We start from the raw sequence: 72,089 nt of genomic DNA on the forward strand, positions 1-72,089 counted from the left end.
TGTAGTTCAACACAAAGCCTTTATAGCTTGGCGGCAGTGATTGAAGGATTCTGTCAGTGATAGCTTCTTGCGGGAGTTCAATCCCCAGTTCAGCTAGACGGTTTTAGTACCCAGACATTTTGAGCACATGTTCACCGATAGACGAGTTTTCCTCCATCTTGCAAGCATAGAATTTATCGGAGGTCTCATACCTCTCGATCCGGGCGTTCTTCTGAAAGATAAACTTCAACTCCTGGAACATCTCAAATGCTCCATGACGCTCAAAGCGACGTTGAAGTCCCGGTTCTAAGCCATACAAGACTGCACATTGAACTATTGGGTAGTCCTCCTTACGCGCTAACCAAGCGTTCTTAACATCCTGATCAGCCGTAGCGGGTGGTTCATCTCCCAGCGCAGCATTAAGGACATAATCCTTCTTCCCAGCTTGTAAGATTAGCTTAAGATTACGAGTCCAGTCTACAAAGTTGCTTCCATCATCTTTCAACTTAGCTTTCTCTAGGAACGTATTAAAATTCAGGATGACACTTGCGTGAGCCATGATCTACAACACAAATATATTCAAAGTGGACTTAGACTATGTTCAAGATAATTAGAGTTCAACTTAATCAAATTATATGCTAAACTCCCACTCAAAAAGTACATCTCTCTAGTCATTTGAGTGGTTCATGATCCACTTACACTATCCCAAGTCCGATCATCACGTGAGTTGAGTACAGTTTCAGTGGTAAGCATCCCTATGCTAATCATATCAACTATATGATTCATGATCGACCTTTCGGTCTCATGTGTTCCGAGGCCATGTCTGCACATGCTAGGCTCGTCAAGCTTAACCCGAGTGTCCCGCGTGCGCAACTGTTTTGCACCCGTTGTATGTGAACGTTGAGTCTATCACACCCGATCATCACGTGGTGTCTCAAAACGACGAACTGTAGCAACGGTGCACAGTCGGGGAGAACACAATTTCGTCTTGAAATTTTAGTGAGAGATCACCTCATAATGCTACCGTCGTTCTAATCAAAATAAGGTGCATAAAAGGATTAACATCACATGCAATTCATAAGTGACATGATATGGCCATCATCACGTGCTTCTTGATCTCCATCACCAAAGCGCCGGCACGATCTTCTTGTCACCGGCGCCACACCATGATCATCCATCAACGTGTTGCCATCGGGGTTGTCGTGCTACTTATGCTATTACTACTAAAGCTACATCCTAGCAAAATAGTAAACGCATCTGCAAGCACAAACGTTAGTATAAAGACAACCCTATGGCTCCTGCCGGTTGCCGTACCATCGACGTGCAAGTCGATATTTCTATTACAACATGATCATCTCATACATCCAATATATCACATCACATCATTGGCCATATCACATCACAATCATACCCTGCAAAAACAAGTTAGACGTCCTCTAATTTTGTTGTTGCATGTTTTACGTGGTGACCAAGGGTATCTAGTAGGATCGCATCTTACTTACGCAAACACCACAACGGAGATATATGAGTTGTTATTTAACCTCATCCAAGGACCTCCTCGGTCAAATCCGATTCAACTAAAGTTGGAGAAACCGTCACTTGCCAGTCATCTTTGAGCAAAGGGGGTTACTCGTAACGATGAAACCAGTCTCTCGTAAGCGTACGAGTAATGTCGGTCCAAGCCGCTTCAATCCAACAATACCGCGGAATCAAGAAAAGACTAAGGAGGGCAGCAAAACGCACATCACCGCCCACAAAAACTTTTGTGTTCTACTCGAGAACACATCTACGCATGAACCTAGCTCATGATGCCACTGTTGGGGAACGTCGCATGGGAAACAAAAAATTTCCTACGCGCACGAAGACCTATCATGGTGATGTCCATCTACGAGAGGGGATGAGTGATCTACGTACCCTTGTAGATCGTACAGCAGAAGCGTTAGAGAACGCGGTTGATGTAGTGGAACGTCCTCACGTCCCTCGATCCGCCCCGCGAACAATCCCGCGATCAGTCCCACGATCTAGTACCGAACGGACGACACCTCCGCGTTCAGCACACGTACAGCTCGACGATGATCTCGGCCTTCTTGATCCAGCAAGAGAGACGGAGAGGTAGAAGAGTTCTCCGGCAGCGTGACGGCGCTCCGGAGGTTGGTGATGATCTTGTCTCAGCAGGGCTCCGCCCGAGCTCCGCAGAAACGCGATCTAGAGGAAAAACTATGGAGGTATGTGGTCGGGCAGCCGTGAGAAAGTCGTCTCAAATCAGCCCTAATTGCTCCATATATATAGGAGGAGGGAGGGGGACCTTGCCTTGGGGTCCAAGGGACCCTCAAGGGGTCGGCCGAGCCAAGGGGGGGAGGACTCCCCCCCCAAACCGAGTTGGACTTGGTTTGGTGGGAGGAGTCCCCCTCCCTTCCCACTTCCTCCCTCTCTTTTTTCTTTTCCTTTGATTTCCTTTTCTTGGCGCATAGGCCCCCTTGGGGCTGTCCCACCAGCCCACTAAGGGTTGGTGTGTCTCCCCAAAGCCTATGGGCTTCCCCGGGGTGGGTTGCCCCCCCCGATGAACTCCCGGAACCCATTCGTCATTCCCGGTACATTCCCGGTAACTCCAAAAACCTTCCGGTAATCAAATGAGGTCATCCTATATATCAATCTTCGTTTCCGGACCATTTCGGAAACCCTCTGACGTCCGTGATCTCATCCGGGACTCCGAACAACATTCGGTAACCAACCATATAACTCAAATACGCATAAAACAACGTCGAACCTTAAGTGTGCAGACCCTGCGGGTTCGAGAACTATGTAGACATGACCCGAGAGACTCCTCGGTCAATATCCAATAGCGGGACCTGGATGCCCATATTGGATCCTACATATTCTACGAAGATCTTATCGTTTGAACCTCAGTGCCAAGGATTCGTATAATCCCGTATGTCATTCCCTTTGTCCTTCGGTATGTTACTTGCCCGAGATTCGATCGTCAGTATCCGCATACCTATTTCAATCTCGTTTACCGGCAAGTCTCTTTACTCGTTCCGTAATACAAGATCCCGCAACTTACACTAAGTTACATTGCTTGCAAGGCTTGTGTGTGATGTTGTATTACCGAGTGGGCCCCGAGATACCTCTCCGTCACACGGAGTGACAAATCCCAGTCTTGATCCATACTAACTCAACTAACACCTTCGGAGACACCTGTAGAGCATCTTTATAGTCACCCAGTTACGTTGCGACGTTTGATACACACATAGTATTCCTCCGGTGTCAGTGAGTTATACGATCTCATGGTCATAGGAATAAATACTTGACACGCAGAAAACAGTAGCAACAAAATGACACGATCAACATGCTACGTCTATTAGTTTGGGTCTAGTCCATCACGTGATTCTCCCAATGACGTGATCCAGTTATCAAGCAACAACACCTTGTTCATAATCAGAAGACACTGACTATCATCGATCAACTGGCTAGCCAACTAGAGGCATGCTAGGGACGGTGTTTTGTCTATGTATCCACACATGTAAAGGAGTCTTTATTCAATACAATTATAGCATGGATAATAAACTATTATCTTGATACAGGAATTATAATAATAACTATACATTTATTATTGCCTCTAGGGCATAATTCCAACAAACACTTGCCTATGGCCAGGAAACCTTGACCATCTTTGATCAACGAACTAGACAACTAGAGGCTCACTAGGGACAGTGTGTTGTCTATGTATCCACACATGTATTTGAGTTTCCAATCAATACAATTCTAGCATGGATAATAAACGATTATTATGAACAAGGAAATATAATAATAACTAATTTATTATTGCCTCTAGGGTATATTTCCACCCCCCCCCCCGCGCGGTCCCAGTCTTCCGCACCGCCCCTGCCCGCTGGCCTCCCGCGCCACCCCGCTTCAGCCCGGCCGTCCGCGTCGCCACGTCCGGGTGCGTTGCAACAGGTATACATATATTATAATTATTTAATATTAATTATGTCTAACATATACATTTAGGTTTTTCATGCACATTAGACGGTATTGTCAACACTATCATACTTCCTCTCCTCACTATCTCCTGTGTCGAAGCTGGCATTGTCCTAATCTTTACCTAATAATAAAGAGGCCATTGCTTCCGTCGGAAAACCCGTCATTGTCGTTTTTTTAAAAGCCCCTGTCTTTTAGATAATTAAACCCGCAGTACCTTTTTATGTGTTACGAACAGGAAAACGTTTCATTTTTGCAGAGAGCCCCCTATGGCATTGGATAAGAGAAACGCATCTGGGCTGACAGAAAACGCACGAGGCATTGGATAAGAGAAACGCACCTGGGCTGACAGAAAACGCACGAGAGGGCTATCGCTTCTGCCCTCATAATCCCACATCGATACTTCACAGATAATTTCGTCACTTTATATACATGCGCCTTGGTGTTTTTACAAGAGGCAACGGAAATCAACAGAGGAACAAATTCGAGAAGAAGAAATTGGGATGACGCGAACGGAGGTGGAGCCGCGAGACAGAGGGGGCTCGGGGCAAAGGAAAGGGGCTCGCGCGGGCGATGCATACGTGGAGGTGGGGGCGTCGGGGTTAGAGGATTCAGGCAACCGGCGGGGTAAGTCTTGCCGGAGACTGACCCCGTAGGCCGACTTCACAGCAACACACCATGGGAGGTGGTCGCGAGGTGCAGAGGTCGGAGGCGGTGGAGGAGCAGAGGAGGAGGCGAGTGCGGACGCCATTGGAAGGGGGAGTCGGGGAGATTGGGGATCCTGTGGGGCTCTCTCTCCTAGCGGCGCGAGGTGGAGGAGAGGAGGGGGCGCTAGGGATCGGGCTAGGTTAGGGGATTTAGGAGTGGGTAAGGCTGGGCCTTGGCACGCCTAATGGACTGTGCACTACTACTCTATCTCTTTCCTTTAATTTCTTTCTCTAAATTCTTTAATTAAAAATGTGTGATATTATTTTTTCCCCGTTACAACGCACGGGTCCTTTTGCTAGTATAACTAAACAAGCAGATTTTCCTCTTTTTCCAATAAAATGTATCCTTAAATTTGTATATCCATTGTTTGCTTTCTGTTGAGGCGAGAAAGGTGGAATCTTTCATTTTATTTGTTGGTTATTGTGTGTCATTGTATATGCATTTTCAGCCCACATTCAGGAATAATCATATGTACTTAGTATTTTACCTACTGAGTCTGTAATGTGGTAATTTCTAGCAACAGGATGGATCAAGCTAATACTCCCTTGCTACTTATTCAATATATAAGGTATGTGTGCATATTCTTTCTTCATTTTGCAGGTGGCAGAGAGAGCTATGTTTATGTGAAACAATGTTCATATCGGGGGTTTGATTAAACAAAACAGCAAGGTGTTAGTGCCCATAATCCTTCCTGCATTAGAATGAAATACAAATGGTCACTCCAATCAGACAGTTCAAAGCTTGAGCCTTAACATTCTCAAAAAATTATTGAACCATGTACTGTTTGAGGCGTGCCTCAAGAAGTTTTAGGACAATGAATTTTAATAAGCTGCGACTTTTAGGACAATGAATTTTAATAAGCTGCGATGCAATTAAAAACATGAGGCTACATGGAAGCACTTGGAGGAAATTGCCTTATCAAATCCACAAGCAGGGAGGCCAAAGGCTCATCAGCACAGTACTCCTACCAAACTTTATGGCTGACTTTTAAATGATCCTTTTTTTCTCAGGATTAAGCTAAATCACTGACATGAATATTTTAACATGTAGATACATCCTAGATATTAACCGTGAAGCTTTAGGGCTGCTCTTGTCCTCTGTTGGTTGGGAGATCATGAATTCAGTTTGAAGAAAATATAAGGTATATGTGCTCCAACATGTTAATATGCACAGAAAATACATGAAACATACTTTTGTTGTTGTATCTAAATATAGTGTAATAAGTGCACACGTCTATCGCTGATCCTAGTCTCATATTTTATTCATGTGCATGCCCAAACCTGGTTGAATCAGCATGCAAACATGACATTCAGAACACAGGTACACCACAAAGGATGTAAACTCCACGGTGCAAGCATGTAATTATCAGAGAAGTGTCTTATTTTATTTTATTTTATTTCTTGAGAAAAGAGAAGCGTCTTGTTCAGATAACATATAATCGGGCAAATTTCAAACCACATGTAATAAGACTGATCCGGCTGCTTTCCTAGACTACCGTCTGCAAGGATTTTGCATATCGTGGAAAATAGGAAGCTTCAGAACCCTCCATTCCTCCAAATTGGATGGGAGCATGGAAGCTGAGTATCCTCCTAACTGATCGATAACAGGTGACTCCCGCCTAATTCCCCTAGTTTTGTTCAAGGAAAGCCTAAGTTGTAGAAATTAATGGCCAGTGTGCATCACAATCTGAGGACCTTGTTCCGGTAAAACATTCTTTTTTAAAATATATAGCTATATTGTTTCTAAGGAAAAAATCTAACTGAATCAACAACTGCATATAGTTCTTCAGTAAAACACGGTTGCAATATTGTACATATGTTGAGGTCAAAATCAGAAGAGGGAAAATAAATCAGTCTTCAATTGTATGTACAGTAAGAAGAAGGTGCACACTGCATGCTAGCAACTAATCGATCTCAGGTCAATGGAGAAATCTGAACTCACCCTGCTGCTGCTCCTGTGGCTGACCCTTCCTTCTCTTCACTCCATCTAAGGAGCGCGGAGCGTCGCCTCCGGCCTCCACTATGCGCCGTCGCGTTGGATGACCTTGTGACCTGCCGCGACTCCCCTCCTGCTCATCCTCTCACGGCCCGTGCACTTCCTGTGCTCGCCGTGTCGTCCTGCTCCCGATTGGATCAGGAGCCCCGCCGCTGGATCTGCAGCCCTTCAGGGCCCTCTCCGCCTCCGCGCGCCGTCGCCGGCCCGTCGCCTCCGAGCGCCGTCGTCGGGCAGTCGTCGGTCCATCGCCTCCTCGCCCGTCGCCGGCGAGAAGGCCCCTCCTCAGGACGGCAATGGATAAGCCGGGGAGGGGGTTATGTAAAACAATGAAAACGTTTCTTTAACTTCAAAACGTACCGCGGATTGAATACCGAAACAGTGAGGGGTACTGTAAATTTTACCGCGACGTACGGGACAAGCATTAGCTGCTTTATTATTAGGGAGAGATAGGATGTGTTTGGTTTGAGTCTTTTATTCGAATGACATGGGTCGGACCAGTTTCTGGGTCTTGTTCCTGCATACTTCAAAACCAGAACTACATCGTTTTCCATTGATCAAATATTCTGTTTAAATCCGAATGCGTCTATACCTTAAAATCAAAGGAACCGTGTGTCTTCCTCAACGACCCGCTTATCCCCATCTCTTGTCTTTCTCTCACACACACATCCGACAAGAACAAGCAGGCGACGTTGGCAGAAGGTGAGCGGCAGCACGAACCGACAGGCGGCGACGGCGGAAGAAGGCAAGCGACGACAGGTACCAACAAGCGCGTGGCGACAGGCGATGGCTGCTTGTGTTTGCCCCCGCCTCCACGCCCAGCATCGACGCACCACACAATCGCCCCTCAACCTCCTCATCTCAAGTTATTGGTCGCTCGACCACTTCCTCGACCGCAGATTAGGCTAAGAGCCGCAAGCTTCGCTCTTCCATGCCCAACAGGAAGATCTGCTCCTCCATGCCACTTTGAACCTCTCCTTCCTTTTTCCTTCGGATTGAAAAGGAGCTAGCGGCATGATGCAAGGCAAGCAGCGTTGTGGCTTATTGGTTGTGCGGCAATTAGTGACGACGTGTGAAAATTGGTTGATGTTGTATGTATGCATCATGATTCTTTCTAAAGAGGATTTCTTTCTGATTTACACACTCAATCACATATTATAGTTCTCTTTGTTCAGAGTAGATGATATTTGTTTTATGTTTAACACTATAATCTGACCTATTTGTTATGAACTTGTTTGTTGCTTAGTAAAATACTAATACTAGTTTATTTTCCGAAAGAAAATGAGAGTTTAACTGATACGCAAGAAGTGAGTGATATGTCTCCAACGTATCGATAATTTATAAAGTAGTCATGTCATGTTTGTCTATGCTTATAATATTTTATATGTTTTATACATTTTATATGATTTATTTAGAACTAACCCGGACTAACGTTGTTTTCAGCACAATTATCATGGTGTTGTTTTGTGCAGAAAATGAAAGTTTTCGGAATCGTCCAAAACTTTTTTATATTTTTTTCTAGAGAAAATAAGCAATATTGAAGCGAAGAACCACCGGAGGGGAGCCACCTATGGGCCACAATCCAACAGGACGCCCCCTAGGTCGTGCCCTCATGGCTTGTGGGGCACACGTGGCTCCGTTTGGCATGATTCCAATGCTGAAAATGCTATATATACCAGAAACCCCGAAAATAAAGAAAAAACATCCGCTCTGCCACCGCAACTCTATGTATCGACGAAAAACCCATCTGGAGCCTTTCCAGTACCCTCTTTGAGAGGGGAAATCATCTCCGGTGGCCATCTTCATCATCGCGGTGGAGGCCATGACAAGGAGGGAGTACTTCATCCTCGAGGCTGAGGGTATATACCAGTAGTTGCGTGTTAAATCTCTCTCTCTCTCGTGTTTCTAAGATGGCACAATCTTGATGTATCACGAGCCTTGTTAATCTAGTTAGATCATATGATGTTATTCCCTTGCCACCTTGCTGTGATGAATTCAATCTCTCCCTTTAAGATCTCATTATGTTGGATTGAATATTTTGGTTTGAGAACACTTGATGTATGGCTTGCATGCGGATACCCATAGTGGCATTGGGCTATTCAAGTGATTCACTTGATATATGTTATGGTGTCGTCGTTTTCTCATGACAGATGACATGGGTAGGCTAATCGAGAGTGGTGAAGACCGAAAGGACACCGACGGGCTCCGGGAACGGGATTGGTCACTAGCGAGCAAGACGCACGATGTACCCAGGTTCAGGGCCCTCCGTGGGAGGTAATACCCCTAGTCCTGCCGGAATGGTTGATGAACCAGTAGTGTTACAATATGCTCCTTTAACTGTTCGACGGAGGAGGAAGAAGGAGCAGTCGGCTCGTAGTCTACCTCTCATGTATGTGAGTGTGTGTGTGTGTATGGATGACCGACCTTCTGCATGGAGGGGGGCGGGGGGTTTATAGACGAACCCCCCGCCCTACAAAATGGATATAAGGTACAAAGGGGGGACCCGACTGGCAGCCCCTTTGGCTAGCCAGTGGGCCCGCTGGTGAGAATTCTTGTCTTCTACGGGGCCCGCCGGCTGCAGGGTCCCATCAGGCTCTGGGACCCACCGGTCGGCCGATGGGAGTGGCGCGTGTCCGTCACGGGAGGGGCGGGAGGTACGTTGGCCATCGTCTTGCAGGGTCCGGCATCGGTCAGTGATACGACCGCCTCCACTGTAGCCATGTTTCGCCAGGTAATGGAGTGGTTACTGACGAGCGAACACTATACACGGTTGACAGGTCGTAGCCGGCTCCGGTCAGCGGTACGACTACCGACACTGTAGCCATGTCTATCCTTCTCCATCGTACCTGGGCTGACATACCTTCACCTTTAAGCGAAGGCTCTTGTCGTGTCCAAGGGGTTGACGCGACAGGTGTTCCCTAGCCAACTGACGGCTAGCCAGCCGGCTCGAGAGTAGACGGCGACGCCCCTAGCCCGCACACCATGTGCAGCCGGCCAGGAGGAGCCGACGTCCGTGGATGCTTTCTCTCCAAGTTATGCCAAAGGGCAATGGAGTAGGCCCAATGAGCCTACCCTGGGGTTATCCCCCCGTTAGTAGTCCCCTGGGGTTGTGTTTGTGGGATGCGTGAGCCCGCGGCCGGCTGGCCCATGGGTTGGAGACGGCCGGGCTGGCAGCCAGCTGGCTTCTGCGAGACGCCTCGGCTTCTCCGTCTTAATGTGGCGGTCCGCCATGCGTCAGGCTTCGAGGAACCTGCCCTGACAGACCATGCGAATGGCAGGACCGGGCCTGCGGCTGGGGGGACCTGCCACGCCGCAGCCTCGGCCCGCGTGTGGGGATCTTCTGCGGAAAATACGGAGTGACGGTTGGTGCCCCCGGGCGCATTAACTTCCCCGCGCCGTGCGGTGGGAATGGGGATCGTGCGTACCGGATCCCCTTCCCCACTACCCCGCTCGGGGTTTAAATGGGCAGGCAGGGAGGCCGAAGAGGCCATTCTCTTGTTGCTTCCTTTCGTCCAGGTGCTCCTCCCCTGCCACGCTGAGAGAGAGAGAGAGAACCGCCTGGTCGCAGGCTAACTGCCGCTTGCCGCCGCCGCCGCGCGCACTTTCGACGATCTTCATAGCACCGTCAACATGTCCCGAGCCGCTTCTAAGGCAAAGGGGCCCTGGGGCACCTGGGGAGGCAGCATCGTTGTGGAGGAGCACATCGACAACCTCCGTCGTCGCTGCATGCTGCCTCCAGCGGAGCTCGTTGCTCCACATGTCCCAGCGGGAGAGGGCTCTCCGGCCCCGAAGGCCGATGAGGTGGTGGTGTTCCTCGAACACTTCTTCCGCGGGTTCAGGCTGTCGGTGAGCGACTTCTTCAACAGCTTCTTGGTGCATTACGGCCTGCAGTAGCATCACCTTGCGGCGAATTCCGTGTTGTAGATGGCCGCGTATGTTTCCCTCTGCGAGGGATTCTTGGGGATCGAGCCACGCCTCGATCTGTGGCGCCAATTCCTCTACTTCAAGTAGCAATCGGTGTCGGACGACACCCCCAAGGGCAAGAAGATGTCCGACTGCGGCGGAGCCCTTGTCCATCACTGGACCGCGTCTTGCTTCCCGAAGCTCCCCGTGCAGGACTCGGTGAAGAAGTGCCAGAAGGGGTTCTTCTACGTGAAGAACATCGACCCCCAGAATGACTGCGTCAACTTGCCGCCCTTCGTCATCGCGCCGCCAACGACAAAGCTGAACTGGAAGAGTAACCTGCCGAAGGCGACTGCGAAGGTGAAGCTGATCTGCGCCCGCGTTGATCTTCTCAATGTGGAGGGCCTCACCACGATCGACCTCCTCGCCACCATGGAGGCACGCCGGATCTTGCCGCTGCAGCGCCGACAACATCTCCTCTGTCAGATGAGCGGCCCGCATGACCCTTGTCGGCTCTCCATGAAGGAGCTATGCCCCGGCAAGGTGGCAGAGGGAGTGAACCTGATATCCACCACCTCCATAGATGAGAGCGGTGCATGGAGGTGGGGGAAGGCTCCCTACGATCGGAAGCACCCGGGCCCGAAGGTAAGCCACACCATGTTTGAGCTTTCTTCTTTTCTGTTAGATGCAATCCAGCTTCTCACGCCGTATGTCGGGTGCACGCTAGATGTTTGACTGTCTGCAGGTCTATCGCCAGCCGGCTGCCGGCCGCGAGATGTTGGACCCCGAAGAAATCGAGTATTTCGGCGAGGTGGAGCCGCAGCCGGCTGGCTCCGACGAGGTCGAAGAGGTGGCGGAGTCGAAAGGGACCGAGGCGTCTTGTAAGTTTCTTGCGTCTACATTGCGTAATTGGACTGATGATGACGAGGAGTCACCCCCATCGTGTGGTGCAATCGCCCTAGAGGATCTAGAGGGGCTGGAGGATGTCTCCAGTCCACCAGAGAGACGGCAGCGCCGAGCCGTCCCGGAGTCGGCTGATGACGACGAAGGGGCGAGGAGCAAGGGGAAGCGAGCCGTTGTCGCCAAGGCGGCTTCCAAGCATCCTGCCGGAGGTCGCGGAGGCGGCTCGAAGAAGGCATGAGTCGGCCTAGTTAGGGTTCCCGTCGCCGCAGGGTGAGTCACTGCTTCTATTCTTTATTTTTTATCCGCCCCCTTCTTTTGTGGAGAGCCCTCACCCATTCAAGCTGTCGTGAGCAGGGCCCTTCGGTTAGTGAAGGGAGGGGAAGTCTCCGACGCAGAGCAGGCCGCCTGGGCTGAGTCGGACACGGCGTGACAAGCGTTGGCTGAGCAGGAGCGCCGCCCCTCGGAGGAGGCGGCCAAGAAGGCAGTCGCGGACCGGGACCGCATCGAAATGCGAACGACCGACTCCGCCTTGTAGCCTCTCCCGAGACGGTCCAAAACGAGGCATGACCCCGCACCGCAGAGGGCCGCGGGTGCGTGGGACGACGACCAGACGCGTGCTGGCTCGAAGGTGGCGGGAGCCACCGAGGAGGCCGAGCCGGTGCCCAAGACCACGCCGACGGCACCCGAGGCGATACCCAAAGCGCCAGAGCCCGAACTGGTCGTCTTGTAGAATTCGCCACCGGATGCCTCGAGGGTCGAGAGCTCGCCGCCAAGGACGGAAGCCCCCACTAGCGGAGCCGACGCCTCACACAAGTCGGCCTCCCGGGTGAGGACCGAAGCCCCGGGGGCCGATGCTCCCGGCGAACAGCCGCCCCGCCAGCACGTCGTGCCAACGGGGCTGGTCATGAGCCCGCCGCAAGGAGACGGCACATTGGTGGTGTCTGCCCGTGCGTCGCCTACCTCCGAAGCCGGCTCCAGCTCTTGGAGTCGGCCCATGGACTCCTAGAGGGCGGCCCTTGCAAGCCGCGAGAGCTTGCCCCCCGGCGCCACGCTGGATGGAGTCCCGACGCTCGTTACAGTGTTCGTCCGGAGCCGCGAGCATGTGACGCAAGCGGCCGACGTGGCGCGGGTGGATCTGAACCACCTCGAGCAGTGGGTCAAGGTAAAAAATTTATCTCCTCATGTTTTTGTTGAGAGCTTTTCGTTCTTCTCTTCTGGTTCCAGTGGGGGCGCGCGAGCGCACCCACTGGATGTAGCCCCCGAGAGTCGTGCTGGCTAGCGATTAGACGACGAGTCTCACTCGTGGCGGCATTCTTGCTTCTCTGTCTTTTCTTTCAATGGGGATGCGCAAGCGCACCCACTGGGTGTAGCCCCCGAGAGTCGGGCCGGCTGGAAACCTGCCGGGTCGAGTCTTACTCGCGGATGACCTTTTTTGCTTCTTTGCTCCGTAGGAACATCATGACCGCTGCGCGCTGGCCCACAACACGTTGTTGGGCCGGCTCCAGGAAGCCGAGGGATGGCTAGCCAAACTTCATGGCCAACTGGACCAAGCCAGCCCGGAGCTGGACGTCTTGCGCAACGAAGACACCCGGCTGCGCCAGGAGATACAACTTCTCTAGGCGGAGAAGAAGGACCGCGAGACGGCCCACCAGGCAGAGCTGGAGCAGCTACGTGACGCCCTAGAGAAGGAGGGGGCATCCCACTGTGACGCCTTATCGCAGAAGGAATCGTCCCACGCCACCGAGCTGGAGCGGTTGGAGCAGGCGCGCGTCCAAGAGAAGGCGCGGTATGACACATCTTTGAAGGAGAAGGACGCCCAGCTGACCAAGGAGATCGAGGCGGCCAAGGCCGCACGAGAGGAGTTTGCCCGCTGGACCCACGAGCGCGATGTCTGGGACCGCAAACTCGAAGAAGAAGCGGGCAAAGTTGACATCCTCCTCTCGAGTGAGTCATCCCTGACTTGGTTATATTTTATTGTTGTTGTTGTCTTTCTTTTCCCTTACACCGCATGCTCACTCTTGCCTCCGAGACCTCTTTCTCGGAACGAGGGCGGTGGCAGTTGCAGCCGTGGAGACCCACCGTGAGGAACAACGGGCCGCAAGCATCAAGGTGGCGACCGACGCCGGTTGGACCGTGGAGGTGGTGGCGATCGCCGCCAAGGCTCGCCTATGGGAGCAAGAGCGGGGCACGAACCAGCTCCAGGAAGCCGGCCTGGCGATGGTCGAAGCCCTCTGGCCAGACGCAATGGAGCCGACATCGATGAGCTGGCTCGCCCGGTGGCTCGAGGCAGGGAGCTCCCGTGTGGACGTGTGGCATGCGTCGGTAGCGCGAGGCGGAGCGTACATGGCTCCTCGGCTCGCCAAGTCATGGTATTATGACCTTGACTTGGGCCTGCTTACGGCACAACGCGAGGGCTCGAAGAAGGATCTGGCCGTCGTTGAGGACGAGCTGCAGGTGTGAGCCAGCAACATCGCTTCGTTCTCCATGTGGAACGACTAAGCCATGGAGCAGAGGGCTTGACTGGGCTCTCATCCCAGCAGACTGCTACCGGCTAGCCCTTCGCGACCCCGACGGTAGTTCCGACGAGACGGCCCTTGAGGACGCCGACTCCAGCGACGAAGCCTACGCCGACTCCACCGCAGGAGGTGGTTCGAATGTGAAGGGTGGCGCTGGATACGCCCAGGCGGACGACGGGGCGTCCACCTCAACAACCATGGGCGATGCCGAAGCCAAGGGTGGAGCCGCCACCGACTAATTTTTTAATATTTTTTTCATGCATTTTCGGTTAGCTCTGCAGTTCCGCCCACTAGGGGAATTATGTAATGGACCTTGGCCGTGGGCCTTTGCATATTTGTGTAATATAAGCTTGCTTGCTTGAAATTATGCCTAAAAAGGATGTGCTTACCGACTCGTTTTCTAGTCTTTTATTCCCTTGGCTTCTGTCTATCCAAAGCTTTGCCCTTTCCAGCTTCCGCCCTGCCAGCCCGACAACGGGGAGCCGGTCTGTGACTGGGATGGGGCTTCTGCCTTGAGGGTGTACGCCTTAGGTTTCTTGAAGCCACTAGGATTTCAAGACTTACAGTGAGTCGACAGAGGTCGGCTAGCAAAGAAAGAAAGACCGGAGAAGATTAGATCAGCCCGAGCCAACAAACCCTTCGTAGTCGAACCTTCGGTGCAGCCGGCCTTCCATCCAGAGACCCGCTAGCCGGACAACCAGGAGCCGGTCTGTAGCTTGCACGGGGTGGTAAGGGTTTTGGCTCAACATGCTCTATGTGTTCGGATGTAGATAGGATGTTAGGTCGGGCCGGCCAGCGAGCCCCCGGGTCCGAGGAGTCGGACCAGGAGACTTGCTCTTGAAACATCTTTGTTTTGAGGTATCTAAAAAGGCATGCCCCAAGCGGCGGCTTCAGACATCCATTGCATTCATTAAAGCCCGAAAGGGTAAAGGACACATATGTTTTGTTTCTCTTGTTCTAGCTGTAGAATGGGCGAAGCAATGCCGTGTTCCAAGGGCGCTCTATCTCCTCACCCGAGGCATCTCTCTTGCACTTCTACGGCTTCTCGGAGTCTATCAGATAGTACGCGTTGTTGTGCAGCGCCTTGCTGATGATGAAGGGTCCCTCCCATGGAGAGGAAATCTTGTGCTGGCCGGCTGTTCGCTGGATTCTTCTGAGCACCAGGCCCCCCTCACGAAAAAAGAGAGGCCTGATCCTTTTGTTGTGGTAGTGCCTCAGCTTCTACTCGTAGATGGCCGATTGGCTCAAGGCCAGCTCTTGTGCCTCCTCGAGTAGATCAACACCGTATTCTCTTGCCTCTTTTGCATTCGCCTCCGTGTACAGGGTTACACGAGGCGAGTCGAACTTAATGTCCGTGGGGATGACCGCCTCGGACCCGTAGACGAGGAAGAACAGAGTGAAGCTGGTTGACCAGTTCAGCATGGTGCGGAGACTCCACAGCACAGCCAACAGCTCTTTGATCCAGCAGCCTGTTGGGTAACGTAGCATAAATTCAAAAAAAATCCTACGCATATTCAGATCTTCCTATGGAGAGACCAGCAACGAGAGAGGGGTGAGTCGATCTTCATACCTTTGAAGATCGCTAAGCGGAAGCGTTACTAGAACGCGGTTGATGGAGTCGTACTCGCGGCGATTTAGATCGCGGTGTGATTCCGATCTAGTGTCGAACTACGGCACCTCCACGTTCAACACACGTGCAGCCCGGTGACGTCTCCCGCACCTTGATCCAGCAAGGAGGAGGGAGAGGTTGGGGAAGAACTCCAGCAGCATGACGGCGTGGTGTCGATGGAGAGACGAGGTCTCCCGGCACGGCTTCGCCAAGAACCGACAGATAGGAGGAGAAAGAAGGGCAGGGCTGCGCCGAGGGAGAGGGAAAAGTGTGTCCCCCAATGGCCAAAAGTGCCCACTATATATAGGAGGAGGGGAGGGGGGGTGCCACCCCTAGGTTCCCACCCCTAGGTGGTGTGGAAGCCCCCCCAGATGGGAGGTGCGGCGGCCAGGGCAGGGAGGAGGGGTGGCGCACCCCTCTGGCGGGCCTTAGGCCCACCCGCGCTAGGGTTCCCCCCCTCTCCCCTCTTCCTGCGCCATGCGCTGAGTGGGGGGCGCACCAGCCCACCTAGGGGCTGGTTACCTTCCCCACTTGGCCCATCTAGCCTCCCGGGGTCGTTGCCCCCTCTCGGTGGACCCCCGGGGCCACCTCCGGTGGTCCCGGTACGTTACCGGTGACGCCCGAAACACTTCCGGTGTCTGAAACCATCCGTCCTATATATCAATCTTTACCTCCGAACCATTTCGGAGCTCCTCATGACGTCTGGGATCTCATCCGGGACTCCGAACATCCTTCGGTAACCTCGTATAACAATTCCCTATAACCCTAGCGTCATCGAACCTTAAGTGTGTAGACCCTACGGGTTCGGGAGACAGACAGACATGACCGAGACACCTCTCCGGCCAATAACCATCAGCAGGGTCTGGATACCCATGGTGGCTCCCACTTGCTCCACGATGATATCATCGGATGAACCACGATGTCAAGGATTCAATCAATCCCGTATACAATTCCCTTTGTCTGTCGGTATAGAACTTGCCCGAGATTCGATCGTCGGTATACCTATACCTTGTTCAATCTCGTTACCGGTAAATCTCTTTACTCGTTCCATAGCACGTCATCGTGTGACTAACTCCTTAGTCACATTGAGCTCATGATGATGTTCTACCGAATGGGCCCAGAGATACCTCTCCGTCACACGGAGTGACAAATCCCGATCTCGATTCGTACGAACCCAACAGACACTTTCGGATGTACCCATAGTGCACCTTTATAGTCACCGAGTTACGTTGTGACGTTAGATACACCCAAAGCACTCCTACGGTATCTGGGAGTTGCACAATCTCACGGTCGAAGGAAAAGACACTTGACATTAGAAAAGCTTTAACATACGAACAATACGATCTAGTGCTACGCTTAGGATTGGGTCTTGTCCATTACATCATTCTCCCAATGATGTGATCCCGTTATCAATGACATCTAATGCCCATGACCAGGAAACCATGATCATCTATTGACTAACAAGCTAGCCAACTAGAGGCTTGCTAGGGACACATTGTGATCTATTTATTCACACATGTATTACCGTTTCCTGTTAATACAATTATAGCATGAACAATAGACGATTATCATGAACAAGGAAATATGATAATAACCATTTTATTATTGCCTCTAGGGCAGATTTCCAGCAGTCTCCCACTTGCACTAGAGTCAATAATCTACTTACATTGTGATGTATCGAACACCCATAGCATTATGGTGTTGATCATGTTTTGCTCGTGGAAGAGGTTTAGTCAACGGGTCTGCAATATTCAGATCCGTGTGTACTTTACAAATATCTATTACTCCACTCTGGACATGGTCCTGGATGGAGTTGTAGCGGCGTTTGATGTGCTTGGTCTTTCGGTGAAACCTGGGCTCCTTGGCAATGGCAATGGCCCCAGTGTTATCACAGAAGAGTGTCATTGGACCCGACGCGCTTGGAACCACTCCATGGTCGGTGATGAGCTCCTTCATCCAAATTCCTTCATGAGCCGCTTCTGAAGCAGCTATGTACTCTGCTTCACATGTAGATGCTGCCACGACTTCTTGCTTGCTGCTGCACCAGCTCACTGCCCCACCATTCAAAACATATATGTATCCGGTCTATGACTTAGAGTCATCCGGATCTGTGTCGAAGCTGGCGTCGGCGTAACCCTTTAGGACGAGCTCTTCGTCACCTCCATAAACGAGAAACATTTCCTTAGTCCTTTTCAGGTACTTAAGGATATTCTTGACCGCTGTCCAGTGTTCCATGTTGGGATCACTTTGGTACCTCCCTACCAAACTTATGGCAAGGTTTATATCAGGTGTGGTACACAGCATGGCATACATTAGAGAGCCTACGGCTGAAGCATAGGGGACATAACTCATCTTCTCTCTATCTGCTGCCGTGGTCGGCGACTGAGTCTTACTCAATCTCATACCTTGCAAAACTGACAAGAACCCTTTCTTTGAGTTTTCCATATTGAACATCTTCAATATCTTGTCAAGGTATGTACTTTGCGAAAGACCTATGAGGCATCTCGATCTATCTCTATAGATCTTGATGCCTAATATGTATGCAACTTCTCCAAGGTCCTTCATTGAAAAACTCTTGTTCAAATAGGCCTTTATGCTCTCCAACATTTCTATATTGTTCCCCATCAATAATATGTCATCCACATACAGTATGAGGAAAGCTACAGAGCTCCCACTCACTTTCTTGTACAGACAGGCTTCTCCGTAAACCTGTATGAACCCAAACGCTTTAATCACCTCATTAAAGCGAATGTTCCAACTCCAAGATGCTTGCACCAGCCCATAGATGGAGCGCTGGAGCTTGCACACTTTGTTAGAACCCTTAGGGTCGACAAAACCTTCTGGTTGCATCATATACAACTCTTCCTTAAGGTTCCTGTTAAGGAACGTTGTTTTGACGTCCATTTGCGAAATTTCATAATCATAAAAGGCGGCAATCGCTAACATGATTCGGACTGATTTCAGCTTCGCTACGGGAGAGAAAGTCTCTTTGTAGTCAACTCCTTGAATTTGTCGAAAACCCTTTGCGACAAGTCGAGCTTTATAAACGGTTACATTACCATTTGCATCAGTCTTCTTCCTGAAGATCCATTTATTTTCTATGGCTCGCCGGTCATCGGGAAAGTCCACCAAAGTCCATACTTTGTTCTCATACATGGATCCTATCTTGGATTTCATAGCTTCAAGCCATTTGTTGGAATCCGGGCCCGCCATCGCTTCTTCATAGTTCGAAGGTTCACCGTTGTCTAACAACATGATTTCCATCACAGGGTTGTCATACCACTCTCGTGCGGAGCGTGCCCTCGTGGACCTTCGCGGTTCAGTAGTAACTTGATCCGAAGCTTCATGATCATTATCATTAACTTCCTCTTCAGTTGGTGTAGGCGCCACATGAACAACTTCCCGCGCTGCGCTACTATCTTGTTCGAGAGGGGGTGTGATTACCTCATCAAGTTATACCTTCCTCCCACTTACTTCTTTCAAGAGAAACTCTTTCTCTAGGAAGGATCCGTTCTTGGCAACAAAGGTTTTACCTTCGGATCTAAGATAGAAGGTATACCCAATAGTTTCCTTAGGGTATCCTATGAATACGCATTTCTCCGCTTTGGGTTCGAGCTTTTCTGGTTGAAGTTTCTTCACATAAGCATCACAACCCCAAACTTTAAGAAACGACAACTTAGGTTTCTTGCCAAACCATAGTTCCTTGTTTCAACGAATTTAGACGGTGTCCTATTTAAAGTGAATGCTGCAGTTTCTAATGCGTATCCCCAAAATGATAGCGGTAAGTCGGTAAGAGACATCATAGATCGTACCATATCTAATAAAGTGTGATTACGACGTTCAGGCACACCATTGTGTTGCGGTGTGCCAGGCGGCGTTAGTTGTGAAACGATTCCACACTTCCTTAGGTGTGTGCCAAACTCGTGACTCAAATATTCTCCTCCACGATCAGATCGTAGACACTTAATTTTTCTGTCACGTTTATTCTCGACTTCACTCTGAAATTCCTTGAACTTTTCAAATGTCTCGGATTTGTGCTTCATCAAGTAGATATACCCATACCTACTCAAATCATTGGTAAGAGTGAGAACATAACGATAGCCACCGCGAGCTTCAACGTTCATTGGACCACACACATCAGTATGTATTATTTCCAATAAGTCGGTTGCTCTCTCCATTATTCCTGAGAATGGAGTCTTAGTCATCTTGCCCATGAGGCACGGTTCGCATGTGTCAAATGATTCAAAGTCAAGAGACTCTAATAGTCCATCAGTATGGAGCTTCTTCATGCGCTTAATGCCGATATGACCAAGGCGGTAGTGCCACAAGTATGTGGGACTATCATTATCAACTTTACATCTTTTGGTACTCACACTATGAATATGCGTAACATCACGATCGAGATTCATCAAGAATAAACCATTCACCAGCGGAGCATGACCATAAAACATATCACTCATATAAATAGAACAACTATTATTCTCTGACTTAAATGAGTAGCCGTCTCGCATTAAGAAAGACCCTGATACAATGTTCATGCTTAAATCTGGTACTAAATAACAATTATTAAGGTTTAAAACTAATCCCGACGGTATATGTAGAGGTAACGTGCCGACGGCGATCACATCGACCTTGGAGCCATTCCCGACGCGCATCGTCACCTCGTCCTTGGCCAGTCTCTGCTTATTCCGCAGTTCCTGCTTTGAGTTGCAAATGTGAGCAACAACACCGGTATCAAATACCCAGGAGCTACTACGAGCATTGGTAAGGTACACATCAATAACATGTATATCACATATACCTTTAACGTTGTCGGCCTTCTTGTCCGCTAAGTATTTGGGGCAGTTCCGCTTCCAGTGACCCTTTTCCTTGCAATAGAAGCACTCAGTCTCAGGCTTGGGTCCATTCTTTTTCTTCTTCCCGGTATCTGGCTTACCGGGTGCGGCAATGGCTTTGCCGTCTTTCTTGAAGTTCTTCTTACCCTTGCCCTTCTTGAAACTAGTGGTCTTGTTGAGCATCAACACTTGATGCTCTTTCTTGATTTCTACGTCTGCAGACTTGAGCATCGAGTACAACTCGGGAATGGTATTCTCCATCCCTTGCATGTTGTAGTTAAGCACAAAGCCTTTGTAGCTTGGTGGAAGATACTGGAGGATTCTATCAATTATAGCATCATCCGGAAGTTCGACTCCAAGTGAAGTCAGACGACCGTGTAACCCAGACATTTTGAGTATGTGCTCACTGACATAACTGTTCTCCTCCATCTTACAACTAAAGAACTTGTCGGAGACTTCATATCTCTCGACACGGGCATGAGCTTGAAAAACTAGCTTCAGCTCTTGGAACATCTCATATGCACCGTGTTGCTCAAAACGCCTTTGGAGCCCCGTTTCTAAACTGTATAACATGCCACACCTAACCAGAGAGTAGTCATCACTCCGCGTTTGCTAGACGTTCAGAATGTCCTGGGCTGCTGTGGGAGCGGGAGGGTCACCTAGCGGCGCATCAAGGACATAAGCCTTTTTAGCTGCTTCAAGGATGAGCTTCAAGTTGCGAACCCAGTCCGCATAGTTGCTACCATCATCTTTCAGCTTGTTTTTCTCTAGGAATGCGTTGAAATTGAGGTTGATGTTGGCCATCTACAATATTTATAAAGACAACTTTTAGACTAAGTTCATGACTATTAAGTTTATTTAATAAAATTTAGTATGAACTCCCACTTAAATCGACATCCCTCTAGTCATCTAAGTGATACATGATCCATGTCGACTAACCTGTGTCCGATCATCACGTGAGACAGACTAGTCACCATGGTGAGCAACTTCATGCTGATCATATTCAACCATACGATTCATGTTCGACCTTTCGGCCTCTTGTATTCGAGGTCATGTATGTACATGCTAAGCTCGTCGAGTCAACCTAGGTGTTTCGCGTGTGTAAATCTGGCATACACTCGTTGTATGCGAACGTTAGAATCTATCACACCCGATCATCACGTGGTGCTTCGAGACAACGATCCTTCGCAATGGTGCACACTTAGGGGAATACGTTCTCGAAAGTTTAAGAGGGATCATCTTATTATGCTACCGTCGTTCTAAGCAATAAGATGAAAAACATGATAAACATCACAATGCAATCATATAGTGACATATATGGCCATTATCATCTTTGCTCTTTCGATCTCCATCTTCAGGCATCACATGATCATCATCGTCACCAGCGTGACACCATGATCTCCATCATCGTGTCTCCATGAAGTCGTCACGCCAACTACTACTATAGCTAACCGTTAGCAATGAAGTAAAAGTAGTAAGCACATGGCATTGCATCTCATACAATAAATTAAGACAACTCCTATGGCTCCTGCCGGTTGTCATACTCAACGACATGCAAAGTCGTGAAACCTATTACAATAACATGATCATCTCATACATCATACATGCAACATCACAACTTTGGCCATATCACATCACATGTCAAACCCTGCAAAAACAAGTTAGACGTCCTCTAATTGTTGTTGCAAGTTTTACGTGGCTGATTTGGGTTTCTAGCAAGAACACTTTCTTACCTACGTGACAGCCACAACGATGATATGCCAAAGCTATTTACCCTTCATAAGGACCATTTTCATCAAATCCAATCCGACTAGAGTAGGAGAGACATACACTCGCTAGCCACCTTTATGGACGGTGTGCATGTCTGTCGGTGGAACCAGTCTCACGTAAGCGTACGTGTAAAGTCGGTCCGGGCCGCTTCATCCCACAATACTGCTGAAAAAGAATAAGACTAGTAGTGGCAAGCAATTGACAAATCATCACCCACAACCTTTTGTGTTCTACTCGTGCATAGAATCTACGCATAGAAAACCTGGCTCGGATGCCATTGTTGGGTAACGTAGCATAAAGTCAATTTTTTTCCTACGCATATTTAGATCTTCCTATGAAGAGACCAACAACGAGAGAGGGGTGAGTGCATCTTCATACCTTTGAAGATCGCTAAGCGGAAGCGTTACTAGAACGCGGTTGATGGAGTCGTACTCGCGGCGATTCAGATCGCGGTGTGATTCCGATCTAGTGCCGAACTAGGGCACCTCCGCGTTCAACACACGTGCAGCCCGGTGACGTCTCCCGCACCTTGATCCAGCAAGGAGGAGGGAGAGGTTGGGGAAGAACTCCAGCAACACGACGGCGTGGTGTTGATGGAGAGACGAGGTCTCCCGGCAGGGCTTCGCCAAGCACCGGCAGAGAGGAGGAGAAAGAAGGGCAGTGCTGCGCCGAGGGAGAGGGAAAAGTGTGTCCCCCAATGGCCAAAAGTGCCCACTATATATAGGAGGAGGGGAGGGGGGTGCCACCCCTAGGGTTCCCACCCTAGGTGGTGTGGCAGCCCCCCCAGATGGGAGGTGCGGCGGCCAGGGCAGGGAGGAGGGGTGGCGCACCCCTGTGGTGGGCCTTAGGCCCACCTGCGCTAGGGTTCCCACCTCTACCCTCTTCCTGCGCCATGGGCTTAGTGGGGGCACGCACCAGCCCACCTAGGGGCTGGTTCCCTTCCCCACTTGGCCCATCTAGCCTCCCAGGGTCGTTGCCCCCTCTCAGTGGTCCCGGTGGTCCGTGTACGTTACCGGTGAGGCCCGAAACACTTCCGGTGTCCGAAACCATCCGTCCTATGTATCAATCTTTACCTCCGGAGCTCCTCGTGACGTCCGGGATCTCATCCGGGACTCCGAACATCCTTCGGTAACCTCGTATAACAATTCCCTATAACGCTAGCGTCATCGAACCTTAAGTGTGTAGACCCTACGGGTTCGGGAGATATGCAGACATGACCGAGACACCTCTCCGGCCAATAACCATCAGCGGGGTCTGGATACCCATGGTGGCTCCCACTTGCTCCACAATGATCTCATCGGATGAACCATGATGTCAATGATTCAATCAATCCCGTATACAATTCCCTTTGTCTGTCGGTATAGAACTTGCCCGAGATTCGATCGTCGGTATACCTATACCTTGTTCAATCTCGTTATCGGTAAGTCTCTTTACTCGTTCCGTAGCACGTCATCGTGTGACTAACTCCTTAGTCACATTGAGCTCATGATGATGTTCTACCGAGTGGGCCCGGAGATACCTCTCCGTCACACGGAGTGACAAATCCCGACCTCGATTCGTACCAACCCAACAGACACTTTCGGAGGTACCCGTAGTGCACCTTTATAGTCACCCAATTATGTTGTGACGTTTGACACACCCAAAGGACTCCTACGCAACCAGGAGTTGCACAATCTCACGGTCGAAGGAAAAGACACTTGACATTAGAAAAGCTTTAGCATACGAACAATACGATCTAGTGATACACTTAGGATTGGGTCTTGTCCATCACATCATTCTCCCAATGATGTGATCCCGTTATCAATGACATCTAATGCCCATGACCAGGAAACCATGATCATCTATTGACTAACGAGCTAGCCAACTAGAAGCTTGCTAGGGACACATTGTGATCTATTTATTCACACATGTATTACTTTTTCCTGTTAATACAATTATAGCATGAACAATAGACGATTATCATGAACAAGGAAATATGATAATAACCATTTTATTATTGCCTCTAGGGCATATTTCCAACACAGCCGGCTGATGTGACAAGTGGCGCCACGAGTCTTGTCTTGAAGCCGGCCAGAATCAGGCCATTTGCCCTCTCCACCTGGCCGTTTGACTGCGGGTGAGTGATACGTCTCCATCGTATCTACTTTTCCAATCTCTTTTGCCCTTGTTTTGGACTCTAATTTGCATGATTTGAATGGAACTAACCTGGACTGACGCTGTTTTCAGCAGAATTGCCTTGGTGTTATCTTTGTGCAGAAATCAAAGTTCTCCAAACGTCCTGAAAATTTACGGAGATCATTTTTGGTAAATATGAAAAATATCTGCGCCAAGATCCACCTGAGGGGGTGGGCGAGTGGGCCACAAGCCCTGCCTCCACCACCCCCTGGTGGCGGTGGGCAAGCTTGTGGGGCCCACACAGCTCTGCCGCCCCCAACCTCAGGTCTATAAGTTCACTTTCGTCCCAGAAAAAATAAAAAGAGAAGATTTCATCGCGTTTGCGATACGGAGGCGCCGCCACAACCTGTTCTTCCTCTCGAGGGCAGATCTGGAGTCCGTCTTGGGCTCCGGAGAGGGGAAATCGTGGCCATCGTCATCATCAACCTTCTTCCCTATCCAATTCCATGAAGCTCTTCGTCGTTCGTGAGTAATCTATTCGTAGGCTCGCTGGGCGGTGATGAGTAGGATGAGATCTATCATGTAATCGAGTTAGTTTTGATGGGGATTGATCCCTAGTATCCACTATGTTCTGAGATTGATGTTGCTACTACTTTGCCATGCTTAATGCTTGTCGCTAGGGCCCGAGTGCCATGATTTCAGATCTGAAATTATTATATTGTCACCAATATATGTGTGTTTTAGATACAATCTTGCAAGTTGTAGTTACCTACTTTGTGTTATGATCCGGCAACCCCGGAGTGACAATAACCGGAACCACTCCCGGTGATGACCATAGTTTGAGGAGTTCATGTGTTCACCAAGTGCTAATGCGTTGGTCCGGTTCTTTATTAAAAGGAGAACCTTAATATCCCATAGTTTCCTTTTGGATCCCGCTGCCACGGGAGGGATGGACAATAGATGTCATGCAAGTTCTTTTCCCTAAGCACGTATGACGACACACGGAATGCATGCCTACATCACATTGACGAACGGGAGCTAGCCACCTATTTCTCCGTGTTATAACTGTTGCATGATGAATATCATCCAAACAAATCACCGACCCATTGCCTACGAGTTTGTCCTACTGCTGCTGTTACTTGTTTTGCTCTGCTCGTGTTACTAATGTTGTTGCTGCTGTTACTTGTTTTGCTGTGCTGTTACTACTGTTGCTGCTGCTGTTACTACTGTTGCTGCTGGTGTTACTTGTCTTGCTCTGCTGCTGTTACTTGTCTTGCTCTGCTGCTACTGTTGCTACTACTGTCGCTTGCTACTGTTGCTACTTGCTACTGCTATCACTACTGTTGTTCCTTGCCACTGCCGTTACTCGCTACTTTGCTGTTACTACTTTGCTTGCAGATACTAATCTTTCAGGTGTGGTTGAATCTGACATATTCAACTGCTAATACTTGAGAGTATCCTCTCACCTCGTGTGTGGCAAACCAACAAATTTGGGTTGAATACTCTACCCTCGAAAACTGCTACGATCCCATGCGCTGGTGGGCCATCAACAACATTCTTCTAGTTTTGTTTGCCGGAGAGTGCTAGCAGCATTCTTCTGGTGCCGTTGCAAGGGAAGGTCTGCTGTTACGGAGTCAGCATTTTTCTGGCGCCGTTGCCGTGGAAGTATTGCTATATTCTCTGAGTCACTTGGGATTTATATCTGCTGATCACTATGAAGAATCTGAAGGATCCAAAAACCAAAGTCTTGCCCTCAACTACGAGGGGAGGTAAGGAATTGCCATCAAGCTCTGCACTTGATTCACCTTCAGTTATGAGTAAGTTTGCAACATCACCTCCTGCTAGAAATCTTGATATGTCGCCTGTGCTTGATGATGCTTATGATGCTACTGCTAGAGATGCTATGCCTGATACTGCTAGAGATGCTATGCTTGATACTATGCCTGATGCTGCTTTGCTTGATACTGCTAGAGATGTTATGCTTGATACTGGTTTGCCTGATGATGCTAGAGATGCTATTTTGCGTGATGATGCTATGCTTGATACTGCTAGAGATACTACTTTGCCTGATGTTCCACTAGGGGTATTCCTTGATGCTCATATTGCTAGGGTTACTGCCAATGCTCGTGATGCTTTTGAAACTGCCGATACTATTGAGATAGAACCTGCTTTTGCTCCTGCTAGATCTAGCTCTCCTAGATATGAATTGCCTAATATACCTGAGGGTTACGTTATGGAGGGAGAGATAGCTGAGGATTTTCTTACGTGTAAGGATGCCTATGACGCCGAGAAATTACTTCTCAAGTGGAAGGAAAAATCTCTGAAAGATAGGATGAAATATGACCCGAAGTTTGCCACTTCACCTATCTTTATCACTGATAAGGATTATGAATTCTGTGTCGACCCTGAGATAATCTCTCTAGTCGAATCTGATCCTTTTCACGGTTATGAGTCTGAGACGGTCGTAGCCCATCTTGCCAAACTACACGATATAGCCACCCTTTTCACTAATGAGGAGAAGATCCACCACTACTATATCCTTAAGATGTTTCCTTTCTCTCTAAAGGATGACGCTAAAGCCTGGTTCACCTCTCTTTCTCCTGGATGTGTGAGTAGTCCCTAGGATATGGTCTTTTACTTCTGTGAGAAATATTTCCCTGCCCATAAGAAGCAAGCTGCCTTGCAGGAAATATACAACTTTGCTCAACTCCGAGATGAGAGTCTCCCACAAGCTTGGTGGAGGCTCGTCCAGCTACAAAATGCTTTGCCTGATCACCCTCTTAAGAAGAACGAGATACTTGATATCCTCTATAACGGACTTACCGATGCCTCTAGAGACCACCTAGATAGTTGTGCCGGTTGTGTTTTTAGGGAACGAACTGTAGAACAAGCTGAGACCCTACTGAATAACATCTTGATCAACGGTAATGCTTGGACTATTCCCGAACCACCTCCTAAGCCAACTCCTAAGAAAAGAGGTATTCTATTCCTCAGTCCCGAAGATATGCAAGAAGCCAAGAAATCTATGCAAGAGAAAGGCATTAGATCTTAAGATGTCAAAAATCTACCACCTATCGAAGAGATCCATGGTCTCGATAACCCGATACAAGTAGTAAAAGTGAATTCTCTGCGTAGGTTTGAAGAGAGTGATATTCCTTTTGACAAACCTGCTAGCCTATGCTTTGATGAATTTGACAACTTTGTTGCCAAACAACAGAGTTTCAATGATTATGTTAGTAGACATTTGGAACAAATTACTCGTATGCTTAGCCATTTAAGTGCTTGTGTAGACAGAAATGTCTATGATCTGAAGCTTCTGAGTAAACATGCCTCTATGATTACTACTCAGGTAGAACAAGTACTTAAAGCTCAGAATGACCCGCTCAATGAATTAAATGACAACTCTGTCAGAGTCATTACTAGAGGAGGCAAAATGACTCAGGAACCTTTGTATCCTGAAGGTCATCCTAAGAGAATTGATCAAGATTCTCAAGGAATCAATGCTGATACACCTAGTCATCCTAAGGAGAAGAAGAAGGATGATACAAACCTACATGTTAGTTCGCCAAATACTGTCACACTTGAAGAACCTAATGATATTTCTGCGTCAGATGCAGAAACACAATCTCGTGATGAACATGAACCTGGTGACAATATGGACAGTGATTTTCATAATAATGCTCAACCTAGCAATGATGAGGATGTGGAGATTGAACCTTCGGTTAATCCTGATAACCCACAACCTAAGAGATACGATAAGAATGACTTTACTGCTAGGAAGCATGGTAAAGAAAGGGAGCCATGGGTTCAGAGATTTATGCCCTTTCCTCCTAAGTCATCCAAGAAAAAAGATATGAGGATTTTGAGCGTTTTGTTGAGATGATAAGACCCATCTTTCTGCAGATGCGGTTAACTGATATGCTCAAGATGTCTCCGTATGCCAAGTACATGAAAGATATCGTGACTAATAAACGGAAGATACCACATCTTGAGATCTCCACCATGCTTGCCAATTACACTTTCAAAGTTGGAACTCCTAAGAAACTTGGTGATCCCAGAGTGCCCACTATACCTTGCTCCATTAAAGGAAACTACGTAAGAACTGCCTTATGTGACCTTGGAGCCGGTGTTAGTGTTATGGCGCTCTCTCTTTATCATAGACTTGAATTGGATAAGTTGACACCCACTAAAATTTCTCTGCAAATGGCCGACAAATCAACTGCTTTCCCTACCGGCATTTGCGAGGATGTGCCTGTTGTGATTGCTAACACCACTATCTTAACATAATTTGTTATCTTGGATATTCCCGAGGACGATGCCATGGCTGTCATCCTTGGAAGACCCTTTTTAAACACTGCATGGGCTGTTATAGATTGCAACAAAGGCAATGTCACTTTCCATGTCAATGGTAATGAGCACATAGTGCACTTTCCGAAGAAACGATATCAAGTACATTGCATCAATGCTATCGAAAAGACTTCATCAATTCTTATTGGGAGCTTTGAATGCCCTATTCCTCGTGTCAAGATGAAGTATGATTTGCTTGTTGGGGAGATACATATCCCCATTGAGGTGACTTAGTGGCTACTCGGAAATTCTCTGTTCTCTCTTGCGATTCGAGAAGGTTTTGTCATGAGGACTTGATCAACCCCATTGACAGATTTCTTTCGATGACCATGAAATGGATGAATCAAAGAGTCACGTACCTCTGTTTTGAGCTTTCATTTTCTATTGCTTAGAACAAAAATGATAGATTTAGTTTAGTTTTCCTGTTTTCTGTTTTAGCGTCCCAGAGAAAAATACCTCGAAAATAAAAGTTCTCCGATGGTCCTGAAAATTTAGTATGATTTTTTTGGAATTTTTGAAAATTGCTGGGCCTGAGAGCTGGCCTGGGGGCCAGACCAGTGGGCCACAAGCCCTGCCACGGCCACCCCTGGTGGCGGAGAGCAAGCTTGTGGGCCCCACAGGGACCCCCTCCACTCATTTCAGCTCCCAGCCTCTTCTTCCACCTCCAGAAAAAATTGTTTCGCAGCTCAAACCTGTGTTCTTGCTCATTTGGCTGTGATTTTCGATCTCCTTGCTCGAAGCACCATTCTCCGAACCGTTTTGGGGAAATTACTCCTTGGTAAGTGACTCCTCCATTGGTCCAATTAGTTTTTGCTCTAGTGCTTTATCCTTCGCCTATTCTTGCCACCTTGGTGACCCTGTTCTTGAGCTAGAAATGTTGATTTAGCTGGTCCCAAGTAGTTTTAGCGCGTGATACGGCCACTAGGCACTAGTAGGAGTAGTTGCTACAAGGTATGGATGGTCTTCATTCATTTTTCTCTTGAACTTCAAAAATTTCAGCAAAAGAAAATTATGTTCAGGAGGAAGTTTCATGGTGGTTCCTCAAGTAAGAAGGGTCCTCGTCTTTCTTTTTGGGAGCTCGAACCTTTTCAACTAAGGGACGCACTGGTACAACCATGTGAATGGCCTTCCGATGAGTTCATGATCGAAGCAGGTTTCAAGGATGAGTTTGATACACTTGTCCGCAATGCCGGGTTAGAAGAATTCCTCTCAGATAAATGTGAACAGTATGCTTTGCTCACTGCCTCTTTCGTGCATAGATTTAAATTTTCGGTTGGCCGTGACTCATCCATACTGTTTGATCTGTACGATAAATCCTATACCGTGGATTTGGAGGATTTCAATAGGATTTGCAAGATACCCGATGGGGGTAGTATTAATGATCCTTCTAAGTCTTCGGTCAGAGACTTTGTCTCCAGTATAACTGTTGGAGAAACCAGAAATATCACGCAAGCCACCATAGGAAGCATCCATTTCCGTGTCTTGCACTACCTTGCCCTCTTCATAGGTAGGTGCATTAACGGCAAGGGTGCACATTGTCACCTATGCGCTTTCGACCTTAGTATCCTTAAGAGCGCAGTAACAGGTGACAGGAGCTTCAATATGGGAGCTATAATAGCAAGGAGGCTGAATAAAAATGCTAGTGAGGGAGATTTCTTTGGTGGAGTTTATGCTACATGCTTAGCAAATTTTCTTGGAGTATCCATCCGTCCAGAAGACCCTCCTCTCCGTACAGCCTGCCTTGATCGTGTCGCTCTAACACGCTACCAGTTCCTTGAGAGAGATCATGGATCCCTCCTATACCGCTTGATATTTAACCGGCAGCGTGTTTTCCATATTACCCTTCCTGCTCCTGCTTTTTTGACTTTCAGGTAAAACGAAGATACTACATAACCATAGGAGAGGCAGAGGAGTATGAGAGGGAGGCGACGGTTGCTCGACTTCGTGAGGCAGCTATTCAAGCAGTGGCTGGATCACTCCCGTATAACACCCATTATGACTTTGGGTTTCGCTAGGATCATCCATGGGAGTAGACCAAGCTAGGCCAAAAGCCTAAGCTTGGGGGAGTACGTGTTCTCATCGACTTTACATTCATGCTTATGCTTTCACTTTGTTAGCCGGTGTTCACACTTTGCCACTGTATTATCCATGCTAGTTTATTTTCGTTTTCTTGTCTTTTTGTTTTGTGTCCTTTTGAGAAAACCCAAAAAGATTTTTCTTTCTTCTTTTGCTTGTTGGGAGCTTTCCTGTGTAAATAGTTTTCTTTTTCTTTGGGTCAAGGTAGAATATATTTGTTACAATGTTTAGTGGTTCTTGCATGCTTACCTGTTTAGCTTTCAAAGAGCCATATTACTTTGTCTTCTCCTTTGTGTTTTCCTGCAGATTCAGCTTAGTCCAATGCATGAGCACCCTTATTATTGTTCACATCGTTCGATCGTGCAAGTGAAAGGCAATAATGATGATATATGATGAAGTGACTGAGACTGAAAAGCTGGTATGAACTCTATCTATTTTGTTTTTGTAAATATGACTAGCTTGTCGACCCAGATTTAGCTTTGTTGTGAGAGAACCATGTTTGCAATGACAACTTAGAGATCATAGTTTCTGATGCCATGCTTATTTAGCTGAGTGTTTATAATGGTTTGTCTTGAATGCCAACATAGATTTTGAAATGACTATGATGTAGTATGATAGGATGGTATTCTCCTTTGAATGTTTCAAGTGGCTTGACTTGGCGCATGTTCATGCATGTAGTTGAAACAAAATCAACATAGCCTCTATGATGTCCGTGTTCATGGTGATTTATATCCTGTTCATGCTTGCATTTAATGTTAGTCAAACTCATTGCATCTTGATGACTGTTGCTCTCTAGTTGGTCGCTTCCTAGTCTTTTGCTAGCCTTCATTTGTACTAAGCGGAAAACTCCTTGTGCATCCACTTCCATAAACCCAAAAGTTTTTCCATGAGAGTCCACCATACCTACCTATTTGCGGTATCTACCTGCCGTTCCAAGTAAATTTGCATGTGCCATTCTCTAAACCTTCAAAAAATAATCTGTTTTGCATGCCCGAACCGCTCATGTGGTGACAGGGGGCTATTGGTATCTTCCATGCTAGGAGTGTTATCCTCGACATGTGTTTATTCACTGTCATTCACGAGAAAGGGGCCGGTAATTGGAATGCCCAGTTCCATGCTTAAATCGAAAATATAACTGTAAAACAAGACTCCCCCAGATTGATGTTAGTATGGACGGTACCCGAGGATTCGGCTAGCCGTGGAGTGTGATTGATTGGTGGTGGGGGAGTTAAAACTTTACTTTTCTATTTGGGAACCGCCTATAGCATAAGTAGCATGGAAGATATTGAGAACTCTTGGTCATTGCGTTGACAATGAAAGCATGCCACCCAAAATTATTATCTCTGTTTTCAAAGCTTGAGCTCTGGCACCTCTATCAATGCTTCCCTCTGCGAAGGGCCTGTCTATTTATTTTCCTGTTGAGTCATTCTCCTCTTATATAAGCACCAATTAGAGAGCACCTGTGTCATTTTTATGCTTTGCTTTTGATTGATATTGAGTATGACTATGACTGGATCTTCGTTGCTATGAATTACAATGTTTAGTCAGCCCTTGATCTTTGAAAGTGCTCTGCATTTATGTTTTGCGGTCTCAGAAAGACCTAGCGAGATACCAACTATTCGTATTGCTTCATGCTTGTTTTGATTGAAGTGTTGGTATTTGAAACTCATTATTATTTGCTCGTTAGCTGATTATGCCATTGATATTAGTTTGCCGTGAGACCTTTGTGTCACTTGCTTATGTGGTTAACTTGTGATCTTGCTGAAATTCTGGTTATGAGTTAGACATAGTTGCAACAACAAGATCAAACAGAGTTTGTCAAAGTTTTTCTTTCTCTCTCAGTTTGTCAATTGAGTTGCTTGAGGACAAACAAGGTTTTAAGCTTGGGGGAGTTGATACGTCTCCATCGTATCTACTTTTCCAAACTCTTTTGCCCTTGTTTTGGAATCTAATTTGCATGATTTGAATGGAACTAACGTGGACTGACGCTGTTTTCAGCAGAATTGCCTTGGTGTTATTTTTGTGCAGAAATCAAAGTTCTCCAAACGTCCTGAAAATTTACGGAGATCATTTTTGGAAAATATGAAAAATATCTGCGCCAAGATCCACCTTAGGGGGTGGGCCAGTGGGCCACACGCCCTGCCTCTGCCACCCCCTGGTGGCGGTGGGCAAGCTTGTGGGGCCCACACAGCTTTACCGCCCCCAACCTCACGTTTATAAGTTCACTTTCGTCCCAGAAAAAATAAAAAGAGAAGATTTCGTCGCGTTTGCGATACGGAGGCGCCGCCACAACGTGTTCTTCATCTGGAGGGCAGATCTGGAGTCCGTCTTGGGCTCCGGAGAGGGGAAATCGTCGCCATCGTCATCATCAACCTTCTTCCCTATCCAATTCCATGAAGCTCTTCGTCGTTCGTAAGTAATCTATTCGTAGGCTGGCTGGGCGGTGATGAGTAGGATGAGATCTGTCATGTAATCGAGTTAGTTTTGATGGGGATTGATCCCTAGTATCCACTATGTTCTGAGATTGATGTTGCTACTACTTTGCCATGCTTAATGCTTGTCACTAGGGCCCGAGTGCCATGATTTCAGATCTGAATTATTATGTTGTCACCAATATATGTGTGTTTTAGATCCGATCTTGCAAGTTGTAGTTACCTACTATGTGTTATGATCCGGCAACCCCGGAGTGACAATAACCGGAACCACTCCCGGTGATGACCATAGTTTGAGGAGTTCATGTGTTCACCAAGTGCTAATGCGTTGGTCCGGTTCTTTATTAAAAGGAGAAACTTAATATCCCGTAGTTTCCTTTTGGACCCCGCTGCCACGGGAGGGATGGACAATAGATGTCATGCAAGTTCTTTTCCATAAGCACGTATGACGACACACGGAATGCATGCCTACATCACATTGACGAACGGAAGCTAGCCACATATCTCTCCGTGTTATAACTGTTGCATTATGAATATCATCCAAACAAATCACCGATCCATTGCCTACGAGTTTGTCCTACTACTGCTGTTACTTGTTTTGCTCTGCTGCTGTTACTACTGTTGCTGTTGTTGTTACTTGTTTTGCTCTGCTGTTACTACTGTTGCTACTGCTGTTACTTGTCTTGCTCTGCTGTTACTACTGTTGTTGTTGCTGTTACTTGTCTTGCTCTGCTGCTGTTACTTGTCTTGCTCTGCTGCTACTATTGCTACTACTGTCGCTTGCTACTGTTGCTACTTGCTACTGCTGTCACTACTGTTGTTCCTTGCCACTGTCGTTACTCGCTACTTTGCTGTTACTACTTTGCTTGCAGATACTAATCTTTCAGGTGTGGTTGAATCTGACATATTCAACTGCTAATACTTGAGAGTATCCTCTCACCTCCTGTCTGGCGAACCAACAAATTTGGGTTGAATACTCTACCCTCAAAAACTGCTACGATCCCACGCGCTGGTGGGCCGTCAACAACATTCTTCTAGTTTCGATTGCCGGAGAGTGCTAGCAGCATTCTTCTGGTGCCGTTGCAAGGGAAGGTCTACTGTTACAGAGTCAGTGAGAAACTGATGCGAGGTAGAGCCCGATGCCCTACTTGGCACAGAAGAGTGCCATTGCACCTTTGGCAAAGTTGTTGTTGTTGTCGGTGATGATGCCGTGGGGGACGCCATAACGAATAGTGATGTCCTTGATGAACCTGGCGGCTGTGGAGCCGTCAAGCTTCTTGATTTGCTTGGCCTCTATCCACTTGGTAAACTTGTCGACGGCTACCAGGAGAGGCGTCATGCCGCCTCGGGGGTCTTGAATGGCCCTACCATGTCGAGACCCCAGACGGTGAAGGGCCACGAGATGGGGATGGTCTTGAGAGCCGTAGTCGGCAAGCGGCTTTGAGTGCCAAAACGTTGACACCCTTCGCACTTGTCGACCAAAGTGGTGGCTTCCTTCAGTGTCATGGGCTAGTAGAATCCGTGGCGGAACGCCTTGGCCACCAGGGTTCTGGAGGCGGCATGATGCCTACACTCGCCCTGATGTACTCCCTCCATCCGGAATTACTTGTCGCACAAATGGATAAAAATGATGTATCTAAAACTAAAATACATCTAGATACATCCATTCCAATGACAAGTATTTCCGGACAGAGGGAGTATGTCTCTAAGAATCTTCTGCCCTTTCTCTGATTCGACGCATCGTTGAAATATGCCGGTTGAACCGCGTCGAACCAACTTGTGGTTGATGATGGTGTAGGCGGAAGACCGGCGTTGTATCTATTGTGCCTCAGCCTCATCAGGTGGGAGCTCACCACGAAGTAGGAAATCCAGAATGGGATGGGACCATGTAGGAGCCGACACGGAGGCCAGTTCCGACTCGAGTTGAGGGCTCGGGGCAGCCGTAGCCCTCGGGTCTGTCGTTGTAGCCTCCGAGTCGGAGCCGCCTTCCTGTGGGATCGGCCCGGTAGCCAGCGTGCCGTCAACCTCCATGACGGCCACCGACTCAGAGTCAGGCCGACTGGCCTTGAAGTTTGTCGCATCCGGCGATGTCAGTGAAGCCGACAAGGTAGTTGCAGCCGATGAAGTGGGCAGAGCCGGTGGAGTTGTTGAAGCCGGCAGAGCCCATGGACCCGAATTTGTCGGGCTGGATGGGTCCGCCGGTACAAAGATCAAGGTCGACTCTAGAGACGGCTTGATAGACAGCTTGTACAGATGCTCGAGGGAGACGCCGACTGGGATTGCGTGCCTGGTGGAGCCGATTTTTGCCAATGTATCCGTCGCCTCGTTGTTTGCTCGAGGGACATGATGAAATTCACAACCCTCGAAAGAGCCGCTGAGCTGCTGGATGAGGAAGCGGTAGCTGGCAATGTTGGCGTCCCTAACGTCCCATTCGCCAGAGACCTGCTGCACCACGAGGTCGGAGTCGCCGAAGCAAAGGATCCGTTGGATGCCAATCTCTCTGGCAAGCCGGAGGCCGTGTGCGAGTGCCTCATACTCGGTCACGTTGTTGGAGGCGGTGAAATGGATCTGGAGAGCATATCTGAGTTGATCCCCTTCCGGGGGTGATAGGACAATGCCGGCTCCTAGTCTGGTCCGCATCTTGGAGCCGTCGAAGTGCATCCGCCAGTGTCCGGAGTCGGGAGGCAGCGGTAAGAACTAGGTTTCGGCCCAACCGACGATGAAGTCGGCCACCACTTCAGACTTGATGGCGGTGCACGGATCGTAGCGAATGTCGTGGTCGGTCATCGCGATGGACCACTTGGCGATCCGACCGGTGGCGTCACAGTTGCCCATGATTTATGAAAGTGGAGCCTTGCTCACCACCGTGATGGAGTGCTCCTGGAAGTAATGCTTCAGCTTCTTGGCGGCATAGTACATGCCATAGCACATCTTCTGATAGTGGGGGTAGTTCTGCTTGGAAGCGGAGAGGACCTTGCTCACATAGTAGACAGGGCGCTGAACTGGCAGCACCCGACCCTCTTCTAGCGGCTCCACCACCCAGACAACACTGACCACGCGAGTAGTCACCGCGATGTAGATGAGCAGGGGCTCTCTCTCAGCCAAAGCGGCCAAGACGGGTGTGCTGGAGATGACACGCATGAGGTTGCAGAAGGCCTCGTCCGCTTGATCATTCCACTCGAACTTGGTGGTCTTCTTCATCAGCTGGTACAGTGGAAGCGCCTTCTCGCCCAACCGACTGATGAACCGGCTGAGGGAGGCTAAGAAGCCGGTGAACTTTTGGACGTCGAGAAGTCGCTCTGGCTTGGCCATGCGCTCGATGGTTCTGATTTTCTCCGGGTTGGCCTCAATGCCGAGCGCCGACACGAAGAAGTCCACGAGCTTGCCGGCTGGTACTCCGAAGACACACTTTTACGGATTGAGCCGGATCTTGTACTCGCGCAGGTTGAAGAAGGTATCCCGCAAATTGTCAAGGAGACTGAAATGCTTCTTGGTCTTGACATCAATATCGTCGACGTAGACGTGTGTGTTCCTACCGATCTGTGGCAGGAGGCATTGTTGCATGCAGCGCTGGAAGGTTGGGCCTGGATTCTTCATGCTCAACGTCATTGTCGTGTAGCAGTAGGATCCAAAGAGGGTGATGAAGGAGGTCTTGAACCGGTCGGCCGGGTCTAGCTTAATCTGGTGGTAGCCGGAATAGGCATCCACGAAAGACACAAATCACACCCGACCGTGGAGTCAATCACTTGATCTTGTTTAGACAGGGCGAAAGGGTCCTTGGGACATGCCTTATTCAGACTTGTGTAGTCGATACACATGCGCCATGTCTTGTTCTTCTTTGATGGGGAACATTGCATGGGAAACAAAAAATTTCCTACGCACACGAAACCTATCATGGTGATGATCATCTACGAGAGGGAGATCGGATCTACATACGCTTGTAGATCGCTAAGTGGGAAGCGTTAAGAAACATGGTTGATGTAGTGGAATGTCTTCGCGATCCAAATTGCCACCGTCCCACGATCCGTCCCGATCTAGTACCGAACGGACGACACCTCCACGTTCAACACACGTACAACTCGATGACGATCTCCGCCTTCTTGATCCAGCAAGAGAGATGAAGAGGTAGCTGAATTCTCCGGTAGCACGACGGCGTGGTGGTGATGGTGGTGGAGCTACTCCGGCAGGGCTTCGTCGTGCCGTATCGATCTAGCTATGATATGTCACGAAGTAGTGGAGGGAGAGAGGTTTGCACAAAGGCTTGAGGTGCAAAAACCCTCTCAAACCTCCACTATATATAGGAGGAACCAAGGGGTGGTGGCCTTGCCTCCTACTCCAAGTAGGAGGGGTCGACAAAGCCAAGGAGGAAGGAATCGTCTTCCAATTCGGTTTGGAGGAGTCCTTTCCTTCTTTCCCACCTCCTATTTTTTCTTTTTTTCCTTTATTGTTGTCTTAGCTGAAATAGCCCTGTTGTGCTGGCCTCACCAGCCCACTAAGGGCTGGTGCACCACCCATGGGCCTATTAGGTTCTCTCCTGGGTGGGTGGCCCCTCCCGGTAAAACCCTGGAACCCATTCGTCACTCCTTGTACTTTATCGGTAATACCTGAAATCTTTCCGGAAGCCAAATGCAACAATCATGTATTTGAATCGTCGTTTTCGAACCATTCCAGAGACACTCGTGACGTCCGAGATCTCATCCAGGACTCCGAACAACATTCTGTTACCAACATCAGTTATTCAACTATACCGAAAACGTCACCAAACGTTAAGTGTGCAGACCCTGCGGGTTTGAGAACCATTTAGACATGACCGAGACACTCTCTAGCAATATCCAATAGCGGGACCTGGATGTCCATATTGGATCCTACATATTCTAGGAAGATCTTATCGGTTGAACCTCTATGTCAAGGATTCACACAATCCCGTATATCATTCCCTTTGTCCTTCGGTATGTTACTTTCCCGAGATTCGATCGTCGGTATCTCCATACCTATTTCAATCTCGTTACTGGCAAGTCTCTTTACTCGTTCCGTAATACAAGATCCCGTGACTAACTCTTTAGTCACATTGTTTGCAAGGCTTGTTTGTGATCTTTTATTACCGAGTGTTCATTGCATATGGTCAGAAAACCTTGACCATCCTTGATCAACTGGCTGGACAACTAGAGGCTTGCTAGGGACATTGTTTTGTCTATGTATCCACACATGTATCTATATTTTCATTCAATACAATTATAGCATGGATAATAAACGATTATCTTGAAATAAGAAATATAATAATAACTACTTTATTATTGCCTCTGAGGCATATTTCCAAAAGTCTCCCACTTGCACTAGAGTCAATAATCTAGCCTCACTTCTTCATGTGAGTTACAATGTAATGAATCTAACACCCATACAGTTATGGTGTTGTTCATGCTTTGCTCGTGGAAGAGGTTTAGTAAGTGGATCTACAACATTCATATCTATGTGCACTTTGCAAATATTTGTGTCTTCCTCCTTGATGTAACCGCGGATGGCGTTGAATCGTCGCTTTATGTGTCTGGTCCTCTTGTGAAACCTTGGTTCCTTTGCCAGAGCAATGGCACTGGTGTTTGATGTCCCACAAGCGTATGGGATCGCAGCAGTTTTCGACGGTAGAGTATTCAACCCAAATTTGTTGGTTCGCACGACGGGAAGCGAAAGAATATTCTCAAGTATTAGCAGCTGAATGTGTCAGATTCAACCACACCTGAAAGATTAGTGGCTGCAAGCAAAGTATCAGTAGCAAAGTAGTATGATAACAACGGTGCCAGAAACGATCTGTTGACAAGGCAGACTATTCCTAACTGTTGTATCAATGGCGCGAGAAAAAGCCTTGTTGACGGGATGTGAGTGCCAACAAAGTCTTGCAACAAGTAGCAGCAGAGTAGCAAGGAACAACAGTAGCAGCAGCAGAGTAACAAGTAACAGCAGTAGCAATAGCAACAAAGTGACAACAACAAAGTGGCCCAATCCCTCTTGTAGCAAGGGACAAGCCTAGGCAAAGTAACGTAGCGAGGACTAGTAGTAAAAGACTTTATGCAGTGGATCGGTGATGGATGAGTGTGACGGATGTGATTCATCATGTAACAGCTATAACACGGAGAGATATGTGGAAAGCTCCCGTTCATCAATCTAATGTAGGCATGTATTCCCTATGTAGTCATACGTGCTTAGGGAAAAGAACTTGCATGACATCTATTGTCCATCCCTCCCGTGGCAGCGGGGTCCTAATGGAAACTACGGGATATTAAGGTTCTCCTTTTAATAAAGAACCAGGCCAATGCATTAACACGCGGTGAATACATGAATTCCTCATACTATGGTCATCTCCGGGAGTGGTTCCGACTATTGTCACTCCGGGGTTGCCGGGTCATAACACATAGTAGGTGACTACAACTTGCAAGATAGGATCTAAAACACACATATATTGGCGACAACATAATAGGTTCAGATCTGAAATCATGGCACTAGGGCCCTAGTGACAAGCATTAAGCATAGCCAAGTAGTAGCAACATCAATCTAGAACATAGTGGATACTAGGGATCAATCCCCGTCAAGAACTAACTCCATTACATGATAGATCTCATCACCGTCCAGCAAGCCTACGATGAGATTACTCACGAACGATGAAGAGCATCATGGAATTGTCGATGGAGAAAGGTTGATGATGACGATGGCGACGATTTCCCCTCTCCGGAGCCCGAAACGGACTCCAGATCTGCCCTCCAGATGAAGAACAGGATGTGGCGGCGCCTCCGCATCGCAAAACGCGATGAAACCTTCTCTCTGATTTTTTCCCCAGGCGAAACGGAAGATATAGAGCTAAGATTGGGGGCGGTGGTGCCACGTGGGCCCCACAAGCCTGCATGGCGCATCCTAGGGGGGTGGCCGCGGCATGTGGGCTTGTGGCCAACTGGAACGCCCCCTCCGATGGATCTTTGCGCATGTATTTTTCTTTTATTACAGAAAAAATCTCCGTAAATTTTCACGACGTTCCGAGAACTTTTATTTCTGCACAAAAACAACACCATGGCAATTCGGCTGAAAACAGCGTCAGTCCGGGTTAGTTCCATTCAAATCATGCAAATTAGAGTCCAAAACAAGGGCAAAAGAGTTCGGAAAAGTAGATATGACGGAGACGTATCAACTCCCCCAAGCTTAAAGCCTTGCTTGTCCTCAAGCAACTCAGTTGACAAACTGAGAGAGAAAAAAGAAAAACTTTGAGGAACTCTATTTGATCTTGTTGTTGCAACTATGTATAACTCACAACCAAAATTTTAGCAACATCACAAGCAAACCACATAAGCAAATGACATCTAGGTCTCACGGTAAATTCATATCAATGGCATAATCAACTAGCGAGCAAATAATAATAAGCCTCAAATGTCAACACTTCAATCAAAACAACATGAAGCAGTACGAATAGATGGTATCTCGCTAGCTCTTTCTGAGACCGTAAAACATAAATACAGAGCACCTTAAAAGACCAAGGGCTGACTAAACATTGTAATTCAAGGCAATGAAGATCCAGTCATAGTCATACTCAACACAGTTAAAAGCAAAGCATAAAAATGACAAAGGAGCTCTCTAATTGGTGCTTTTGTAAGAGGAGGATGACTCAACAGGAACATAAATAGACATGCCCTTCGAAGAGGGAAGGAGTGATTTGCAGAGGTGCTAGAGCTCAAGCTTTTAAAACAGAGATAATAATTTTGGGTGGCATGCTTTCATTGTCAACGCAATGACTAAGAGTTCTCAAGATCTTCCACGCTACACATGCTATATGCGGTTCCCAAACAGAAAAGTAAAGTTTTGACTCCCCCACCACCAATCAATCACACTCCACGGCTAGCCGAATCCTCGGGTACCGTCCAAACCAACATCAATCCTGGGGGAGTTTTGTTTGCGAGTTTTGTTTGCAATTATCTTTTCGATTTGAGTATGGAACTGGAAATTCCAATTACCGGCCCCTTTCTCGTGAATGATATTGAATAAACACATATCGAGGATAACACGCCTAGCATGGAAGATACCAATAGCCCCCTGTCACCACATGAGTAGTTCGGGCATGCAAAACAGATTATTTCTTGAAGATTTAGAGAGTGGCACATGCAAATTTTCTTGGAACGACAGGTAGATACCGCACATAGGTAGGTATGGTGGACTCATATGGCCAACTTTGGGTTTATGGAAGTGGATGCACAAGCAGTATTCCCGCTTAGTACAAGTGAAGGCTAGCAAAAGACTGGGAAGCGACCAGCTAGAGAGCGACAACAGTCATCAAAATGCATTGAGATTAACTAACATTGAGTGCAAGCATGAGTAGGACATAAATCACCATGAACATGAACATCATAGAGACTATGCTGATTTTGTTTCAACTACATGCGTGAACATGCACCAAGTCAAGCCACTTGAAACATTCAAAGGAGGATACCATCCTATCATACTACATCATAGTCATCTCAACATTCATGTGGGCATCCAAGACAAACCATCATAAGCTCCTAGCTAAGTAAGCATGGCATAAGCAACTATGATCTCTAAGTTGTCATTGCAAACATGTTTCTCTCACAACAAAGCTGAATCAGGCATGATGAGCTAGTCATATTTACAAAAACAAAAATGTAGCGACGCGACTCAATACGAGTCAAGCCTCTCGTGTTTCCGTACCATCCCAAGATCATGCTGGTACACACTCAGTACATCAATGTATATATCAAGAGTTCAATCACACAGCTTTATTAATCGAAATCTCATATCGAGTACTTTATTACAATAATGAAATACAATAAAGTGGCTGAAGGCCATCTCATGAGATATCTAACGAAGACTAGCGGAAGCATTAGGTAGACGAGTCCATCCGACTCCAAGGCATGTCGTTGAGTGTAGATCGTAGCCTCACTCCTGGTCGGAAAAGTACTATGCAACATGATACGTTGCATCCGTGTAGGTCAGCATATGGAATATGCCGGCAAGTCATTAAAGAGAGGGGTAAAATAATAACCAACTATCTCTACATGCATATTTGGCAGGTGGGGCTATAAGTTTTGCATAAAGCCAATTTTCTCCTACAACAAGAGAGGGCTGAAAGCAAAATATTACTACATTGTTTGTTGTTAACGAGATTGTTTCGCCAAGCAATTCTCGTACCCGAGTTGTTGATAATTCCCACATCATTATTAAGTTGTGTCGAGAGTTCAGGGAAATTTCAATGCCTTCGACTCAAGTTGTCCATGACCGTGGACACGGCTAATCGATTAGGTTTGGGCACTCTGCAGAGTTTTGCACACGTTCCCCACAAGATTTGATCGCCTTCGAGTATGTCCTCGCACTTCAGGGTGTTTGAAGACCGGATGATCAAAACATGGTCTTTCAACGGGTCCCTCTGAATCCCTGTCGGTGCCCATCTATTCCTACCGTTCTTCTACATCTGCTAGCACCGCCTGTCCAGAGTCGCCGCGTTGTCCAACCAAGCCAGAGCCCATAATGACTTGTGGCTGTGCAGGTAAGCCTTGGGTCTTGAATCCTCCGTCCGTCTCTTCGAGCCTGGGTGAAGCTTTCCGCAAGATGTCATGGCCGTCTCCAGCATCCCGGGGTCGTCCACTGGTTTCTCCAGGGAGCCCGTCAAACCGTCCTTCACCCAGAGTTGCATTTCTTCACGGGGTCTTGAAAATCTTGTCTTACCGGTCTTGGTTATTTAATCATCCTCGCATCAGTCGTGTTATGCACTCAACCAAAATCCCGTCTACTCAAGCATAGCCATATGAAATTGTCGTCCCGGGCCAAGTATCGGGGTTGTTGTGTGCCTACCACATGATACTACAACCTATACTAAAATTTCCAAGTACTTACGCAACATGCAATTTGGGCAAAGAAAGGTGAAACTACCATGCATAGGAAAAACATAGGAGATAGTATGATCAAAATGACTTGCCTTGATGATAGTTTTCTTGATCGAGCGCTTCTAAGTAACAAGCTTCGCACTCCGGGTGATCTACCGATACAAACAAATACACACTATAAGCACTACAATCATCATCAAGTAAAATAACATCACAAGTATAAAGTAGCTATGGCCTAAGTGAAAGTATTCACTACACCTCACTAAGGCAGAAATTGTTTCTATTAAAACCCCAAGTAAAAGTATTTAATTTTTTTGAAACTTATACCACAGTAATATATAATCACTAGGAAGTAGTAGCAAAAAGAATAAAATAAAAATCACTTTTTAAACTCCTGGAATAAGCAAAACAAGGTTTAAACTAAATCTGATCTAATTCAAATTTGAATATTTCAAACATAGACAAATTATATGTTTTTACAAACTACAGAAAAATTATGATCTACTGGAACAAGTTTCAACTCCATTGGAGTTATGGATCAAAAGTTATGATCAAAACAAAATTAAAACTCTCTCTGTTTTTGGAATTAAAACAGAATAGAAAAATTGAATCTAATCGGAAACTGTGTACACGTGGCGCTCTCTGATTGGTCCTAAGATGTTTGCTGCGAGGAATTCTAACAAACGGCTGGAATATAAGTAAAAGTCCCTCGCTAATCTTAAGTGAATAAAAAGTCGTGTCGGTTTTTTGTCTAAAGCCGAAGGGGTACTCGGATCTAATCTAACGCGTCGAATACAAACGGACGACTAAGGGGAGATGGGGGGTGGACTCACAGAGGGCTGCCGGTGTGCTCCTCTTCTCCGGCGAGCCGAGGCGAGGGTGGAGTTGGGGCGGCGGCTCCCGGCGTGCTCCGGCATGTCCGAGACGTCGGTGATGTGGCGGTGGAGCTCCGGTGTCCAATGGCGGTGGCAGCGAGTCGAGGCGAGGCCGGGGGCGAGCAGTAGGGGCTCGGGGAGCTTCGACTCCGGCGAGGGCTCGGCAGGGGCGGCGAGGCTTGGGTAGGGGCGGCGAGGAGGGGGAACGGGTTGAGGAGAGGGTGCCGGGGTGCGGGCTTTATAGGGGGAGAGAGGGGGCTAAAAGGGGAAGGAGATCGGCGAGGAGCGTCATCTCCGGCGAGGCAGGGCCGGTCGGCTGGGGAAAGGAAGGCAGGGAGGGGAGAGAAGGAAAGAGAGGTAGGGGGTGATCGGCTCGGGTGGGATTCGGGCGGTGGGCCCCGGGCGTCGGCGATAGGGGCGCGGGTGGACTGCGGTCGGTTGACCGAAATGGAAAGGGGAGGGAGATCCCGGGCCAGGCGGGAGGTGGGCCGGTTATTAAGCGCCGGGGCGAGTTTCCTTTTTTAAAAAAAACTTTCCTGTTTTAGTTTTTTTTCAAAAATAGCAAGTATTAAAAATAAAAAGGAAACAAAATAATTAATAAATATAGGGGTATTATATACCAAAATTTTCAGGAAAAAATTTCTACTCGTTTAACATTTTTCCAAGACCAAAATAAAAACTTTTTAAAAATGTTTTTTTCAGAAAAACCTCTAAAGGCTTTATTTTCTTTTTGCAATTATTTTCTCCATAAAACTCTGGTTTTTCTTGGCTCAAATATTTTCAAAAGTGCCCCCGATTTTGGAGGGTCATATTCCTCCTCTCTTTCTTGCTTGTAAGAATTATTCCCCGACATTTCTCGTGTGAAGAAAAAATAGAAATGCAAAAGCAAAAAATCGAAAGAATTCAAATGCAAACTTTATTTCAATCAATATGCATAGATGCTTAGCCACAATGTAAAACATTCCAAATTAGGAAATTTGGGATGTTACAAACCTACCCACCTTAAGATGAATCTCGCCCTCGAGATTCGGGTTGGCTAGAAAATAGGTGCGGGTGGTCTCGACGAAGATCCTCTTCTCGTTCCCAGGTGGCTTCTTCCTCGGTGTGGTGGCTCCCCAACACCTTGCAGAATTTGATGATCTTACTGCGGGTAACTCTGTTGGCAGTCTCGAGAATCATGACGGGTTTCTCCTCATACGTCAGATCACTGTCAAGCTGTATGGCCTCTAGGGGCACTGTATCTCTTAACGGAACATCATCCATCTCAGCGTGGCATTTCTTCAACTGGGAAACATGGAAGACATCATGAACTCCGGACAATCCTTCCGACAGTTCCAGTTTATATGCAACTTCGCCTCTACGTTCAAGAATTTTGTAGGGACCAATGAATCGGGGTGCTAACTTTCCTTTCACACCAAATCTCTTGATTCCTCGAAGCGGAGACACCCGAGGATATGCTTGGTCTCCCACTTCGTATGTTACTTCCTTGCGTTTGCTGTCGGCATAACTTTTCTGCCTGGACTGAGCTATCTTGAGTCGGTCACGAATCAGTTTGACCTTCTCTTCAGAATCTCGGATAATGTCGGGACCAAAAAGTTGTCGGTCTCCAACTCCATCCCACATCAACGGTGTTCTGCACCTCCTTCCGTAGAGAGCTTCGAAAGGGGCCATCTTCAGACTGGTCTGATAGCTGTTGTTGTATGAGAACTCGGCATAAGGCAAATTGTCATCCCAACTAGACCCATAGTCTAGTGCGCAAGCTCTCAACATGTCCTCCAGAATCTGATCGACTCTCTCGGTCTGTCCATCTGTCTGTGGGTGAAAAGGTGTACTGAACTCCAATCTCGTTCCCAAGGTTTCATGCAGTTGGTGCCAAAATTTTGATGTGAACTGAGTCCCTCTATCTGACACAATACTCTTTGGTACTCCATGCAGACATACAATCCTGGTCATATATATCTTGGCCAGCTTGGCACTCATGTAAGTAGTCTTCACAGGAATGAAGTGAGCTACCTTGGTCAAACGATCGACCACAACCCAAATAGAATCATAGCCAGAACGGGTCCTGGGTAATCCTGTGATGAAGTCCATACCAAGCTTTTCCCATTTCCACTCGGGTATCGGCAGAGGTTGAAGCAAACCTGCTGACTTCTGATGCTCGGCTTTTACTCGCTGACAAACATCGCATATTGCTACAAACTCGGCAATGTCTTTCTTCATTCCTGTCCACCAGTAACTTTATTTCAGATCCAGATACATCTTGGTGTTGCCGGGGTGTATCGAGTACGGGGAATCATGGGCCTCCTGAAGTATCAACTTCCTGAGTTCGGGATCATTGGGCACATAAATGCGATCCTCAAACCATAAAGTTCCGTGTTCATCCTCACGAAAACCTTTAGCCTTCCCGTCTTTCATTTTCTGCTTAATCTCAGCTATCTCCTTGTCTGATTTATGTGCTTCATGGATCTTTTCTGTCAAAGTGGACTGAATTTCTAGTGTGGCTACAAATCCTCTTGGAACTATTTCCAATTTGAGCTCTCGGAGATCATCGGCTAACCCTTGGGGTAATCCTCCTGCTATGAGCGTGTTCACATAACTCTTGCGGCTCAACGCATCGGCTACAACATTTGCCTTGCCTGGGTGATAATGCAATCTCATGTCATAGTCCTTGATCAATTCTAGCCATCGCCTCTGTCTGAGGTTCAACTTGTTCTGTGTGAAGATATATTTCAGGCTCTTGTGATCAGTGTAAACATCACAACTATTTCCGATCAGGAAATGTCTCCAGGTCTTGAGAGCGTGCACTACAACTGCTAGCTCCAAGTCATGTGTGGCATAATTCAACTCATGGGGTCTGAGCTGTCTGGATGCATAGGCTACAACTTTACCTTCTTGCATGAGCACTCCTCCGAGTCCTTGACGAGAAGCGTCACAGTAAACCTGGAAATCCTTCCGAATGTTCGGCAATATCAGCACTGGGGCTGTAACCAGACGTTTCTGCAACTCTTGAAAACTGGTTTCACATTCCTCAGTCCAAACATACTTGGACTCCTTCTTCAACAACTCTGTCATGGGCTTGGCGATCTTTGAGAAATTCTCAATGAACCTCCGGTAATATCCGGCAAGTCCGAGGAAACTGCGGATCTCCTTGACTGACGTGGGTGCTACCCATTCGGTGACTGCTGCGACCTTGGCAGGGTCCAGTGCTATTCCTTCTTCTGAGATGATGTGTCCGAGGAATCCGACTTCCTTCAACCAAAACTCACATTTGCTAAACTTTGCATACAGCTTATGCTCTCGAAGTTTCTCCAGAACTAGACGCAGATGTTCCTTGTGTCCTCCTCGTTCTTGGAGAATATCAGTATGTCATCGATGAACACCACGACAAACTTGTCCAAGTATTCCATAAATACCTTGTTCATCAGATTCATAAAATATGTCGGAGCATTAGTCAGTCCAAATGACATGACCGTGTACTCATACAAGCTGTACCGAGTGGTGAAGGCTGTCTTGGGTATATCCTGTTCACGAATCTTCAACTAATGATACCCGGATCGAAGATCGATCTTGGAGAATATTCGGGCTCCAACTAACTGGTCAAACAGATCATTGATCATCGGCAAGGGGTACTTGTTCTTGATGGTCACCTCGTTCAATGCACGATAATCGACAACCATTCTCAAGGACTTATCCTTCTTTTGAACCAAGAGCACTGGGGCTCCCCAAGGTGAAGAACTTGGGCGAATATACCCTTTGTCCAACAACTCCTTAATTTGCTTCTTGATTTCTACCAAGTCATTTGCGGGCATCCGATAGGGTCTCTTGGATATCGGGGCTGTTCCGGGTAATATCTCAATCAGGAACTCAATCTCTCTATCAGATGGCATGCCCGGCAATTCCTCCGAAAATACATCTGGGTATTCCTGTACAATCGGTACTTCTTCCTGGACTACTCCCGTGAGAGAGTTTACTCGTTTACTCCGTGTCGGACGCTGAGACACGTACTTAATACGCTTTTGCTCGGGGGTGGTGAGCAAAATAGACTTAAGGGCACAATCAATATTCCCTTCATACTTGGCCAACCAATCCATGCCTAGGATTACATCCAATCCCTGGGACTCTAATACGATGAGGTCGGTGGGAAAATTATGGTTCCCGATGTTGAGACTCAAAGCATGGCATCCTATCCCGGCTGTCATCATGCCTCCTGGGGAACTGACCTTAATAGGCTGGCTGAGGGTTCTAGTTGGCAAACTATACTTTTCCACAACTACCCTTGATATGAATGAATGCGTTGCACCGGAATCAAAAAGTACCAATACTGGACGTTAATTTAGCAAAAACTTACCAACCACAGTATCGGGGTGATCATAGACCTCTTCAACATCAATGTGATTCATCTGAGCTCGAAGAAAAGGATTGGGTTTCTTTGCTGCAGAGTTGCCGTTGCCGTTTCCATTTCCCTGCTTGTTCTGGGGACATTCAGTGGCATAGTGTCCCGTCTTCTGACACTTGAAGCAGGTGATGTGATTCAGATCCTTCTGAGCTGGAGCTGAATGATGCTGAGTGCCAGTACCGCCATTCTTGAAGTTGCTGTTGTTGCGGTGGTTCCCATTTCCTCCATGGTTGTGGCCTCCATGGTTGTGCACTGGGTGGTTATGCTGGACGTGTCCTCCAAACTTACCGGATCCAGTCCCGGTATTCCCTGAATAGGGGGTGTAGCGAGGCTTCTGCTGAGTGCCGGAGTTGAACTTTCCATTGCCATACTTCCGCTTGCGGTTCTCCATCTGCTGATGTTTCCCCTCCAAGATGAGGGCCTTATCTACCAGCTCCTGGTAGTTGTTGAAGTTGGCTACGGTCAGCTGAATGCTCAGCTCATCATTGAGTCCCTCCAAGAACTTTTCCTGCTTGGCCGCATCATCGGCCACATCTCCAGGTGCATAACGGGCGAGCATGCTGAATTCATCGACATACTGAGCCACAGAGCGATTTCCCTGGCGTAAGTTGCGAAACTCACGCTTCTTCAGACTCATTGCACCAGCTGAGACATGTGCGGTGCGGAAGGCTTGCTTGAACTGCTCCCAAGTGACTCCAGCAATGGGGTATGTGGTGGTGCAGTTCTCCCACCATGTAGTTGCAGGGCCTTCAAGTTGATGCGCGGCAAAGCGCACCTTCTCAGCTTCAGTACAACCAACAGTGATAAGTTCCCGCTCCATCTTGCGGAGCCAATCATCTGCCACAATGGGCTCAATGCTGCGGGAGAAAGTCGGAGGGTTCAACCTCAGGAAACGGGTGAGATTGTCGGCCTGGGGTGGATGATGGTTGTTGTTATTGTTCTGGTTCTGGATGATCAGCTACATCAGGGTATTCTGTTGCTGAATCAACTGGCTGAGTTCCGGCGGAAAGTTGGAAGCAGGGGCACGTCTCAGAGGCATCTGATGTTTGTAGAGGGGTGAGATTAGCATAGAATAATGGTCTAAAGAGTAATTACACTACCCATATGAAATGCAACAAACAAGTATCACACCACACATTTTATTCAATACCATCACAAAAGGTTCACACACGGGGATACAAAATTTTATAACCTAAACATCGGCCTAAACGTTTAACGATAAGATAAATTTGGTGGTCTAGTCTAAGTGTCCTCCTCAGAAAAGCATGGTGGTGGGTCCTTCGGTGGAGCTTTCTTCATAGTCCTCGTCATTTCTGATCAAGGGGGCTACGTCTCCTTCGGGATGAAGGTTCTCGCCCATGTCCAGTTCCTCCTCTAGGTATGCAACTCGAGTCTTCAGCTTCTCGATCCTCTCCAGAAAGTCCTTCACCTCCAATTCATGCTCATAGTGGGCTTCCCGGGCTGCTTCTTCGAGTTCGAGTTCGTGGAGCGATAGTTGCTTGATCTTCCTGGCGTCCTTGATCACACGATGCTCCAGAGTCCCGCTGTGCTTCTCCAAGGTCTGGGCATAGGACAGGAGAGCGTCCTTGGTCTTGCTTGAGATGATTTCTCCATCTTCTCCTCTCCGGGATCCCGTGAATAGGTCCGGTGAAATAGGGCAGCCTCTGTACACTTCCTTGATACGTCCAAGTGCACAATGGACCGCCATGTCCCTTCCGAGAATCCAGTTGAGTGCGATGAACTTGGAGTCCACAGGCTCAGTGCGCGGCTCAAATGTCCTTCCGGGAACGTGCACCTCAATCCTGTAGCGTGAATCCTCTGGGTAAGACGAAGTAGGCTTCCTTGTGATAGTCGGCAAAGCAATCCTCAAGTCCTTGGTGATCTGTATCAGCTCCTTTCCGAAAGGCATAGTGGCGTCGGGCTGGCAAAACTCCGTGAACTTAACGGGGATGAAGGTGGCCTTCTAAAACATTGGAAAATCGGAGAGAAGTCAGAAATAATCAGAAGAGGAAATAGAGGATTTATAGACATAAGAAAATAGTTTTCTTCCTAAGGATTTTCCATTCCTAGAGGTTACGTCCTACGGTCAGCGTGTGCTCTGATACCATTTCTGTAGCGACCCGACTCAATACTAAGTCAAGCCTCTGGTGTTTCCGTACCATCCCAAGATCATGCTGGTACACACTCAGTACATCAATGTATATATCAAGAGTTCAATCACACAGCTTTATTAATCAAAATCTCATATCGAGTACTTTATTACAATAATGAAATACAATAAAGTGGCTGAAGGCCATCTCATGAGATATCTAACGAAGACTAGCGGAAGCATCAGGTAGACGAGTCCATCCGACTCCACGACATGTCGTTGAGCGTAGATCGTAGCCTCACTCCTGGTCGGAAAAGTATTCTGCAACATGATACGTTGCAGCCGTGTAGGTCAGCATATGGAATATGCTGGCATGTCATTAAAGAGAGGGGTAAAATAATAACCAACTATCTCTACATGCATATTTGGCAGGTGGGGCTATAAGTTTTGCATAAAGCCAATTTCTCCTACAACAAGAGAGGGTTGAAAGCAAAATATTACTACATTGTTTGTTGTTAACGAGATGGTTCCGCCAACCAATTCTCGTACCCGAGTTGTTGATAATTCCCACATCATTATTAAGTTGTGTCGAGAGTTCAGGAAAATTTCAATGCCTTTGGCTCAAGTTGTCCATGACCGTGGACACGGCTAATCGATTAGGTTTGGGCACTCTGCAGAGTTTTGCACACGTTCCCCACAAGATTTGATCGCCTCCGAGTATGTCCTCGCACTTCAGGGTGTTTGAAGACCGGATGATCAAAACATGGTCTTTCAACGGGTCCCTCTGAATCCCTATCGGTGCCCATCCATTCCTACCGTTCTTCTAGATCTGCTAGCACCGCCTGTTCAGAGTCGCCGCGTTGTCCAACCAAGCCAGAGCCCATAATGACGTGTGGCTGTACAGGTAAGCCTTGGGTCTTGAAGCCTCCGTCCGTCTCTTTGAGCCTGGGTGAAGCTTTTCGCAATATGTCATGGCTGTCTCCAGCATCCCGGGGTCGTCCACTGGTTTCTCCAGGGAGCCCGTCAAACCGTCCTTCACCCAGAGTTGCATTTCTTCACGGGGTCTTGAAAATCTTGTCTTACCGGTCTTGGTTATTTAATCATCCTCGCATCACTCGTGTTATGCACTCAACCCAAATCCCGTCTACTCAAGCATAGCCATATGAAATTGTCGTCCCGGGCCAAGTATCGGGGTTGTTGTGTGCCTACCACATGATACTACAACCTATACTAAACTTTCCAAGTACCTACGCAGCATGCAATTTGGGCAAAGTAAGGTGAAACTACCATGCATAGGAAAAACATAGGAGATAGTATGATCAAAATGACTTGCCTTGATGATAGTTGTATTGATCGAGCGCTTCTAAGTAACAAGCTTCGCACTCCGGGTGATCTACCGATACAAACAAATACACACCATAAGCACTACAATCATCAACAAGTAAAATAACATCACAAGTATAAAGTAGCTATGGCCTAAGCGAAAGAATTCACTACACCTCACTAAGGCAGAAATTATTTCTGTTAAAACCCAAAGTAAAAATATTTAAAAAAAAATTGAAACTTATACCACGGTAAGATATAATCACTAGGAAGCAGTAGCAAAAAGAATCAAATAAAAATCATTTTTTAAACTCCTGGAATAAGCAAAACAAGGTTTAAACTAAATCTGATCTAATTCAAATTTGAATATTTCAAACATAGACAAATTATATGTTTTTACAAACTACAGAAAAATTGTGATCTACTGGAACAAGTTTCAACTCCATTGGAGTTATGGATCAAAAGTTATGATCAAACTCTCTCTGTTTTTGGAATTAAAACAGAAAAGAAAAATTGAATCTAATCGGACACTGTGTACACGTGGCGCTCTCTGATTGGTCCTAAGATGTTTGCTGCGAGGAATTCTAACAAACGGCCGGAATATAAGTAAAAGTCCCTGGCTAAGCTTAAGTGAATAGAAAGCCGTGTCGGTTTTTTGTCTAAAGCCGAAGGGGTACTCGGGATCTAATCTAACGCGTCGAATACAAATCGGACGGCTAAGGGGAGATGGGGGGTGGACTCACAGAGGGCTGCCGGTGTGCTCCTCTTCTCCGGCGAGCCGAGGCGAGGGTGGAGTCGGGGCGGCGGCTCCCGGCGTGCTCCGGCGTGTCCGAGACGTCGGTGATGTGGCGATGGAGCTCCGGCGTCCAATGGCGGCGGCAGCGAGTCGAGGCGAGGCCGGGGCCGAGCAGCAGGGGCTCTGGGAGCTTCGACTCCGGCGAGGACTCGACAGGGGCGGCGAGGCTTGGGCAGGGGCGACGAGGAGGGGGAACTGGGCAAGGAGAGGGGGTCGGGGTGCGGGCTTTATAGGGGGAGAGAGGGGGCTAAAAGGGGAAGGAGATCGGCGAGGAGCGGCATCTCCGGCGAGGTCGGGCCGGTCGGCTGGGGAAAGGAAGGCAGGGAGGGGAGAGAAGGAAAGAGAGGTAGGGGGTGATCGACTCGGGTGGGATTCGGGCGATGGGCCCCGGGCGTCAGCGACAGGGGCGCGGGTGGGCTGCGGTCGGTTGACCGAAATGGAAAGGGGAGGGAGATCCCGGGCCAGGCGAGAGGTGGGCCGGTTATTAAGCGCCGGGGCGAGTTTCCTTTTAAAAAAAACTTTCCTGTTTTAGTTTTTTTCAAAAACGGCAAGTATTAAAAATAAAAAGGAAACAAAATAATTAATAAATATAGGGGTATTATATACCAAAATTTTCAGGAAAAAAATTTCTACTCGTTTAACATTTTTCCAAGACCAAAATAGAAACTTTTTAAAAATGTTTTTTTCAGAAAAACCTCTAAAGGCTTTATTTTCTTTTAGCAATTATTTTCTCCATAAAACTCTGATTTTTCTTGGCTCAAATATTTTCAAAAGTGCCCCTCATTTTGGAGGGTCATATTCCTCCTCTCTTTCTTGCTTGCAAGAATTATTCCCCGACATTTCTCGTGTGAAGAAAAAATAGAAATGCAAAAGCAAAAATCGAAAGAATTCAAATGCAAACTTTATTTCAGTCAATATGCATAGATGCTTAGCTAGAATGTAAAACATTCCAAATTAGGAAATTTGGGATGTTACACAAAATAGATCGAGTTCATACCAGCTTTTCCAGGCTCAGTCACTTCATCATATATCGTCATTATTGCCTTTCACTTGTACGACCGAACGACGTGAACAATAATAAGAGTGCTCGTGCATTGGATTAAAGCTGGAACCTGCAGGCAAACAGAAAGGAGAAGACAAAGTAATATGGCTCTTGAAAACTAAACACGTATGCATGCAAGAGCCACTAAACATTGTAATCATAGTCTTCTATCTTGACCCAAAGAAAAAGAAAACTATCTACACGGGAAAGATCCCAACAAGCAAAAGAAGAAAAAGAAAATCTTTTTGGTTTTTCTCAAACTAGACAGACACACGAAAGGAAAACGAGAAAAAGGAAGTAAACTAGCATGCATGATACAATGGAAAAGTGTGAACACCGGCTAACAAAGTGAAATCATAAGCAAGAATGTAAAGTCGGTGAGAACACGTACTCCCCCAAGCTTAGGCTTTTGGCCTAACTTGGTCTACTCCCAAGGAGGGAAATAACCAGCTCCTGGGTACTCCGGAGTGGACTGTGGATGCCACTGCTGTGTGAGCTCCTCTGGCTCCCACTGATAAACTGGCGTCTGGTACTCGACTGGCGGCTCGGGCACGGGCACCTGTGGTTGGGCTAGGCCCCAATATATGTAGATGTCCGAGGGCATAATAGTGTACCTGCCTGCATGAAGATTGAACAAAGACGGAGCAGGCAAAGTAATAGTCTCACGAGTACCGTGAATAAATACTAGGTTATAAATCATCCTTCCACCTCTATCTCTATCAAGAAAGTTATGGCGAACCATGCTATCGTAATCTAGATATCTCTTGGGAAGAAGAACCTCTTCTTCCTCCTCTAGTCTAATGGGTATCTCAAAGTGTCTGGCAAGACGAGTAGCGTAGATACCTCCATAGACAACACCTTTAGAACGGCTCGGGTTCAACCGTTGAGCTACTATAGCGCCCAAGCTATAAGTTTTATCATTATAAAGGGCTTCGCGCAATACCGCAAGATCTGGGGAACTATGTGACCCAGCTTTCCCACGGCCAATCAAACATTTTCCAACAAATATTGAGAAGTACCGAAGCACGGGAAAATGAATGCTAGCACTTGGCACTACTCCAAGATCAGACATGAGCTGCTTCATCCAAACACCCTCCTTAGCCGCCTCTGAGGTAGCTATGTACTCCGCTTCACATGTAGAATCATTTACAACTCTTTGCTTGGAACTGCACCAGCTTACCGCACCCTCGTTGAGAATAAATATGTATCCGGTTTGCGACTTAGAGTCATCCGGATCAGTGTCAAAGCTTGCATCGACGTAAGCCTTTACGACGAGTTCTTCGTCACCTCCATAAAAGAGAAACATTTCCTTAGTCCTTTTCAGGTACTTCAGAATATTCTTGACTGCCGCCCAGTGTTCCACTCCTGTATCACTTTGAAACCTGCGTGCCATACTTATGGCCAGGCTGACATCTGGTCTTGTGCACAACATTGAATACATGATAGACCCTATGGCTGAAGCATAGGGGACGACACTCATCTTTTCTCCATCTTCTGTAGTTACTGGACATTGAGTCTTACTCAACTTTATACCTTGTAACATAGGCAAGAACCCCTTCTTGGATTGTTCCATTTTGAACTTCTTCAAAACATTATTAAGGTATGTGCTTTGTGAAAGAGCTATTAGGCGTCTCGACCTATCTCTATAGATCTTTATGCCCAATATGTAAGCAACTTCTCCTAGGTCTTTCATTGAATTTTTTTATTCAAGTAATCCTTTATGCTTTCCAAAAACTCCACATTGCTTCCAATCAGCAATATGTCATTCACATATAATATTAGAAACGCTATAGAGCTCCCACTCACTTTCTTGTAAATACAAGCTTCTCCAAAAACTTGTATAAACCCAAACGCCTTGATCACCGCATCAAAGCGTTGATTCCAACTCCGAGATGCTTGCACCAGTCCATAAATGGATCGTTCGAGCTTGCACACCTTGTCAGCATTCTCTGCATCGGCAAAACCTTCGGGTTACATCATATACAACTCTTCCTTAAGAAACCCGTTAAAGAACATCGTTTTGACATCCATCTGCCAGATTTGATAATCGAAAAATGCAGCTATTACTAACATGATTCAGACGGACTTAAGCATCAGTACGGGTGAGAATGTCTCATCGTAGTCAACTCCTTGAACTTGTGAAAAACCCTTTGCCACAAGTCGAGCTTTATAAATGGTCACATTTGCGTCCATCTTCTTCTTAAAGATCCATTTGTTCTGAATAGCCTTGCGACCTTCAGGTAATACTTCCAAAGTCCACACTTTGTTTTCATACATAGGTTCTATCTCAGATTTCATGGCTTCTAACCATCTGTTGAAATCTGGGCCCACCAATGCTCCTCCATAATTGATAGGCTCATTGTTGTCCAACAACATGATAGACAAGACACGATTCCCGTACCACTCAGGAGTAGTACGTGCTTGATACGTCTCAAACGTATCTATAATTTTTCATGGTTTCACGCTGTTATCTTGTAAACTTTGGATGTTTTGATACCTTTTATATCTTTTTTGGGACTAACTTATTAATTCAGTGCCAAGTGCCAGTTCCTGTTTTTTCTGTGTTTTTGACTCTTTTCACATGTGATTTTGGAACGGAGTCCAAATGGAATAAAATCCCCGAAATAATTTTTTCCAGAAAGGAAGAAGATCGGAGGACTTGAGGGCCAAGGCAGTGGGCCCACAGGGAGCCCACAAGTCCTGTTGCCACGGCCAGGGGAGTCGCGGCAACCAGGCTTGTGGCCTCCCTGGCGCTCCGCTGCCCTAGCTCTTTGGCCTCTAAATTCCCTAAAAATCTAGAAAAAATCAGGGCATCCACGAAAACACTTTTCCGCCGCTGCAATCTTCCGTTTCCGCGAGATCTCATCTCGAGACCCTTCCCGGTGCCCTGTCGGAGGGGACTTTGGAATTGGAGGGCTTCTACATCAACATCATCGCCTCTCCAATGACTCGTGAGTAGTCCACTTCAGACCTACGGGTCCGTAGTTAGTAGCTAGATGGCTTCTTCTCTCTCTTGGATCTTCAATACAAAGTTCTCCATGATCTTCATGGAGATCTATCCGATGTAATCCTCTTTGGCGGTGTGTTTGTCGAGATCCGATGAATTGTGGATTTGTGATCAGATTACCTATGAATTATATTTGAGTCTTTGTTGATTTCTTATTTGCATGATTTGATATCCTTGTAAGTCTCTCCGAGTCTTGGGTTTTGTTTGGCCAACTAGATCTATGATTCTTGCAATGGGAGAAGTGCTTGGTTTTGGATTCATACCGTGCGGTGACCTTTCCCAGTGACACAAGGGGCAGCAAGGCACGCATCATGTTGTTTCCATCAAGGGTACCAAGATGGGCTTTCATCATAGATTTGAGATTGTCCATCTACATCATGATTTTGTCGAGCTTCACTTATATCCTTTGGTTAGACAATTCAGCTCACATGTGTTTCACTTATATCTTTTGAGCTAGTTGATTTTGCTCTATGTGCTTCACTTATATCTTTTAGAGCACGGAAGCGCGTGGCTTGATAGTTGATCTATGCTATGAAAGTAGTCTCAAAAGTTGTAGTTATCCAAAGGGATATGAGAACTTCCACCTTCATGTGCATTGAATAGTTAGGGAAGTTTGATTCATCTCAATTAGTTTTGAGTTGTGGTTGTGGTAATATTGAAGTTATACTAGTAAGTTGTTGTGGATCTAGAAATACTTGTGTTGAAGTTAGTGATTCCCGTAGCATGCACGTATGGTGAACTGCTATGTGATGAAGTCTGAGCATGATTAGTCTATTGATTGTCATCCTTTGTGTGGCGGTCGGCATCGCGCGATGGTTTATACCTACCAACCCTTCCCCTAGGAGTATGCGTTGAATGCTTTGTTTCGATTACTACTAAAACTTTTCCATAAAGTATATAAGTTCTTCATGACTAATGTTGAGTCCATGGTTTAGATGCACTTTCACCTTCCACCATCACTATCTTCTTTAGTGACGTGCAACTTTCGCCGGTGCACAAAACCCACCATTAGCCTCCCTCAAAACAGCAACCATACCTACCTACTATGGCTTTTTCAAAGCCATTCTGAGATATATTGCCATGCAACTACCACCATGACATGTGCCACCACTTCTACATTGCCATTGCATGATCATAAGATAGCTAGCATGATGTTTCCATTGATGTCTATGCCATACTAGATCATTGTCACGGTACACTACCGAAGGCATTCCATATAGAGTCATCATTGCTCTAAGTTTTGAGTTGTAAGTGTGATGATCATCATTGATGGAGCATTGTCCCATGTGAGGAAATAAAAGAGACCAGCGAAGCCCATTTACAAAAAGAGGCCAAAGATGCCCACCCAAAAAAAGAAAAAAAAAAGAGGCCAATGAGCCCACCAAAAAAATGAGAGAAAAAGAGAGAAGGGACAATGCTACTATCTTTCCACACTTGTGCTTATTAAGCACCATGATCTTCATGATTGAGAGTCTCTCGTTTTGTCACCACCATATAGCTAGTGGGAAACTTTCATTATATAGCTTGGCTTGTATATTCCAATGACAGGCTTCCTCAAAATTGCCTTAGGTCTTCGTGAGCAAGCAAGTTGGATGCACACCCACTAGTTTTCTTTAAGAACTTTCACATACTCGTAGCTCTAGTGCATCATTTGTATGGAAATCCCTACTCATTCACATTGATATCTATTGATGAGCTATCCACAGCTCATTGATATGCCTAGTTAATGTGACTATCTTCTCCTTTTTTATCTTGCAACCTCCACCACATTCCACACCATCTATAGTGCTATAACCATGGCTCACGCTCATGTATTGCGTGAGAGTTGAAAAGGTTTGAGAAAGTAAAGGTGTGAAACAATTACTTGGCCAATACCGGGGTTGTGCATGATTTAAATTCATTGTGCAATGATGATAGAGCATAGCCAGACTATATGCTTTTGTAGGGATAACTTTCTTTTGGCCTTGTTATTTTGAAAGTTCATGATTACCTTGCTAGTTTGCTTGAATTATTATTGTTTCCATGTCAATAGCAAACTATTGCTTTGAATCTAATGGATCTGAACATTCACGTCACATAAGAGGAATTACAGAGGACATCTATGCTAGGTAGCATGAAAGCATCCAAAATTCATTCTTTATCACTTCCCTACTCGAGGACGAGCAGGAGGTAAGCTTGGGGATGCTTGATACGTCTCAAACGTATATATAATTTTTGATGGTTTCACGCTGTTATCTTGTCTTCTTTGGATGTTTTATATACCTTTTATATCTTTTTTGGGACTAACTTATTAATTCAGTGCCAAGTGTCAGTTCCTGTTTTTTCTGTGTTTTTGACTCTTTTCAGATCTGATTTTGGAACGGAGTCGGAACGGAATAAAAACCCCGAAATGATTTTTTCGCGAACGGAAGAAGATCAGGGGGGCTCTGGGCCAAGCCAGGTGGGCTCCAGAGAGCCCACAAGCTCCCTCTCCGCCACAAGGGGGGAGGTGGCGGTGTCAGGGCTTGTGGCCTCCCTGGCCACCCCCTGACCTAGCTCCTTGGCCTATAAATTCCCAAAAATTCAGCAAAAAACCAAGGGAGCCTCGGAAATACTTTTCCGCCGCCGCAAGCTTCCGTTTCCGCGAGATCTCATCTGGAGGCCCTTCTCGGCGCCCTGCCAGAGGGGACTTTGGAGTTGGAGGGCTTCTTTATCATCATCATCGCCCCTCCAATGACTCGTGAGTAGTTCACTTCAGACCTACGGGTCCGTATTTAGTAGCTAGATGGATTCTTCTCTCTCTTGGATCTTCAATACAAAGTTCTCCATGATCTTCATGGAGATCTATCTGATGTAATCTTCTTCGGCGGTGTGTTTGTCGAGATCCGATGAATTGTGGATTTGTGATCAGATTATCTATGATATATATTTGAGTCTTTGTTGATTTCTTATATGCATGATTTGATATCCTTGTAAGTCTCTCCGAGTCTTGGGTTTTGTTTGGCCAACTAGATCTATGATTCTTGCAATGGGAGAAGTGCTTGGTTTTGGGTTCTACCATGTGGTGCCCTTTCCCAGTGACAGTAGGGGCAGCAAGGTACACATTAAGTAGTTGCCATCAAGGGTAAAAAGATGGGGTTTTCATCATTGGTTTGAGATTATCCCTCTACATCATGTCACCTTTCTTAAGGCGTTACTCTATTCTTATGGACTTAATACACTAGATGCATGCTGGATAGCGGTCGACGTGTGGAGTAATAGTAGTAGATGCAGAAAGTATCGGTCTAATTGTTTTGGACATGATGCCTATAGATATAATCATTGCCATAGATATCGTCACGACTTTGCGCGTTTCTATCAATTGCTCGACAGTAATTTGTTCACCCACCGTCTACTTGCTTTTATGAGAGAAGCCACTAGTAAACACTACGGCCCCCGGGTCTATTCACATCCATCGTTTACACCTCCGCTTTTACTTTGCTTTGTTACTTTGTTGCTTTCAGTTCTCACTTAGCAAACAATTTATAAGGGATTGACAACCCCTTCATAGCGTTGGGAGCAAGCTTTTGTGTTTGTGCAGGATCTTGAGATACTCCTCCACTGGATTGATACCTTGGTTCTCAAACTGAGGGAAATACTTACCACCGCTACGCTACATCACCCTTTCCGCTTCGAGGGAACACCAACGCAAGGCTCCAAGGCCACGGGGGAAATCCTTTGCATACTTTCCTAGGAAGTCCCTTAAGGCGTAGGCGTAGCAGAAGGATCATGTCCAGTATTGTCCCGTCAACGTGCCTATTTCTGGCGCCATTGGAAGGTCTTTTGTTGCAGTAGCACATACCAAGGAGCAATCCCTCAAAACTATTTCAGAAACGGAGTTGCGAGCAAAGGGATCAAAAATCTCAGGTTTGGGAGCAAGAACAGGAGACAGAGAGAGCAACCATGATTTTTTTTCCGGAGGTAAGAGACAATGAGGGCTGAAGTACTAAGTGAGTGGGGTCCTATGGTACCCACAAGGCATCTTGGCGTGCCCTAGGGGGTGAATGCGCCATGTTGCTTTGTGCGCAACACATGCACCCCCTGGGGTGTGTTCAGCTCCAAAAATTCTTAAATATCCCGGAAAATTCATCTAAAAGTTTTAATACATTCTTAGCACTTTTATTTTTGGGCCATTTTTTATTATAGACATAATTCAGAAAATAAGATAATCATGGCATTTCACTTTATCAAACTACAAATAACACAGAGCAAACTAAGATTATAGAAAGTTGTGCTTACTAAATTCATCGACCACATGCCCCTCAAAAAGAATCCATTAATAAGGTTGACCAAGTCTTATTAACAAACTATTTCCGAGTAACATGAAACTGAAGAGTGTTCACATAACACGAGATTCCGCAATGGGGATGTGCATCTCCCCAACAATAAGAATCTCACATTTCTTCTTGACAGTAGGAAGAGGAAATTTAAACCCTCCAACAGTAATTGTGGCAACTTGCTCAATGGAATTGATATTATTTATCTAAGCTTGTTTCTTGGGGAAGTGAATTGTATGTTGTTTACCATTGACGTGAAAAGTAACCTTTCTTTTGTTGCAATCAATAACAGCCCCTGCATTAATTAAAAGCGTCTACCAAGGATGATTGACATGTTGTCATACTCGGGCATCTGAAGGATGAGAAAGACAGTTTGGATAGCACTAGTAGAAAGGAGGGCTTTGTTCCAGGTCCTAAAATCCTATTAGTCCCGGTTCACATACGAACCGGGACCTATGGTGACATTGGTCCCAGTTCGTGAGGCCACGGCGCCGACCGGGCATCGTGGGCCATTGGTCCCGGTTCGTCTCACCCCTTTTGTCTCGATTCCAGTCAAGAACCGGGACTAATAGGCCGACAACCGTTCGTATCCCCTTTAGTCCCGGTTGGTGGATCAAACCGGGACTAAGGTGTGGTGGCGGGCGTTCGTACAACCGTTCGTATCCTCATTTAGTGCCTGTTGGTGGATCAAACCGGGGTGGCGGCCGTTTGAATCACCCCTTTAGTGTCGGTTTGTCGTCCAACCTGGGACTAAAGGTCCAAACGGTTCGCCCTCCCGCGTCGTTTCCAGCTATGAAAACTGCAACCGAAGCAGAGTCTATCACCATTCTCTAATCTTCTCCTCTCCTTTGTTCTTCTTCTTCCTCTCTTCTTCCCCTCTCTTCTTCCATTATTCTTCCACCATGACATATGATACCGGAGACATGCGCGCGCATCGCACGACCAAACTCAGGGTCAGGTACACGAACGAGAGCTGGGCGGTGCCAAATTTTCTGTCACGGTTCCGGGAGTGGGTTGACGCCGCGTCAGAGCATGAGGCGTTCTTGGGGCTTGATCTGGAGTATACGGGGTTGTGCATGATTTAAATTCATTGTGCAAGGATGATAGAGCATAGCCAGACTATATGATTTTGTAGGGATAACTTTCTTTTGGCCTAGTTATTTTGAAAATTTATGATTATTTTGCTAGTTTGCTTGAGTATTATTGTCTCCACGTCAACATCAAACTATTGTTTTGAATCTAATGGATCTGAACATTCACGTCACATAAGAGAACTTACAAAGGAGATCTATGCTAGGTAGCATGAAAGCATAAAAATTTCATTCCTTATCACTTCCCTACTCGAGGACGAGTAGGAGTTAAGCTTGGGGATGCTTGATACGTCTCAAACGTATCTATAATTTTTGATGGTTTCACACTGTTATCTTATCAACTTTGGATGTTTTGTATACCTTTTATATCTTTTTTGGGACTAACTTATTAATTCAGTGCCAAGTGCCAGTTCCTGTTTTTTCTGTGTTTTTGACTCTTTTCAGATCTGATTTTGGAATGGAGTCCAAACATAATAAAATCCCTGAAATAAATTTTTTCAGAACGGAAGAAGATCGGAGGACTTGAGGGCCAAGGCAGTGGGCCCACAGGGAGCCCACAAGCCCTATTGCTGGGGCGAGGGGGGCGGCTGCGGCAACCAGGCCTGTGGCCTCCTTAGCGCTCCCCTGTCCTAGCTCTTTGCCCTATAAATTCCCTAAAAATCCAGAAAAAAATAGGGCATCCACGAAAACACTTTTCCGCCGCCACAAGCTTCCGTTTCCGCGATATCTCATCTGGAGACCCTTCCCGGTGCCCTGCCGGAGGGGACTTTGGAGTTGCAGGGCTTCTAGATCAACACCATCGCCTCTCCAATGACTCGTGAGTAGTCCACTTCAGACCTACGGGTCCGTAGTTAGTAGCTAGATGGCTTCTTCTCTCTCTTGGATCTTCAATACAAAGTTCCCCATGATCTTCATGGAGATTTATCCGATGTAATCCTCTTTGGCGGTGTGTTTGTCGAGATCCGATGAATTGTGGGTTTGTGATCAGATTATCTATGAATTATATTTGGGTATTTGCTGATTTCTTATTTGCATGATTTGATATCCTTGTAAGTCTCTCCAAGTCTTGTGTTTTGTTTGGCCAACTAGATCTATGATTCTTGCAATGGGAGAAGTGCTTGGTTTTGGGTTCATACCGTGCGGTGACCTTTCCTAGTGACAGAAGGGGCAACAAGGCACGCATCATGTTGTTGCCATCAAGGGTAACAAGATGGGCTTTCGTCATAGATTTGAGATTTTCCATCTACATCATGTCATCTTGCTTAAGGCGTTGCTCTGTTCTTATGAACTTAATACACTAGATGCTTGTTGGATAGCGGTCGACGTGTGGAGTAATACTAGTAGATGCAGAAAGTATCGGTCTACTTGTTTTGGACGTGATGCCTATAGATATAATCATTGCCATAGATAATGTTACGACTTTGCGCGGTTCTATCAATTGCCCGACAGTAATTCGTTCACCCACCGTCTACTTGCTTTCACGAGAGAAGCCACTAGTGAACACTACGGCCCCCGGGTCTGTTCACAACTATCGTCTCCACTTTCACTTTTACTTTGCTTTGTTTACTTTTTTCTTTGAGTTCTCAATTTGCAAACAATCTATAAGGGATTGACAACCCCTTCATAGTGTTGGGTGCAAGCTCTTTGTGTTTGTGCAGGTACTTGTGACTTGACGCGATCCTCCCACTAGATCGATACCTTGGTTCTCAAACGGAGAGAAATACTTACCGCCGCTGTGCTACATCACCCTGTCCTCTTCAAGGGAACACCAACGCAAGGCTCCAAGGTCGCGGGGAAATCCTTTGCATATTAGCCAAGGAAGTCCCTATAGGCGTAGCCCGTAGCAGCAGGATTCCTACCGCCATTGCCAGGGAAGGTCTGTTGTCGCAGTAGCAGTGCTCTTGTCGACCTGCGAGGTCCAATAGTAACTTGATCTGAAGCTTCATGATCATCATCATTAGCTTCCTCTTCAACTGGTGTTGCCTCGACAGAAATTTCTTTCTGCCCTGTGCCACCATCTTATTGAAGCAGAGGTTCCGCAACCTCATCAAGTTCTATCTTCCTCCCACTCAATTCTTTCGAGAGAAACTCTTTCTCAAGAAAAGCTTCGTTCTTAGTGACAAACACTTTGCCCTCGGATCTCAGATAGAAGGTATACCCAACTCTCACTTTTGGGTAACCTATGAAGACGCACCTTTCCGCTTTGGGTTCCATCTTTTGAGGCTGAAGGTTTTGGACATAAGCATCACATCCCCAAACTTTAAGAAACGACAATTTTGGCTTCTTGCCATACCATAGCTCATATGGTGTCATCTCAACGGATTTTGATGGTGCCCTATTTAAAGTGAATGCAACTGTCTCTAATGCATAGCCCCAAAACGATTATGGCAAATCGGTAAGAGACATCATAGATCGCACCATATCTAACAAAGTACGATTACGACGTTCGAACACACCATTACGATGTGGTGTTCCACGCGGTGTCAACTGTGAAATAATTCCACATTGTCTTAAGTGAGCACCAAACTCGTAACTCAGATATTCCCCTCCTCGATCAGATCATAGGAATTTGATCTTCTTGCTACGATGATTTTCAACTTCACTCTGCAATTGTTTGAACTTTTCAAACGTTTCAGACTTGTGCTTCATCAAGTAGATATAACCATACCTACTCGAATCATCAGTGATGGTGAGAAAATAACAATATCTGCCGCGCGCCTCTATGCTCATTGGTCCGCACACATTAGTATGTATGATCTCCAATAAGTCACTAGCACGCTCCATTGTTCCAGAGAACAGAGTCTTAGTCATCTTGCCCATGAGGCATGGTTCGCATGTGTCAAGTGATTCAAAATCAAGTGACTCCAAAAGTCCATCAGCATGGAGTTTCTTCATGCACTTAACACCAATATGACCTAAGCGGCACTGCCACAAGAAAGTGGCGCTATCATTGTTAACTCTACATCTTTTGGTCTCAATGTTATGGATATGTGTGTCATCACAATCGAGATTCAATATGAACAAACCCCTCACATTAGGTGCATGACCATAAAAGATATTACTCATATAAATAGAACAACCATTATTCTCTGACTTAAATGAGTAACCGTCTCGCAATAAACAAGATCCAGATATAATGTTCATGCTCAACGCAGGCACTAAATAACAATTATTTAAGTTCATAACTAACCCCGATGGTAACTGAAGTGAGACCGTGCCGACGGCGATCGCATCAACCTTGGAACCATTTCCCACGCGCATCATCACTTCATCCTTCGCCAACCTTCGTTTATTCCGCAATTCCGGTTTTGAGTTGCAAATGCTAGCAACAGAACCGGTATCAAATACCCAGGCACTGCTACGAGAGTTGGTGAGGTACACATCAATAACAACAATATCATATATACCTTGTTTGGTGTTGGCCGCCTTCTTATCGGCCATAAACTTGGGGCAGTTGTGCTTCCAGTGACCAGTACCCTTGCAATAATAGCACTCAGTTTCCGGCTTAGGCCCAGCCTTGGGTTTCTTCGTCGGAGGGGCAACAACTTTGCCACTCTTCTTGGAGCTAACCTTCTTGCCTTTATCGTTTTTCTTGAAAATAATGGTCTTATTGACCATCAACACTTGATGTTCTTTCTGGATTTCTGACACAACGACTTTCAGCATCGCAAATAACTCGTCGGGTGACTTATTCATCCCTTGCATGTTATAGTTCAACACGAAGCTCTTGTAGCTAGGTGGCAGTGACTGGAGAATTCTGCCAGTGATAGCTTCTTGCGGGAGTGCGATACCCACCTCAGCTAGACGGTTTGAGTACACAGAAATTTTGAGCACATGTTCACTGACAGACGAATTCTCCTCCATTTTGCAAGCATAGAATTTATCGGAGGTCTCATACCTCTCGATCCGGGCATTCTTCTCAAAGATAAACTTCAAATCCTGGAACACCTCATATGCTCCATGATGTTCAAAACGTCTTTGAAGTTCCGGTTCTAAGCCATAGAAAATTGCACATTGAACCAGTGAGTAGTCATCCTTACGTGCTTGCCAAGCATTCAAAACGTCTTGGTCAGCCGTAGCAGGTGGTTCATCTCCTAGCGCTGCATCAAGGACATAATTCTTTTGCCGAGCTTGGAGGATAAGCCTTAGATTTCGAGTGCAGTCTACAAAGTTGCTACCATCATCTTTCAGCTTATCTTTCTCTAGGAACGTATTGAAATTCAGGGTTGCTACTGCGCGAGCCATTGATCTACAACATAAAAATTTGCAAAGATTACTTAGACTATGTTCAAGAAAATTGAGTTTAGCTAATCATATGTAACGACTAATATGCGGTCCTTTCCGATTTAGGGAACGAGGCCCCAAAATGGAAAGAAGCGCATCTAAGCATTTCGCAAGCTCGATAACATAGCACATACATAATAATAGAATGACAATTAGGGATTCAACTGCTATCTCATAAATAATATCAGAGTTTACATCACGCATTTATTCAAACAAGGTAGTTCCCCTACGGACTACAGAACATGAGAAAAGGCTATGCTACCCTGCATGCTTGCCCACGATCACGACCATGCCTCAGTCTTCTGGATAGTTCACGTACAGGCGGTCGTTCTCCTCATCGTACTGCCACGCCAACTGCGTGCCCTCGGGATCACCTGTGTCGGGCATACCTATACCTGTTAGTGTGTTGAAGTAATCTGTGAGCCAATGCGACTCAACAATCTGTGACCTCGGTGCCAGAACTAGTCAAGCTATTAGGTAAGGAAGGTTCAGTGTTTAGGTTGCAGCATCCTAAGCATATATGGTGGCTAACTTACGTAGAACAAGTATTGTAGGTGCTCTATTCTAACGATCGATGATTAGCTGATCACTAAGTGTTCCTGAACACCTACTTACGTCAATCACAACCCCATCGTGTTCCCGATCGAAGAGAGGTCTCCGAAGGGGACAGTCACGGTTACTCACACAGTTGGCAATTTTATTAGATTAGGTTCAAGTTATCTATAACCGGATGTTAACAAACATTCCAAGTTGCCACATAATCGCGGACACGGCTTTCTGAAAGATTAAACCCTGCAGGGGTGCTCCAACTAGTCCATCACAAACGGTCACGGGCCGCAAAGTAATCCTCTATCACGAAACTCGTGATCTCGTCGTATTCCTTAGAGGAAAACCTCAACTCTGGGGAGAACCAAAGTTTCACCGGGATTCCTATACGCAAGATATATCGCTAAGGTAAGACAAGACTAGCAGGACCTCCCGCCGTGTCGACGACCCCGATAAGAGTCGCGTATCTCAGTCTCAGGACACGACGGATGAGCAATGGTTACCACACGAAAACAACAAGTTGCCCCGGGGAGCGTAATAAGATGCTATGGGTTGGACCAACACTCATGAGGAGCACTGGCCCGGGTTGTTGATTAATTCCTCGGGGTAGCTACTCCCTATGCAGATTATTATTAAGTGATTAGATAATAACACCAATGTTGGGTCCTGCCGGACAAGTCTTAACACTACACGATTTATCAAGGGGGTCCCCATAACAACCTCGAAGATGTTAGGAGCGATCAGTTATGGAATCAAACACTCGTAGCTGGAAACTATGGCGGCAATAACGGAACTAAACACCCGCAAAAGGCTAGGGATTCCGTTATTTACCAAGTATATAGGTGCATTAATTAACTAACAGATTTAACATAATGATATCAAACTCATGTTATCACATGAGACAATTGCACCTGCAACTAGCAACGCTAACATTAGAAGCTGAGCAAGCCTACTTAGCCATTCAATATTTGCTAGGAGGGGAAAGTGTTTGGGTTTCATGGCAATATCAGGAGGCAATTATTTCAGTGGTAGGCAGCGAGCATATGACGAAGGAAACATGAATCTAGCATAACAAGTTTAGAGATGGAATCAAGGTCATATCATCTTGCCTGTGATGTCCTCAGCTTGGAACTGCTTTTGTTCGTCCTGCACGTACTCTCCCGGATCCACGTAATCGCTCTCCGATCCCGGTGCTACCCAACATAAAAATAGCATCCAATGAACAACAACACCACAAGATGCAACAAGCACATGAAGCATGAGATGAAAATGAACATGCATCTCTATCCTAGCTACTAGCACAAGCATGAGATGAAAATGAACATGCATCTCTATCCTAGCTACTAGCACAAGCATGAGAAGAAACTACAAACTTCTGGACAAAACTGCACCCTAAGCTATCTTGACATGCATGGAGATGAAAACGACTGGACAGATGCGTCATGCGAAAACGATGCAAAAACATATAAAGAACGTTACGAACGGAGCTACGATCAACCGGAAACAACGAAACAAGAAATGGAGTCCTACGGATCAAATCCATCACAACACACTCCAATGGCATACTTATGGTATTCCCAGGTTGCCATATCACAAAACAAACAAGTATGGATGGCGTGGTGCAAGGAATATCACCACACCATCAACTAAGCACTCACAAGCATCAAAACATCAAAACTATACAATCTTCCCTAAACAGCATCATAGCAGTTTGAGAGCTACATGCAAAGCACCTACAGCCACCCAAATAGGCCAAATAGGATATGTGGCAGAAGCTATTCAAAATCTCTACAAGCACAAGCAAAAATATAATACAAAGGAGTTCCACACAAAAAGTTCTACAGCTGCTAACTTGGACAAAAAGACCAGTTTTCACGGACTTGGTGAAAATCTCAGTTTCTCACTAGCTGTTTATGCTCTGAAGCATTTTGACAGCACCCAAAACAATATCTACAGGGATCCAAATGGAATGAAAATTGATAGAGAGCTAAACAAACACAAAAGCTACAACTTCTCAGTTGATTGCATGGGCTCATTCCCAACACATAAACTTCTACAAGCACAACTACAAGCGAAGAAAATAACAGCAGTTTCTCAGACTTTGTGAAAATCACAAATTTTTACTAAACTGGAATTTTCAGCCACATGACTACTTGACTAGGCACAACTTGCGCATATGATCTCCTAAGCATGAAACAAAACCAACATGCTATAGAGGGGTTCACCCTCTACTGCCACAACAAGGAATCAACCTCTTGGGCTCATCACATCACATGGAACCAAGCTCTAAACATTGAATAAAACAGAAATATGGCATTCCCAGAAAGTGTTCCAAAGTGGAATCTGAACCCACCATTGGATTCCTGGGATTATTCTACCCCAAAAACATATATAATACATAGGCACTTGCATAGAACAAATGGACACAAACTTAAAAGGAAAATCTACATGGAATCACATAGAGGTGAATAGTGCATCATCACATGTGCTTCTCACTAGAACACCACCTACACAAGCACTTGCACACTCGCACAAGTCCAATCGTGACATGAGGGGTAGACCTCATGCTCATGTGCTTAGCACACCACCACACACACACATGCATCAAGCACAACATATAATAAACACCTACACATGCTAATTATCACATACACACTAGTTTACACTCACACAAGCATTTCTACACCTACACATACTTGCACATGTGCTTATCAAGGCACAACATGCCTTGAGCATGTGTGAGACACACACACACAAGCACACACAACATCACATGAGCTCCTACACACACACAAAGTATGTGTGTGGGGGGGGGACCCACACACACTCACATACACACACTACACAACCTAGGGTGATGTTTCACCCACATGCACATCATGAAGCTTGCACATACACAATGCATCACTACCCTAGTGCATATACACATGCTAACACACTCTCATACATGAGCTAGCTCAACATACACTAGAATTCAAATACCTACACATGCACCACACAAAGATACATCTACACTTGCTCTCTAGCATCATAAACAAGGTCAACATGTTTCTTAGGAGGCAACAAAAATACCTCACATGGTGGTGTAGCACCCACAACAATATGCAAGCAAACAATGCAAAACAGAAAAAGAAAAGCACAAAAAAAGGAACGGGGGAGGGATCGAACCCAAGACTTCGTAGTTCCCCACCAGCAACAACGCCACTCTGCTACTGCTCGATCACTTGACAGAACAGAGGAGTCTTGCAAGGTAAACTATCTCATGCACTACTATGCCGAAAGAAACACCAAAAAGGGGGTGGCACCGCGGGGACTCGAACCCAGCACCACTTGATCAACAGGCCACACTGCAAACCACTATGCAATGCTACGGATCTTGGCCTAATAGAGGTATTCATCAAGGTAAACTACCACGAGCCGCCCTGCTCTGCCTGCGCACAGAGACGACGACATCAATGTTCACTGGAGCGCCTATACTACTGCTGCTGCGCCGCGGGGTTCATCCACTCGACCACTACTGCTCTGTGGTAGCCCCTGCTCTGCTCTCTGCACAAGCCCGAGCACCCACAGAGAACACACAGGCCCTTGTTGTACACCTCCCCGATCAGAGAGGTCCGGCCACGAGCACCAACTCCGCATCTACCGAGGGGGGAGGGAGGAGGAGCTAGGCTCACCGAGAGGAAGGAGGAGAGGACGATCCGATCGGAGAAGAAGCCTGAAGAAGATCTGACGATGACTTGATGAAGACTGAATATGTTCGGGTGCAGAACCGAAGTAGGGGAAGGAGTCCGCCGGGAACACACCGGAGAGGAGGTGCTGCCCGTTGGTGTGGTCTCTCCCCGGCCTCACCGACGACGGGAATGGAACGCGGGGGCCTACCCCGTGCCCCTTGACATGCTGGCCGATGCCGGAGGCGGTGGACGATCGGTGGACGACGGCGGCGCGCTACTGCCCTCTCTCTGTTACTTGAACTCCAGATCTTACCTTGGGGAGGAAGAAAGAGATGGAGGGGAAAGTGGCGGCGCTAGGAGGGGGACGCGGAACCCTAGGCCAAGGGGGGCATGCACACCGAGGCTATATGGGGGCCGCGGATGGGACGGCACCATCAAACTCTCTCTCCCTCTCTCTGCAGCCCTGACGGAAAGCAAGCGCATGGGGATGACACTGTCAGAGAAAGAAGAAGGAGCGCGCCTGGGCTGCCGCTAGGAAACACAGAGGGAAATGGGCCTCGGGAGGGGAAGAGGAGGCCCATGCTGCGCCTGATAAGAGAGAAAACCCCTAGGGTTTTCTATTTAGAACCACACGAGCTAAATTAAAATAATCTCCCAGGGAAAAACTAAGGCACCTAAATTAAAATAGAAATACCCCTCGTCATAAGGGAATTATGACCCATTTGAATAAAATATAAAAGGAATATTTGGAGCAACTAAATATTTACAAAACAGAATTTAATCCTCTATTTTGTGAATATTTGCACCTCACAAACAAAGTTTCAAAACAACAAATACATATCTTCACCTCCACCACAAAACATACTAAATCATGGACATTTTTAAAACAGGGAAGGAGCAAGTGAATATTGGGTTTGAGATAAATGAGAGGAAGAAGGTTTTGAATCCTATTGCAAACTAACATAGAGCTTCCTACTCACCATTGCACAACTCCACACACTTCACATAAACCACACATCATCACATATATCACACCACATACATATGATCACAAGGCAACAACACAATAGGCATGGATGAATGGATGCATGAATGCAAAAGGGAAACAAGACAAGGTGACATCACATGAAATAACACATGCATATGACTCTCATGGCAATGACAAGATGGACCCACATACAGAAGGTTCCAATAAAGGCAAGTTACACTCTTGGGGCATTACAAACTCTCCCACACTACAAAAAGATCTCGACTTGAGATCTAAGACTGAAAGAACTCTGGGAATTCAGAACGGAGGTGATCCTCTCATTCCCAAGTGGCCTCCGTATCGGAATGGTGTGACCACTACACTTTGAGAAATTTGACAAACTTGTTGCGGGTCTTGCGCTCAGTCACCTCGAGAACCGCAACTGGATGCTCATGATAAGATAGGTCGGGTTGAAGGTCGATGTCTTGAAGATGAACAGTGCACTTAGGAGTCTTGAAGCATCTCCGGAGTTGAGAGACATGGAACACGTCATGCACAATTGCAAAGTTTGACGGGAGCTCGAGCTGGTACGCAAGGTCGCCTCTCTTGACAACAACTCTGAAAGGACCAACGAAATGAGACACAAGCTTGCCTTTGATGCCAAAGCGCTGT

Source organism: Hordeum vulgare, chromosome 4H (assembly GCF_904849725.1).
Source record: "Hordeum vulgare subsp. vulgare chromosome 4H, MorexV3_pseudomolecules_assembly, whole genome shotgun sequence".
Classification (NCBI taxonomy): domain Eukaryota; kingdom Viridiplantae; phylum Streptophyta; class Magnoliopsida; order Poales; family Poaceae; genus Hordeum; species Hordeum vulgare.